This window comes from Triticum dicoccoides, chromosome 3A (assembly GCF_002162155.2).
Source record: "Triticum dicoccoides isolate Atlit2015 ecotype Zavitan chromosome 3A, WEW_v2.0, whole genome shotgun sequence".
In the NCBI taxonomy this organism is placed as follows: domain Eukaryota; kingdom Viridiplantae; phylum Streptophyta; class Magnoliopsida; order Poales; family Poaceae; genus Triticum; species Triticum dicoccoides.
The window spans coordinates 331,086,096-331,158,184 of record NC_041384.1 but is presented as its reverse complement, the minus strand read 5'-3'; positions in this window follow the sequence as shown (position 1 = coordinate 331,158,184).

Below are 72,089 nucleotides of genomic sequence, written 5' to 3'. Positions count from 1 at the left end.
TCTTGATCCTTGCATCAGCCTCAACTATAAATAGAGCTTCCCCGAGCTCGTTTCTCTCCGCACACACACTCAACACACCTCCACACCACCGTAGGAAGCCACAGCCCGGCCGGGCAGGCCTCTGGCTGTTGTCCCTGTCCCGAGCTCATCGGCAATCCTCGTCCTCTGCACCTCCCTCTCCAGAGCCGCTCGAGCTCCACTTACCACTCCGGCGTGTTCGTGGTGGTCCACTGGTGCGTGTTGGTGCCGTTGGAGCTGCTGGACTAGCCCTGCTTCACCGGAACCACCATCTCCGACGAGCTCCGCCCGCTGCCTTCATTGGAGAGCTCCGTTCCGACCCTGTCCGGCCACCCCTAGCCACGCTACGGGTATGGGCAGGTGCGCCTCGATCTTCTCTACAACACTATCCACTTAGATCTCCTCGTCAGGCACTCCTCTCCGGAGAAAGCGCCATCGCCGCGCCGCTCGCCTATGCTTCTCTTCCCCTCCCCCTCCGACTTGACCGTTGGGGCCCGCTGTCAGCCACTCAGGCCGCGACCGAAGCGGTATGAGTGGTGGCGCCCAGGCGGTTTACGCCTTAGACGTCACCCCCTCTAGTTTTTCTTTTAATTCAAATTTATTTCAAATTTGACCAGAACTTTGACTACATGTAACTTTTATTCTACAAGTCCAAATGAGTTGATTCTTTCTGCATTCTCTTCTTACTAGAAAATCCTAGCAGCACACCCAAGATGGGATTTTTCTTTGCTGCCTAGAATTTCTAGTAATTTTCAGAAGTGTTCATGATATTTTCTTTTTGTCATTTCATTTAGTTTCAGAAGGTGAAGCTTGTCTTGAAAGCATCCAGGAGGAGTGTGAAGCTCCTCTGCACCAAGGCAGGCCACAACAACATTGTCATGGTGTCTTTGCAATATCCATGATTTTCTACTTGAATTTATATGTTATTCCTGGCATATAGTTTTAAAATAAATAATGCTTGTGTTATTTAGTTTTTCATGATCAAAATGCTTAGTTAATAGAAATGAACACTTGAACTATTGAGATATAGCTTGAGTAGTTGATCTAAGTGAATTTGTCATGACTATAGTAATATGAGCACCGGTATTATTTTCCTTATATGCATGATGAGTTTCGCATGATAAATGCCAACTAAAAAGTGATTAATCTAGATGACGAGTAAGTAAGGACCAGAAATGTTGAAAGATGAGTTTGTGCAAGTAGAACATTGAATGAGGTTGATTTGTTGTTCCTAAGTGATATGTGATGCATGATATATGGTTGCATAAGCATGGCATATAGTGACTCAAGCATTTTATTTCAAGTTAAACCTGATGATAATTGAACTTGAACATAAACATAAAGTTTGTCGGGTCATGGTGCCACTGAATCGGGCTGACAAGTGAAACCACATTTGCCTTAGTATGCGAAGTCCATTAGTCGTTCCATTGTCATGCCTTTTGTCGGTGCCTCCAACGAGGGAAGGTTATGGGCGTGCGTTGCCCTGTCCCAGTAAGCAGACATAACCTTGTGGACCAGTTCTTGTCATGGTACATTGTCCCCGTTTGGGAATGTCTATTTTCCACGACGGTAGTTGTTTTGCCTTTGGTAGGCTCGGTCACCGAGGACTAAGCCCTGTGGGGAGTTGGTCGGAGTGGCCGGAAGAGTTTCATGGCAATGGGAGAATTCCATCGGAATGCCGTTGGTCCACTCGAATGGGAGTGCGAGGCAATGGGTTTCGTGGTGTGCGTAAAGTGTGCTACCTCAGTAGAGTGTAATAATATATCGATAGTCGCGCCCGTGGATAAGGGCCCAGTTCGTAAGTAAGTCATACCATGGATCAACTTTGATAAATAAATCTTGCACACCAAGTTATTTGCATTGCACTGGTTGGATCATGATGATGACACTAAGACTGACTGTTGTGGTATCACTTGTGATCCGGGAGTGATCACTGTTTGGTTACAAGGTAACGAGTTGAACCAAGTATGGTTCTGTTCATGACTCGTCGTGAGGCGACCTGTTTGTAAGATAGTCTGAGTGACTCGATGCAGAAGTTTGGTTTCAATACATGAGTAGCATGTTGTTGTTTGCATTTAACTTGATTAAATGTCATGATATTGTTGGTCATTACGGTTCTGTTTGCCGTGAGCTTGCAAGTACATTCAACGTATTGACCTCATGTGTTATGCCAGATTTCAGGAAAGTCTAACTGGATCGGAGTGCTGCCGTGTCTAGACCATGTCCACGTCGGTGTCCCTATGCTAGTTTCAGTAAAGTGTTGATTTCTGTACCATGATGGTGTGTGTTGCGAGAAGACATGATCTTTGGGTTGGCAATGAAAGGTGAACCGGTCTCTCTGAGCTGGGGTGCCACAATGCTTGGTATCAGAGCCACGCTGACTATAGGACACGCTAGACCCCGACACGCAAAGTACATGTTAGTTAGTTTGCTAATTGAGTGCCGTTAGTACTTGCATCTGGATGCTGCATTGCATGCATTAGACTTATTGTTATTTCTAACCGGTCAATGGTTGTGAGTGTAGATGGCTCTGGTGCTGTATCCATGCCAGTTGCAGCTGATGCCCTACACTTCTCCGCATCTCCTTCGTAGCGTGTGGCGTCGACTGTACCCTCGCGGTGACAACCTAACATATGGGTGTATCGAGAGTGTCTAGCTGACTCCGTGTATGAGTATCACGCCACAGTTACTCTGCGCACCAGTTCGTCAGCAGGTTCTTACACTCGTTCCTCTCAGAGCGGTTATGCATCCACCGCCGCTCAGGCCGTCCAGTATGCTGCATTCGAGATTCTTGTTGAGTTAAGCTATGCTGAGGCTCAGATGCAGAACCACCCAGGTTTTCGCTTCTACCCATCTTTGCACGATGATGGTCGTGTTCGCTTGCATTCCATTGATCCAGCGTCTGATAGTGACACTAGCCACCTTTCTTGATATATCACTGCTAGTTATCTTCTGATTCACGAGTTGGCTCGAGAGCGGAATCGTGCTTGTTCTGCTTTAGCCACTGCTAGATCCTACCCTAGTCCACCTTCGATGGGATTTACTCCTTATATTGTGCCCAGTTTTAGCTCGCCTATTTCTCTTGTTACTCCCCCGAGTAGCTCGGGCACCTTGACAGTGAACCGACATAGTGCTCCTGCTGAGTGGGCATCTCTTCTTGCTACCCCCGCAGCTCCCATGATCCCTTCTCATCATGCGCCTACCCCTGAGGGAGAGCCCTTGAGGCAGCGTCGTCATGTTACCTTTAACCCAGAGGTCTCGGTTGGTGTCGTTAGTTCAGGATCTGAGTCTGACTCAGGAGAGGATCCGGCAGCACCGGCAGAGTCCTAGAGCGTCTGAGTATCCGCAGTGGTCATGTGATGTACGGATGTAGTTGTATGAGCCATGAAGTATCGTTGCATGTATGCAAGTAGATGCACTAGTCATGATGTCTATCTTTCATGTATGAGTCTATGTATAATTATGTTGGAACTTTCTATCCGATTGATGTGTTTCTTGGTTCGTTCGTTTCGCTCTTTTGGGTTTGTCACTGTCTTTTCTTCCCACGTTTGGATGTTGCTCATCGCGGTTTCTCTTATTGGAAAAAATAAACAGTAGGATGACGCAGGGAGGTAGCAGCACGCAGGCTTCTAAGGATGTCCTTGTTCGTCGCTCAGCAAGATAGGCAGGACACTCCCCCGAGCCGTATCCACAGCCACCGCCTCCACCGCCAAATCCACCTCCATTGAACAAATTATGCGCATGTTTGAGGAAAGAAGGAATAGTGATCTGATTGAGTTGTTAAAAAGTGTGCAAGCTATGGTTGGGCAGAATGGGAATCAAAATGGCCATCACTCCAAGCTGTCAGATTTTCAAAGGACTAAGCCTCCCAGTTTCATTCAAGTCATTGACCCTTTGGAAGCAGACGATTGGTTACGAACCATTAAGAAGAAACTTGAAATTGCTCACACTGAAGAAGCTGACAAGGTTCCGTTCTCTACCCACTATCTTGAAGGAGCCGCTGCTATATGGTGGGATAATGCTAAAGCTCTGTGGCCTGCGGGAGAAGAAATTGCATGGACTAATTTCAAGGACCAATTTCTCAAGTAACATATTCCAGCTGGTATCATGAAGGTCAAGCAATGCGAATTTCTTGGTCTCACACAAGGAAGTCTGTCAGTAAGTTAATATTTGCACAAGTTTAACCATCTGGCCCGTTATTCCCTTTATGATGTGGCCACAGAAGAAAGGAAGATTGACAGGTTACTTGGAGGATTAAATCAACACCTCAGGAGTGCTCTCTACATGCTCGATTTTCCAGATTCTCAGTCTCTGGTAAACAAGGCCCTCATCGTAGAAAGAGAGTACAAGCTGTGCAAGACAACCGACCCGCAAACAATGACCACAAGCGTTAATTTGAGCCAAAAAAAGGATGTATAGCCCATACAGAAGGCCCGTACCTGGCAACAGACTCAAGTAGAATACAAACCCAATTGGCAGCAGAATGTGAACAAGACCACTACTCAAGTCAAGAATGTCGTGACCAGTCCAGTACATGAGGAGCATCAGCACAACAATGCCTGCTTTAATTGTGAACACACCGGACATTATGCCAGGCAGTTTCCCAAGAAGTCAAATGCCCCGTTCCAGCGGCAAGTCAATCACATGGGGCCATATCATACCCAGAAGATCGTCCAAGGGCAAGTTCATTATCTCTCCAAAGACGAGGCTCAAGAAAACCCCGAAGTCGTAATTGGTATGTTTTCTGTTAATAGCATACCTGCAATAATTTTATTTCACTCCGGGGCTTCCCACTCTTTTGTTTCTTGGAGTTTCGTTGCCCGAAACAAATTTCCTTGCTCACTTTTGGAAAAAAGTATGATGGTTCAGTCCCCGGGATCTGTGCTCAAAAGTAATTTGGTCTGCTGGAATTTGGAAATTGATATTAAGGGGGTCCGCTTTTCAACCGCTTTGATAGTCATCGAGTCTGCCAAGTTGGATGTTATTTTGGGAATGTACTGGTTGACTCAATATCAAGTATTCATAAACAGTGCGACCCGAGAAGTCACCTTGACAAATCAGGAAGGGCGAGCCATAAAATCTTATGCCCGCAAAGGTATACCCAAAAGGGAGATGGTCTTCACTGCAGTAGCCAAAGAATTGGATCTGATTCATGTGGTCAGTGAATTTCTCGATGTATTCCATGAGGAATTACCCGGAATTCCCCCACATAGAGAACTTGAGTTTGCAGTTGATCTTATTCCTGGGACTGCAACGTTGTACAAAAAGTTTTATGGGATGCCTTCCTCCGAACTCGTGGAATTAAAGAAGCAGTTCAATGAGATGCTGCAGAAAGGATATATCGGCCCTAGCTCGTCACCATGGGGATCACCTGCTATATTTGTAGACAAGAAAGACGGTGGTCTCGGAATGTGCGTTGACTACCGTTAGTTGAACGATGTCACAACCAAGAACAAATACCCGCTACCGAGGATTGATGACTTGTTCGGTCAGCTCACTAGTGCAAAAGTATTTTCCAAGATTGATTTAAGGACCGAATATAATCAACTGTATATCACGAAGGACAATATCCCTAAGACTGTGTTCACTACCCATTACGGTCTCTATGAATATACAGTGATATCCTTCGGGCTCACAAATGCCCCCCGCCTTTTTCATGCATATGATGAATAAGGTGTTCATGGAATTCTAGGATAACTTTGTGGTGGTTTTCATCGATGATATTCTCATATACACTAAAAGTGATGAAGAACACACGGAACACCTCCGAGCAGTCTTACAGAGACTCCCTGGCCATCAGATGTCAAACAACTTCTACTCATGCTAGTGCGTTTCATCTATTTACTGTGGCAATGACAGGTCATGCAGAGGAAAGGGGTTCAACTACCACAGCAGGTAACAGTTGAAGCACTGTTGTCCTAATGCAGTAAAAGAGAGCATAAGTAGAGAGTGGGATTGTGTCGGAATGAACAAGGGGGTTTTGCTTGCCTGGCACTTCTGAAGATAGTATAGTTCTTTATCGGTGTCATCGATCTCCTCGTCGGAACCACGTTTACTGAGAGGGGACAAATACCAGCAATAGAGAAGGAACACCATCAATGCAATGCAACAATATGATGCATGATCATGACATGGCAATATGTTGTGGTTTGAGCTAATGCAACTAGCAACAATTTAAATGAAGTTGGTTTGAATCCAAGATTCAAATTCAAACTCCACATGTGGATATGCAAATGCCATTTATTTGATTTTTCCTAAAGAGAAGCCATAAGTTGTTCTAACACGCATGGAAATGGTACGTATGGATAGATTTGATTTTTCTGATATTTTTTCATATATAAATTATTTTCATTGGAGTTACAGATTATTTTCTATGAATTTTAGAAGTTTTAGCTTTTTTCTAAAATTTCCTGGAGTATATTTAATCTAGAAAATGATTAACAGCGTCAGCCTGACTTTAGTGTGACGTTAGCCGGTCAACGGAGGTCAGCCAGGTCAAACCTGATGCGTGGGACCCACTAGTTAGTGACTAGGCTAATTAGTAGAGACTGTTAGTGCTAATTTAATTCTAACTAAAAGTGTCAATGTGGCATGGGCCCACATGTCAGTGACCCAAGGGGTCATTAGGTTAGTTTTAGCCGGCGTTTTGTCGGAGCTAACACGCCGGTGAGGTACCGCGGCGGCGGGGTGGCTCGGAAATCGCCCACGGGGCTCCGTTCGGGGCGTGGGTAGGCTCCTTGAAGAGCTGGCGGTGCGGCGCGTCCAACAGTGCCCTCGACAAGAGTGTGGTGGCAGAGAACGATATCGGCAACCATATTTGCGGCCACCTCAGTTCGGCTATGTATGGGGGCGCGGCTGCAGCGTGCAAACGCGCAAACTGAAACGCTAGCGGGGCACTACTAGGCGAGGCGAGAGTGTTAGGCGCACTGGGGCGACCAAAAGGTCGCCAAAGCAACGCGGTGACAATCTCGGGCAGAGGCGAGCTTCGGCCATGGCGGAACTACGGCCTAGACGGTGCAAACACGAGGGGGAGAAGAGGGGCTCAGAGAAGGGGCTCATGGCGAGGTCGATGAGCAGGTCAGCTAGCTTGGGGGAGGCCTAACGGTGACGTGGCGTAGCCGGCGATCTCGGACGACCGAGGAGGAAGATGGCGGTGTTGGGGGGAAGCAGAGCTCCTGGCACCACTTGACTTGATGAATAGGACGATGACGTTGTTGCGGATCTTGGGGAGAGCTCGGAGAGGCGAGGCAATGGATGTGGCCAAGGCAACGGCGAGCGGCGGCGACAGGCGTTGCGGGAAAAGAGTAGAGGAGGGGCAGTGATAGAGGCAAAGGTGTCCCGTCTTTCGATGAGATGATGGATATCGCTTTGGTGGCAGTTGACTTTGACGATCCGACTACGAACGTGCGAGGACGTCGCGCCTTAGCAATCGCTAAACCAACTCCGAGAGGTTATTGACCACGCCGGAGCACGATCAACCTGACCACGAGGGTTTGTTTCCTGCGAGCAAACGAAGAACAAGCAAGAAACTGATATTGCAATCTGGATATTGCGAATATAAGATGAAAGCTTTATTGATCAAGGTGGGGTTCTGTGACGTCTTTGTCTGGTCGTTGAACACAAACGAAGTACGCGAAGTTGCAGCTATGGCGAACTTTTAATCTAAACAAAACCCGAAGTCTAAACGATGCCCTAAGGGCTGTATATATGGAGGAAGAGGGGGGAATTTCGTGACCCTTGGTGGAGGGGTCCGAAATCAACCCTATATCTTGTTTCCCCACACATACGGACTCTAAAAATAGCCTATACTTATGTATTTCGAAATTACATGGGCCTGGCCCAATAATAAGGTGACGCAGCACCTATAATAGCCTCGGGACGAAATTTATGAAGTGGCATCTTGTATATTTCGTCCAAGGCTTCATGAACCCATTATGGTGGCTTCAAAGTCCTGAAATCATCACTTGTAACTCCGTTCTTGTTCCCCTTGCGCATGCCATCATCTCCATGCTTGTTCTTAATCCAATGTTCATCCTTCTCCAAGCTAGGCCCTTCATATGTAAGCAAAACAAATGTATCTAATTTAGGCAGCATCATATTCTCATGAACATTAGAATCATTACCAAGAAACGAAAGTACCTGGTAATTTAGTTGGCGTGCGCGAGCTCTAGTAATTGGTCCAGTATTTATAGCAGCAGGGCCTGTGGGTGTAACAATTGTATTGATGTCCTCATCATCCTCCCCTTCTTGAAATAAAGTCGTCCTCGACGGAACTTCATCTTCCTCACCCAAATAAGGCTTCAAATCTGCAATGTGTGGGACTAACCCCAAAATCTGCAGGCAGCTCAAGTTTATATGCATTATCATTTATTTTCTCTAACACCTTAAAGGGACCATCAGCATGTGGCATTAACTTTGATTTGCGCAAATCCGGAAATCTATCCTTACGCAAATGTAACCAAACAAGATCTCCAGGTGCAAACACAACATGTTTTCTACCCTTATCTCCAGCAAGTTTATATTTAGCATTCATACGCTCAATGTTTTCCTTAGTTAACTCATGCATTTTTAAAATCAATTCAGCACGTTGTTTAGCATAAAAATTAACCTTCTCCGAAGATGGAAGAGGTAACAAATCAATAGGTGCACGAGGTAGGAAACCATACACAACTTCAAAAGGGCACATCTTAGTAGTAGAATGCAATGAATGATTATAACCAAGTTCAATATGAGGCAAGCATTCCTCCCACATTTTCTTATTATTCTTCAAAATAGCCCTAAGCATAGTAGACAACATTCTATTGACTACTTCAGTTAGTCCATCAGTTTGGGGGTGACAAGTAGTACTAAAAAGAAGTTTAATCCCCAACTTAGCCCATAAACATCTCCAAAAGTGGCTAAGAAATTTAGTATCACGATCTGAAACAATAGTATTTGGCACACCATGCAAGCGAATAATTTCACGAAAGAACAAATCAGCAACATTAACAGCATCATCGCTTTTATGACATGGTATAAAGTGTGCCATTTTCGAGAATCTATCCACGACAACAAATATGCTATCCCTCCCCTTCTTCATTCGAGGTAAACCTAAAACAAAGTCCATAGATATATCCTCCCAAGGAACACTAGGTACAGGCAAAGGCATATATAAACCATGAGGATTGAGTTGTGACTTAGCTTTTTGACATGTAGTGCAGCGAGCAATAAAACGCTCAACATCCCGTCTCATCTTTGGCCAAAAGAAATGTGTAGCAAGTACGTCCTCCGTCTTCTTCACGCCAAAGTGTCCCATTAATCCTCCTCCATGCACCTCCTGCAACAACAAAAGACGAACGGAGCTAGCTGGAATGCATAGCTTGTTAGCACGAAACACAAATCCATCGTTAACGACAAACTTGTTCCACATTCTTCCTTCTTTACAATTTTGCATTACATCTTTAAAATCAGCATCATGCACATATTGATCTTTGATGGTCTCCAAGCCAAATATTTTGAAGTCAAGTTGTGAAAGCATAGTATAGCGACGAGATTCATGATCAGAATGTATAACAAATTCTTTGGGCCATAAATCATGTTGCCATGTTTCTAAAGTCCGAACAAGAGCATATAATTCTTTATAATAAGTAGAATAATTTAGACTAGGCCCACTCAATTTTTTAGAAAAGTATGCAACAGGTTTGCCATCTTGTAATAACACACCGCCTAATCCAATTCCACTAGCATCACATTCAAGCTCAAAAGTCTTATTAAAATCAGGAAGTTGGAGTAAAGGAGCATGTGTCAACTTATCTTTCAATACCGAGAAGGCTTCTTCCTGTGCGGTACCCCAAACAAAAGGCACATCCTTCTTTGTAAGCTCGTTGAGAGGTGCAGCAATGGTGCTGAAATCTCTCACAAAACGCCTATAGAATCCAGCGAGGCCAAGAAAACTCCTCACTTGTGTGACCGTTTTGGGCTGCGGCCAACTCTCAATAGCTTCAATCTTGGCTTTGTCAACTTCAATTCCCTATGGAGTAACAACATAGCCAAGAAAAGATACTCGGTCGGTGCAAAAGGTGCACTTCCCAAGGTTACCAAACAAACGTGCATCACGTAGAGCAATAAAAACAGCACGTAAATGTTCCAAATGTTCTTTCAAAGATCTGCTATAAATCAATATGTCATCAAAGTAAACTACCACAAATCGTCCAATGAAAGCACGTAAAACTTCGTTCATTAATCTCATGAAAGTACTAGGTGCATTAGTTAACCCAAAAGGCATGACTAACCACTCATATAATCCAAACTTAGTTTTGAATGCTGTTTTCCATTCATCTCCCAATTTCATACGAATTTGATGGTATCCACTACGCAAATCAACTTTGGAGAATATTGTAGAGCCACTCAATTCATCAAGCATATCATCTAGCCTAGGAATAGGATGACGATAACGAATAGTAATATTATTAATGCCTCTACAATCAACACACATACGTGATGTACCATCCTTTTTCGGCACTAGAATAATAGGAACAGCACAAGGACTAAGGGATTCGCGTATATAACTGATAGAGGCAAAGGTGTCCCGTCTTTCGATGAGATGGTGGATTTCGCTTTGGTGGAAGTCGACTTTGACGATCCGACTACGAACGTGCGAGGACGTCGCGCCTTAGCAATCGCTAAACCAACTCCGAGAGGTTATTGACCATGCCGGAGCACGATCAACCTGACCACGAGGGTCTGTTTCCTGCGAGCAAACGAAGAACAAGCAAGAAACTGAGATTGCAATCTGGATATTGCGAATATAAGATGAAAGCTTTATTGATCAAGGTGGGGTTCTGTGACGCCTTTGTCTGGTCGTTGAACACAAACGAAGTACGCGAAGTTGCAGCTATGGCGAACTTTTAATCTAAACAAAACCCAAGGTCTAAACGATGCCCTAAGGGCTGTATATATGGAGGAAGAGGGGGTGGATTTCGTGGCCCTTGGTGGAGGGGTCCGAAATCAACCCTATCTCTTGTTTTCCCACACATACGGACTCTAAAAATAGCCTATACTTATGTATTTCGAAATTACATGGGCCTGGCCCAATAATAAGGTGACGCAGCACCTAAAATAGCCTCGGGACGAAATTTATGAAGTGGCATCTTGTATATTTCGTCCAAGGCTTCATGCACACATTATGGTGGCTTCAAAGTCCTGAAATCATCACTTGTAACTCCGTTCTTGTTCCCCTTGCGCATGCCATCATCTCCATGCTTGTTCTTGCTCCAATGTTCATCCTTCTCCAAGCTAGGCCCTTCATTTGTAAGCAAAACAAATGTATCCAATTTAGGCAGCATCATATTCTCATGAACATTAGAATCATTACCAAGAAACGAAAGTACCTGATAATTTAGTTGGCGTGCACGAGCTCTAGTAATTGGTCCAATATGTATAGCAGCAGGGGCTGTGGGTGTAACAATTGTATTGATGTCCTCATCACTACCACAAATCGTCCAATGAAAGCACGTAAAACTTCGTTCATTAGTCTCATGAAAGTACTAGGCGCATTAGTTAACCCAAAAGGCATGACTAACCACTCATATAATCCAAACTTAGTTTTAAATGCTGTTTTCCATTCATCTCCCAATTTCATACGAATTTGATGGTATCCACTACGCAAATCAACTTTGGAGAATATTGTAGAGCCACTCAATTCATCAAGCATATCATCTAGCCTAGGAATAGGATGACGATAACGAATAGTAATATTATTAATGCCTCTACAATCAACACACATACGTGATGTACCATCCTTTTTCGGCACTAGAATAATAGGAACAGCACAAGGACTAAGGGATTCGCGTATATAACCTTTGTCGAGAAGCTCTTGTACTTGACGCATAATCTCCTTCGTATCCTCTGGATTGGTACGGTATGGTGCACGGTTTGGCAGTGAAGCACCGGGAATTAAGTCAATCTGATGCTCAATCCCTCGAATAGGCGGTAATCCCGGTGGCACGTCTTGTGGAAAGACGTCAGCGAACTCCTGCAAAATGTTAGTGACAGCAGGAGGCAAAGAGGAAGGCACGTCCTGGAATGAAAATAATGCCTCTTTGCACACAAAAGGATAGCAAACAGATTTGCCGAAATCTAGCTCATCAATATCAGATTTGGTGGCAAATAAACATGCACTTTTCAATTTAATTTCAGAAGCAACACTAGATGGTTTATTATTAGGCTTCATTTGTTGCTCAAATTCTTTTGCCACAATCTGATTTTCACTCTTATTCGTCTCCTGTTTTGCTTTATTAGCTCTATTAATATCATCTTTCAAAATGGAATCAGGAGTCATAGGAAGCAAAGTAATATTTTTATCCTTATGAACAAGAGTATAGTGATTGTTTCTACCATGGTGTACAGAATTTTTATCAAATTGCCATGGTCTACCAAGTAATAAGGAACATGCTTGCATAGGTACCACATCACAATCAACATAATCAGCATATGTAGAGATACTAAAATGCACACGAACAGTATGTGTTACCTTAACCTTGCCGCTGTTGTTGAACCATTGGATGTAGTAAGGATGTGGATGTGGTCTTGTGGTGAGAGAAAGCTTCTCCACCATCTCCATGCTAGCCAAGTTGTTGCAGCTCCCTCCATCTATGATGACGCGCATAGAACGTTCTTTCACAACTCCCTTGGTATGGAACAAATTGTGCCTCTGATTTTGCTCAGCTTGTGTGACCTGCACACTCAAAACACGTTGAGCAACTAAACATTCATACCTGTCAGCATCTTCAGGAGCCATGTATTGCGTCTCATGATCAGAATCATCTCCACCATGTTCTTCACGTGTAATAAGAGCCAAAGTCTCCTCATCATAGTCACTAGCGGACTCATATCCACCATCCGCGGTAGCAATCATCACACGCGGAGATTTGCATTCTCTCGCATAATGACCTCCTCCCTTACAACGACGACAAATACTATCACTTGTGTGCCCTGTTGATGCCATGGAAGAAGCAGAACTCTGTGCAGGCCCAGCAGGTGCGCTCTTGGCAGATAATGTTGGTTGTGCTTGTTTTCTTGTATCATGACTGGAGGAGACACCTGATTGAGGTGCTGGTGCAGTTGAAGTAGAAGATGCACGCGGTGTCCATGATGAAGGTCGGCCTGCAGAAAAGTTAGTTCGCGCCAATGCTTGTCGATCCTGCACTTCACGTTCAGCTTTACAAGCAAGATGGAATAAACGAGTGATATTAGTATACTCCTTATAGTCTAGAATGGTCTGAATCTCTCTATTTAATCCACCCAGAAAACGTGCAAGCATAGCTTCATTCTCCTCAACAATGCCACATCTAATCATGCCAGTTTGTAATTCCTGATAATATTCTTCTACAGAATTTTTTCCTTGTCTTAAGCGCTGTAATTTCTGAAGCAATTCACGTTGATAATATGGTGGAACCCAACGAGTACGCATAGCAGTTTTCAAAGCAGCCCAAGTAGTTGGAATAGGATATAATCTACAATGTTCAGACCACCATACACATGCAAAACTAGTGAAAGCACAAACAGCGGCAACCCGTCTCTCCTCGGGATATTGTAAACATGTAAATCGTTGTTCAGTTTCTAACTCCCAAGTAAGATATATATCAGGAACATATCTACCCTCGAAAGGTGGAATATTCAATTTCAGTTTTGGAAGATGGTCATGATCTCGTACCTGAGGGAAAGCCCTACCATTGTGATTATTTGCATGTGCACGACCTGGTGGTTGTGGTGCAGGTGGTTGCACGTAGTTCTGATTTTGAGCAACCTCATCCTCGTAATCTCCCACATAATCATCATCCTCCGCATCAGCAGCAGGAGCCACAGAAGTATCAACAGCAGCACCAACAGTTTGGCCAAACGCAAGAGGAACACGGCTCGCTTGGCGGAGATCTGTTTCGTGACGTGGAGGTAGTCGTTGTTGTTGTTGTTGTTGGAGAGGTGCGTTAGGTGCAGCGGGTGGTGGTGGTGGAAGACGCGCGAGCAATTCATTAAACTTGTTATCGAGCTTTGTTTCGAACGTCTTCTCCATGCCATCTATCTTCTCCATGGCCTCTTCAAATCTGTTTAGCACATCTTGCACCTGTCCACTCATCATTTGCTGAAATTTATCATGCAAATCCTTATTCGTCATGTTCTCCCAGTCAGTCTCGTCGGCTTGTGATCCTGGCATGGTTAGCAGCAATAGAAACACACAAGAATATGATCCTACAGACTACTAACAAGAGGTGGTGGTGGGTGTCACAAATCAGTCAAGCAAATCTCAAATTCTTACCAGTTCTTACCCAGCAGCAGGCGGTGATCGGCAACCGTTGTAGTCAAAAACTCTCAAAGCTTGGATAGAGCGATTACCAGGGAGAGTCAAACGCATGACGTAGATGTATGTAGAGCTGGGAAGGCTTATAATATGGTAGCAAAAAGGGTCAGCAATAATCAATTCAGAGATGCAAAGTTGAATAAACGCTCAACGACGGTACTATGCTGGTCCTAGGCTAGACTGTGCTAGAGACGCGAGCCTAGAACACCAACAAAATCACGGCGCGGCACGTAAACAAGGGAAAAGCACACTCTAGATTTTTTTTCGCTATTTTTTTTGCGCTGCTTTTTTTTTGCGAAAAATCACTATAATGGCGAGTGTCTCAAAACTCTTCCTAGGTCAAACTGACAGGATGGGCACGAAATTTTTTCGACCAATTTTTTTTTCGACTGCCCGGACCCAAAAACTGGAAACGGGTCAAAAAAAACTTCCTATAATGGCACCTGTCTCAAAACACTCAGAAACACCTAAAAATAGGATAGCCAGAATTTTTTTCGAAAATTGCGTTTTCAAAAAATTTTGGGCCTAAACGGAGCGTGGTTTCCGGACTCTTTTTTTTTCTTTTTTCGAAACCTACTCCGGCAAGGAAACACGAATCGGAATCTAGATGGATCTCGAAAACAAACCTAATATGACAAGAACTCGGATTGGTGGTGGATATATGGTAGTAGATGGCAGCGGTGGTGGTATATGACAGCGGTGGTGGTATATGGATACGGATTCGAAGCGGTGGCGGATAAGCGGCGGTGGTAGATGGCAGGGGCGATGATGATGGTGCGGCGGCGGCGTGACAACTTATGACCAGAACTCGAAACTCTAAAAGACTAGACTTTAAGACCAGCAACTAGACACGACGATGCAACCGCAAATTCAACAAAGCAAAACCCTAAAAAGATTATGCAAAGGCTCAGATTGGTTCGGATATGATGAACTAACCCTAATTTTTTTTGTGGCTTTTTCGTGGTCTGTAGGTATGAAGAACAGACTCGATCTAAACTACAAAAAACTGTAAAATCTCACCGAGCAACCTGGAAATCTGATACCACTTGATAGAGGCAAAGGTGTCCCGTCTTTCGATGAGATGATGGATATCGCTTTGGTGGCAGTTGACTTTAACGATCCGACTACGAACGTGCGAGGACGTCGCGCCTTAGCAATCGCTAAACCAACTCCGAGAGGTTATTGACCACGCCGGAGCACGATCAACATGACCACAAGGGTCTGTTTCCTGCGAGCAAACGAAGAACAAGCAAGAAACTGAGATTGCAATCTAGATATTGCGAATATAAGATGAAAGCTTTATTGATCAAGGTGGGGTTCTGTGACGCCTTTGTCTGGTCGTTGAACACAAACGAAGTATGCGAAGTTGCAGCTATGGCGAACTTTTAATCTAAACAAAACCCGAAGTCTAAACGATGCCCTAAGGGCTGTATATATGGAGGAAGAGGGGGGAATTTCGTGACCCTTGGTGGAGGGGTCCGAAATCAACCCTATCTCTTGTTTCCCCACACATACGGACTCTAAAAATAGCCTATACTTATGTATTTCGAAATTACATGGGCCTGGCCCAATAATAAGGTGACGCAGCACCTATAATAGCCTCGGGACGAAATTTATGAAGTGGCATCTTGTATATTTCGTCCAAGGCTTCATGCACCCATTATGGTGGCTTCAAAGTCCTGAAATCATCACTTGTAACTCCGTTCTTGTTCCCCTTGCGCATGCCATCATCTCCATGCTTGTTCTTAATCCAATGTTCATCCTTCTCCAAGCTAGGCCCTTCATTTGTAAGCAAAACAAATGTATCCAATTTAGGCAGCATCATATTCTCATGAACATTAGAATCATTACCAAGAAATGAAAGTACCTGGTAATTTAGTTGGTGTGCGCGAGCTCTAGTAATTGGTCCAGTATTTATAGCAGCAGGGCCTGTGGGTGTAACAATTGTATTGATGTCCTCATCAGGCAGGGGGTCCTGGGAGAGAGGCGAGAGGTGCCGGGGGTCGAGGTGGAGTGCGTGGCACTTGGGGCTATCTCCAGTGGCGAGCTAGCAACCAGGACGTGGCCAGGCGCGTGCCGGCGCTCGCCACCGAGCTGCTTCATGTGCTGGCACGGGGAAGAAGAAGGGAGTGCCCCTGGTGGGCTGGGCCGCTAAGCTAGGCTAGGTGGCTGCACTGTAGTTGGACCGCAGGTAACACATGTACTCTCTCTCTCTCTTTTATTCTGTTTTTCTATTTTCTGCTGTTGTTTTTGATTTAGTAAAAATACTAAACCACTTCGTAAAATCCCGAAAATAATTTTAGGCACCTTCGAAATATTTCCCAATAGCCCTCAAGTACTTTCATGATTATTTGGACATTTAAAAATATTTATAAGATTTAAATGCCCAAATTCAAATACTTGTGAATTAATTGAAAAATCCAAAGGGTCCTTGAAAAATGTGCACCATCTTTGGCAGAGGTTCTAGACCAATTCAAAAATGATGAACTTTTGTGAAGGGCATTTTGGGTTCATTGAAATATTTTTCGCTTGAACCTAGTTGAATTCCATTTGGTGCTAGGTTTTGAACATCCCCATTTCAAGTTTAGTCAAAAATTAAACATGATGCAACAACCAAGACTAGTCCACAAACAAGGCTGAAACTAGGGTTGTGACCATTGATCTCGAGTACAACAACGAGCCTGAAGCGACGCAGAAACCCGCCCTCGTCCAACTCTCAGTCGGCAAGACTCAGCCGGTGCTGCTCTTCCAACTGAGCGCCGCTGAAAGGTGCACCATCTTCGACAACTTCCTCGCCGACCCTAGGAACACCTTTGCTGGCCTCTCCATCGACGGTGACAAAACAAGGCTGGAGCGCGTCAATTTAGTGGTCGCCAACATCGTCGACATCCAGAAGGAGTGAAGAGTGCCCGAGGTAACCAAGGAGTTGAACTCCCTTGGAGACGTCTCCGGCATGCTCATCGATGACTACTACAACAACATGAAGAAGAAGATCACCGACGATGAACACAAGCACTGGGCCACCCTGTCTCTGTCCATGAGGCACATCGAGTACATGGAAAACAACGCCTATGCAGCGTACGAGATATGGAACCGCATCACCCTTATTTACCCAGGACAGGCTTCGTCGTGCAAAGTTGGAGAAGCAGGAGCCCACCAAGAAGCGCTCCTGGAGCAGCTAGGGATGGGGAGACGCTAACAGGTGAAGAAGCAGACGGTGCCGGCCAAGAGCCACCAAAGCTAGCGTCGTTTTAGAATTATCATCAAATTTTCTTTTGGTTGTTTGCTTATGTATCATTAGTTTGCTAGTGATCATTTTCTTTTACTGAACTTAGTTTGCTTGTCATGCAGAATAGCTTGTAATGATGAACTTTAATTATGTCAAATTGCTTTCTGTTGAGCTTCGTTTGCTGGTGATGAACTTGTCATACAGAATGCTTGTATCATTTGGTTTCCATTGTTTGCTTATGCATCGTTAGATTCGAGCAATGCACAAAACATACGAAGATGCAGTGTGCAAATAGGTCGCATGTAGTGCAAAAATGTGTATGAATGCAGTACAGACTCTGTCGAATGCAGTGCACACATACACAACAAAGAAATGCACACCTCTGCATTTCAAAAAAGAATACATAAGAGCAAAAACACAAAAAGAAAATGTGACATGTATGTGTAGTGCGGAATATGTGAACATGTAGTACAAAAACATGATAAATGTAGTGCACTAATGATTTACTAAGCAGTGCACGCCTCTGCATTTGAAAAAAGAATACATAAGAGCAAAAACATGAAAAGAAAAATGCGACCTGTATATGTAGTGCGGAATATGTGAACATGCAGTACAGAAACATGAATAATGTAGTGCACAAATGATTTGCAAAGCAGTGCACGCCCCTACATTTAAAAAATATGCAAGACAAAAAAATACAAAGAAAAAAATTGACCACCCAGCTGCAACCAGGCTCCAGCCAGTCCACACAAAAAGGGCCCCCCAACCCCCCCCCCCTCCCGTGCCAGGGACTGCAGCAAGTACACGCAAAAACAGATGCAGTACGCAACTCTAGAAAAATGCAGTGCATTTGGTTAGATGCAGCAATACGTTGTAATAAGCAATTAAGTTTCGGATTACCTACTTTTATCAGGGGCTGCCGCAAGGACACGCAAAAAACAGTGTAGTACACACCTATAGACAAAATGCAGTTCTTTCTGATAGACCATGCAGTCCGGTATAATAACCAATGCAGTTCTGTGAACACGGAGGATACATATAAACGTGAGAAATGCCCGTTCGCACAGAAAGTGGTGGTTAAAAATTTTACTCATCAAAAATAAAATAAAACCACGTTAAAAAAACCACGTTCGCATACAAACACCCAATCCGAGCGGTTCCATTGCCACAAACTCACGATCACAGACGAACCCACGATCTGCACAACCGCATCATTAGCGAGATCATGCAATTCATTCGATGCGGCCATCCCACCCCGCGCCCTCCCCTTAAATTCGGACCCCTGCCAAAGGCCTTCTCATCCACAACAACACAACTATCCATTGCGCTACAACCAAATCGCTCTATCACATCGATCTCCACAGAAAACACCAAGCCCTACTACCAGCGATGGCGTTCTTTGACGAGTACAAGGACGTGGAGGCCCACGGCAACACCAAGTTGCACGTCATCCACACCAACGACCAGAAGTAGATGGCGATCTCCCTCGCGCAGTATGAGCGCCACCTCAGGCTCTAGCGCCACAAAATCATCGGGATTGATCTCGAGTACAATAACGAGCCTGAAGCGACGCAGAAACCCGCCCTCGTCCAACTCTCCATCGGCAAGACTCAGCCGGTGCTGCTCTTCCAACTGAGCGCCACTGAAAGGTTGATGAGGACATGACTACCTTGGATACGACCAAAAATATTGCATTACATGCATATTTGTCAGGTGATTTCTAATGCAAACTATTCAATAATCTATTTATGTTATCCAGAACAAAAATACTTCACACACTTTTGTGTTTTGTCTAATTGCAGGTGTATGGGACATTTGTACAATCCACATATGAAGACAAGGGAAAAGGAGAAGTTTAGGTTGTGTTCAAAAAGTCCTCTCACGTCACTTTTGGGCCAAGAGAAGATAGAGTCCAAGTCTCTCACGTTCTGGATTCAGATTCGGACTGCACAGACATACCTGACTCAAAACGCCAACAACTTTTTCATACGGACTCTGAATTGGGTGATTCTTTTTTTGTTGGAAACTAGATTTCGTGTTCTTTCCAATCCAATTGGATTCACCTTCAAATTCGTCCGGATCATTGAGTTACGAACGAAACAATCTAACGTTGCAGCAGAATCCGAGTCAAACTACAAGCCCAAAGGTATTGCATCACCTCCACTTGGGCCCATGAGCCTTGTATGACCTAGGGTTAGTTTTAGACTGCCTTGGGACGTCCTCCCACCTCCTTGGCCGCCACCCCTTGCTCCTATATAAGTAGATCCATCTAGTAGCTTTTTCCTGGGGATTTGTTTAGTTAAAAGTTAGCCATTGCAACTTCGTGTACTTTGTTTGTGTCCAACGACCAGACCAAGACCGCTTCCGGATCCCCACCATTATCAATACTTCATATATATTTGCAATATTCAGATTTCTTTATCATATTCTTGCTCGTTCTTCGATTGCTTGCAGGAATAGACCTTCGTGGTCAGGCTGACCGTGCTTCCAGCATCGTCAGTAACCTTAGGAGATTGGTTTAGAGATTGCTAAGGCGCAATGTCGTGCAGGTTTGTAGTCGGATCGTCAAAATCGTCTCCACCAAATCGATAGTTATCATCTCATCGAAAGATCGGGACCCTCGCCTCTATCAAGTGGTATCAGTTTTCAGGTTGCTCGGTGAGAATTTCCAGTTTTCCTAGATTAGATTTATTTTCTTACCTATTGTCCAAGAAAAATCCACAAAAAAGAGTTAGATCTATTCATCCTTTGTGCAAGCCAGTCTGAGCCTTTGCAATTTTCTTTCATTGCTTGCGTAGTTGAATTATCGGTTGCATCGTCGTGTCGAGTTGCTGGTCTTAGTGTCTAGGTCGTTTAGAGTTTCGAGTTCTGTTGACATTAGTCACGTCGCCGCTGCATCGTTATCCCTTCCGCTGTCCACCACCCATCCATCAATGTCCTCCACGTGCTACCCACCATTCATTGTCATAATCATAGTTGAGATCGTTCCCATCTTCGCTTGATCCAATCTACATCTTATCTAGTTTGTTTTGGAAAGAGGGAGAGAGAAGAAAAAGATAGAGAAAAAAACGAGAGAAAAAAAAGTAAAAAAAAAGTCAGAGAAAAAAAAGAAAGGAAAAGAAAAAAGTGTGAGAAAAAAAAAGAGGAGAAAAAAAGCAAAATTCGGATCTATCTAGACTCAATCTCGTAGTTGAATTCGGATTGGAATCTGTTTTGTGCACTGTTCAGTAAAACAGGCATAACTTCCTCATATGAAGTCTGTTTTGGCTCCGCGAGTACTCAAATGAAAGCTAGCGACGAGCCGCATCTAAATAGTTGCAGAAGCTAGTTCAGTATTTGGCACCTCAACATCAACTTCTAAATAGGTCTACTGCTATTGTGATCTTCACTTATATCTTGCTGTCCAGAGCTCCTTCATATCCTTTATTGATGCTAGTTCTGCTAAGACGTGACCTCATTAGTGTTCTAGGCTCGCGTCTCTAGTTTGTTCTAGCCGAGGACCAGCACAGTACGGTCGTTGAGCGTTTATTCAATATTGCATCTCTGAATTGATTATTGCTAATCTTTTGCTACCATATATAGCCAACCCAGCTCCACATATTTCTACACCGTGTATACGTACGCTCCCCTGGCAATTGTTTTACACAATCTTCGGAGTTATTTGACACCGCTGGTTGCCTGTCACCACCTGCCGCATGGTAAGAACTTGTAAGATACTGATATTTGCTTTACTGTGAGCACTTTACAACCACATCCTAGTAGTTCATAGGAACATTATTCTCGAATTTTGGTTCTTGTTTCTACTAATCATGACAGGTTCCAGAGATAGAAGTTCTTAGATGACGGACACATCTTCACCATCATGAGAGTTGGGACAACACACACAAGCATATGGTCAGGTTATCTCTTTACCATCATTTGAGGGTAGATTTAATCCTGCTATTTATCTAGCTTGGGAGCTTGAAGTAGAACAAGTTTTTAGTCATCATGATTTTTTTGAACTTGAGAGAGTACGAGCTACCATTAGAGCATTTACTGGTTTTGCTTCTGTTTGGTGGAGTGTACATTGTAAGAAAAACATTGATAACCAACCCACAACTTGGAAAGTTTTGAAAGCTGTAATGAGACAACATTTTTTTCCTCCTTACTATCATCGTGAATTGCGTCGCAAATTGGAGCAATTAAAACAAGGCAGTAACACTGTTCATGCTTACTACCAAGAGTTCAAATCTTATATGCATCATTGTGACATAGAAGAATCTGAGGATGATACAATGAATAGATTTTTGGTGGTTTGAACCATGATATTCAGGCAAGATTTCAGTATATTCCTCGTTGCATTATTGGTATGTATGTCCGTGCTTGTACCTTTGAGAGACAAATACAGGAGGATGCATTGGGTGACTACAACAACTACTATTTCAGTTCATGCTCACCACCGCCGATTGGTTACTCCACTATTGCACCTACTAGAGCAGCCCCACCTTGGATTGTGAGCGCGATATCATCTCAAGAGTATGGTACATTGTCAACGTCCGTACCTACATCAGCTACATCTCTGCGAGGTAACAATAAAGGTCTTGATGATATAACTTCACATGAGAATGAAGCATGCCTAGTTAACTTGAATGCATCATGTGTTGAGTTACCTGTTGATTTGAGCACACCACCTATTTTAGAGACTCTTGTTACTGTCATGAATGCGTCATGTGATCAAACAACTGAAATATCAACAATTTTGAGTGCACCCATTGAATTAACTGTTGATGCAAAAGAACCAATGTTTAATCATTTTGATATGACCTCTAATCTTGATGATGATTCTGTGTCCAATGACTTATTGCATGTTTTCTTATTTAAGCATGTTGTAGCATGTAAATTTGATGCAAGTAAGGTTTATTCATCGAAGTTAGGATGGTTTAATGATGAACATTGCCAATCTTTTGAAGAGAATAAGAGCTTCACTTATATGTGCAAACTGAGTTCCAATATTTTCATGCCTTCTACTTCTTGTGATAATTTTTTGGCTTTAGATTTTATGAACAATGAAAGTTACTCATGTATACATGTGACATATGTGCAAAAATCAAGGGAAGTTAAAATGGATGACATGTACATATACAACATGTACACCTTGTCTCTTTTGTTAGCCACATTTCAGATTAAGCAATGCCGAGGACGGCTTTGTTTTCAAAAAGGGGAGGATGATGAGGACATGACTACCTTGGATACGACCAAAAATATTGCATACATGCATATTTGTCAGGTGATTTCTAATGCAAACTATTCAATAATCTATTTATGTTATCCAGAACAAAAATACTTCACACACTTTTGTGTTTTGTCTAATTGCAGGTGTATGGGACATTTGTACAATCCACATATGAAGATAAGGGAAAAGGAGAAGTTTAGGTTGTGTTCAAAAAGTCCTCTCACGTCACTTTTGGGCCAAGAGAAGATAGAGTCCAAGTCTCTCACGTTCTGGATTCAGATTCGGACTGCACAGACATACCTGACTCAAAACGCCAACAACTTTTTCATACGGACTCTGAATTGGGTGATTCTTTTTTTGTTGGAAACTAGATTTCGTGCTCTTTCCAATCCAATTGGATTCACCTTCAAATTCGTCCGGATCAGTGAGTTACGAACGAAACAATCTAACATTGCAGCAGAATCCGAGTCAAACTACAAGCCCAAAGGTATTGCATCACCTCCACTTGGGCCCATGAGCCTTGTACGACCTAGGGTTAGTTTTAGACTGCCTTGGGACGTCCTCCCAGCTCCTTGGCCGCCACCCCTTGCTCCTATATAAGTAGATCCAACTAGTAGCTTTTTCCTGGGGATTTGTTTAGTTAAAAGTTAGCCATTGCAACTTCGTGTACTTCGTTTGTGTCCAACGACCAGACCAAGACCGCTTCCGGATCCCCACCATTATCAATACTTCATATATATTTGCAATATTCAGATTTCTTTATTATATTCTTGCTCGTTCTTCGATTGCTTGCAGGAATAGACCTTCATGGTTAGGCTGACCGTGCTTCCAGCATCGTCAGTAACCTCAGGAGATTGGTTTAGCGATTGCTAAGGCGCAACGTCGTGCACATTTGTAGTCAGATCGTCAAAGTCGTCTCCACCAAATCGATAGTTATCATCTCATCGAAAGATCGGGACCCTCGCCTCTATCAAAGGTGCACCATCTTCAACAACTTCCTCGCCGACCCTAGGTACACCTGTGCTGGCTTCTCCATCGACGTCGACAAAACTAGGCTAGAGCACGTTAATCTGGAGGTGGCCAACTTCATTGACATCTAGAAGGAGTGGAGGGTCCCCGAGGCAACCAAGGAGTTGGACTCCCTTGGAGACGTCTCTGGCATGCTCATCGACGACTACTACAACAACATGAAGAAGAAGATCGCCGATGATGAATACACGCACTGGGCCACCCTGCCTCTGTCCATGAGGCACATCGAGGACGCGAGAAAGGACCCCTATGCAGCGTACGAGATATGGAACCGCATCACCCTCACCCAGGACGAGCTTCGCCGTGCAAAGTAGGAGAAGGAGGAGCCCCCCAAGAAGCACTCCAGGAGTAGCTGGGGATGGGGAGACGCTAACTGGTGAAGAAGCAGACGGTGCCGGCCAAGAGCCAACAATGCTAGTGTCGTTCTGGAATTATCGTCAAATTTGCTTTCTGTTGTTTGCTTATATATCGTTAGTTTGCTTGTGATCATTTGCTTTTGCTGAACTTAGTTTGCTTGTCATGCAGAATACTTGTAATGATGAAATTTGATTATGTTATATTGCTTTCTATTGAACTTAGTTTGCTGGTGATGAACTTTTCATACAGAATGCTTGTGATCATTTGTTTTCTGGTGTTTGCTTATTTATCATTAGATCCGAGCAGTGCACAAAACGGACGAAGATGCAGTGCGCAAATAGAACGCATGCAGTGTAAAATGTTTATGAATGCAGTACAGACTCTGTCGAATGCAGTGCACACCTACACAACAAAGTAGTGCACGCCTCTGCATTTCAAGAAAGAATACATAAGAGCAAAAACACGAAAAGAAAATGCGACATGTATATGTAGGGCGGAATATGTGAACATGCAGTAGACAAACATGATAAATGCAGTGCATAAATGATTTACTAAGCAGTGCATGCCTCTGCATTTGAAAAAAGAATACATAAGAGAAAAACACAAAAAGAAAAATGTGACCTATATATTTAGTGTGGAATATGTGAACATGCAGTACAGAAACATGAATAATGCAGTGCACGAATGATGTACTAAGCAGTGCACGCCCCTACATTTGAAAAAATATGCAAGACGAAAGAAAAAAATTGACCACCCAGATGCAACCAGGCCCTAGCCAGTCTCCTAGTAGATCTGCGCCCACAACAGGCGAGTTGTTCCGAGCCACGATGCAAGGGGTTGGGCACACATGGGCCCGCAAGTCAGAGAGCATAGAGCAGCGAGCGCCGTGTATAAGCGCCCAAATAAGTAACCAGAGGAGTTCGATATGGCTGCCTCGCCAACACTTATAAATAGGTCGAGCGCGCCCTCCGCATGCAAGGTGGGACTAAACATTAGGGCGCACACACAGTGCACTAGGAACCAGCCGTACTGACAGGCCGACTTGGGCCGAATACGTCTTCACTCCCCGAACAAAGGCCCAACAGGAAAAGAGAGGCTGCTGAAGTTTTTTAAAAAATTCCCACATACCACTCCACAAACACAGGCCCAAAAACGCGTTCTACAGTTTGTTGTGATACGACAATGTAGTTCGCTATATTCATGTAAGCAGTCATGTTGCTTCTCAAATGCATTCGCGTACACTGAATCAGAATCAATCCACCACCTAACACCAACCACAACATTTATTACTTCCGTTTCTCAATTGCTTGCATAAAAACCATTCATGCTCCAGACTGACACAACTCCTAGCCCCGTTCCTCTTTTTCTTGAAATCGTACATCTAGGGTTCATCCCATCCCCAGCTGTTCTCTGAAATTCCACTGAGCCCGCCATGGACTGTAAGTGCAAGTGTTTGGCAAGGATGGAGCCGGTAGCGGACACATGCATGTACGGAGAGGGTCTAGGGGTCAAAAACACTGAGTGGCGCAGCATGCTCGGGTGCGTGATGATACACAATAGGGGGTTTCAGGCGCCATTTCTTCATCGCCTCACACCCGCAGATCTGCAGGAAAGTTGGGTATGTTTTTCCCCTAACAATTTTCCACATAACCTAGGCTGCAACTCCACATCTGAATATATATTTCCATCAATTTGTTCAGTAGTGTCAACAAATACAAACATAATTTGTATTGTTGTTCAGATTTGTTAGCTATTAAGACTAGATGCTTCCACCTATATTTCTTCAGTACCACACCAGGTATCGACACTAATTAGATCAGAACCCCAACACACGAACAAAAAAGAGGGTCAGTAGATCAGTGTTGCAGTTCTCTCAACATGCTAGCGAAGTACACTGTAAATGACCTTGCAGTGTAAACATGTTATAGTATAATATATATCCTAGTAAAACTAGAGGTCAATTCTGTATATCAGTTTGTTCATATATTGCAACTACTTTACAAAAATAGTAGTCATATATATGTACATATTTAAGTCAACATAAACAGATCATCCTAAGTATAAAGAAAAACATTTGATGTTTACTTATAAACATTCTTTTTCCATCCATTCCAAAATGCAGAAACTGCCATCCACAATAAAATTTCCATGCTCCGAGTTCAGGGAAGCTTACCTTGGAGACACAACACAAGAATGGGTATGCAGACATGCAAGCTGACTACCACATTGACTCTGAAGACTGCATCAACATAACTAATGGCTTTGAGGCTAGAGAAGTGGCCATGGTATTTTTCTACAAAGAAGAAGACTCCTCAAGTTTACAATTTTTGCACTGTAGGTTGTCTAGGACAGAAGCTAAAGGCATTAGTGGCATATTCTGATGCGTTGCTTATGTTGTATGCTTTTAAAATTATGTCCATCAGAACGCTTGAACGATGCCTATTTGAAGTATGCAACCTCATCTGCATCATTTTATCACTCTTTTTAGACAAGTTGATGCTGACAGAAACGCAGTTCTCTAATACACATAGTACGGTCCTTATATAAAAAATTGCAGTGCTCTGGACAATAACAATGCAATGCCAATGGTTGGAAACTTTGTAGTTAACATATGTTGTTCTACAGAATTCTCATGCTATGGAGTTCAGAAGAATTGACATAAAATACAAGAAATAGCACCATAACTATTCTGCTAATGCAGTACGAAAGTGCATACTATGAAGTTCTCTGAAACACAGAATGCGGTCTAAGAAAGAGTTATCTCATAAGTTGTCATGCCCACTATAATATAGTTACATTGAAGTCCACTACTTAATAAAAATGCAGCACACAACAAACATATGCCAGAACTGCATCAATAAAATCAAAGCAGAACAGGTCCAGACATCTGGAGACCAATAGAGGTGCCAATTCCACTCGCAGTTTGATAAGTGGCAAAAACATTGCACAACCACTCAAATTTGAACAATTACCCACCAAATAATACATCAAACCCACAACCACTACGATGAACAACATGAGCTATTCTTTAAAAATGCATACCAAAAAGACGAAAATTACATGCGCAATACAGTAAATTCAAACGAAAAAGAGAAACTAATTACAAGATTCAAAAATGCATCGACGCACAAAATCCAAAAAACAACAAGAACAGTCGAGTGGATGAAGCTCACACGCCCAGACAATCGATTTCGCAGAAGTTGAAAACTAACTCCTAAAAATTAGACAAATTGTAGAGTAAATGGTCCGATTAAAAAGAACGCAATCAAAGAATTCCTACTAACAAACAACATCCGAGCAAGGAAAAGTCGCATCCGACGCGAACACGAAGGAACAGAGAGCGTGGACAGGATAGACCGACTACTCATGCCGAACACCATCCCGTGCCACCAAGCCGTAGGGGCAAGGACGCAACGGCCCCGGGCTATACCTACGACTTACGCAAGGACATGGACAATAGAGCCGGTCTAACAAGATCAATCTATAGATCGAGGGGCGTGCTGCAATGCGCGAGGACGGCCATCAGACCTGGCGTGATAGACACAACCTCACACGGGCCGAAAACCGCATACGGCCTTGGTCTGAACTACACCGTGGTATCGCCCGGTACAGAGGCACCACACACCCCCTATGCTTCACCGACGAAGTAATGGAACATCACTTCCGAGAAGGGTTTAAACCCGTCAACATTGAATCATACGACGATATGACAGATGTCGCAGTACGGATCGAAGACTTTCTTCTCCATATCGACATGGCACGCGGTGATGATCTCCATGCCATCAAATACCTCAGGCTCAAATTAAAGGGACCAGCTCGACACTGGCTAAACAGCCTCCAAGAGAACTCTATCGGCAGTTGGGAAGATTTGGAGGATGCCTTTAGAGACAACTTCCATGGTACCTATTTTCGGCCCCCAGACATCGATGACCTTAGCCACATAGTCCAGCAACCCGGAGAATCAGCCCGGAAACTCTGGACCAGGTTCTTAATTAAAAAGAACCAAATTGTGGATTGTCCGGAACCTAAGCTCTCGCTGCCTTTAAACACCGCGTCCGAGACGAGTGGCTCACCCGACACCTTGGTGAAAAAAGCCGAAGTCCATGGCAGCCCTTACCACACTTATGACCCGCTTTTGCGTGCAGAAGATAGCTGGCTAGCTCGTAGAAGCAATAGCACAGCGACCCTGGCACCTCCGAAGCTAGGGATGGCAATGGCAAGCCACGACACAACAAGCACAAACGTCGAAACAACAACCAAGATGCCGAAGACATGGCGGTTAATGCCGGATTCAGTGGCTCAAAAGCCGGTCAGCGGAAGAAGCCATTCAAATGAAATAGAGATGGTCCACCTAGTTTGGACAGAATACTCGACCGGCCTTGCTAGATTCATGGCATCCCCGACAAGCCTGCCAATCACACCAACATAAATTGTTGGGTCTTTAAAAAGGCCGGCAAGCTCAATGCCAAACACAATAGGAAAGGGCTGCCCAGCGAGGACGACGATGAAGAGCCTCGCCTACAGAACACAGGGGGATAGAAGAAATTTCCCGCCGGGGTCAAAACAATGAACATGATCTATGCCACTCATATCCCCAAGCGGGAGTGCAAGCACGCGTTATGGGATGTCTATGCCTTAGAGCCAGTCGCCCCGAAATTTAATCCATGGTCAGCCTGCCCGATCACCTTCGATCATAGAGACCATCCAACCAGCATCTGTCATGGGGGTTCAGCTGCATTGCTCGTTGATCCAATTATTGATGGATGTCAGGACCCCGATTCTAAGTCACACTGATCTAGCCTATAACACCTCATATCACTTTGCGCCCTCACGCACGGTATCCCCACGGGTGTCGCCTTACCATGGCCCGGGACCGTTTGCGCCTTTTGGCTCACGTATATGATAGTGTCGCTAGCATCCATATGATAGAGAACCCGGGCCGACATGACTAGTCGTGAACCCAAAGTGGCACTAACTTATGGGGAAAGGCATACATGAATCAACATCGAGCATGTCGGTCAGCAGTGTGCGAATCCGGGCTGTAGCACTGGGCTAACAGGACTCCGGTGAACCGGGCTATAGCAGGCTAGGGAGGACTCCGGATGTCACCGTGTGACATTTCCTCGAAGGGACAGACACAGGAATGAAGTGAATCACATGCCGGCCAGTCAAGTGTTCCGGAGCAGTAGTGCTGGGCTAGCAGGACTCCGGTGAACCGGGCTGTAGCGGACTACTATGGCCCATGGAAGCACAAGACTACATTTCCCCATAAGTGAGGCTACCAAGCATAAACAACTAGGTTGTCGGATCCGACACATACCAAGCATTTCATTCATACACACAATATGCTCAATATGTGCAATACAACATGGCAGCACAACAAGACTCTACGACTCAGAGTATTTATTCATTAGGCTCTGAGGAGCCAAGAATTACAAACATGGGTATCACGACCCAACATACAGAGCATACAAGCAACCAGCACATGCGGAAGCTTAACTTGTCTGAGTACAGACAACTACAAATGAAGAAGGCTCAGAAGCCTGACTATCTACAAGACCCTCCCAAGGGTACAAGATCGTAGCTGAGGTAACAAGCTAAACGTCGAAGTCCATGTGGAACTACTAGCGAGACTGAAGTCTCTCTGCAAAAACATAAATTAAGCAAACGTGAGTACAAATGTACCCAGCAAGACTTACATCAGAACTAACTACATATGCATCAATATCAATAAAGGGGTGGTGGAGTTTAACTGCAGCAAGCCAGCTTTGACTCGGTGGCTATCCTGAACTACGACTGCAAGTAACTCTTTTGAGGTGGCGCACACGAGTCCACATATTCACCATATCAATACTCCACTATGGATCCACTCCCATCTCCCTACGAGAAGGCCATCCATAGCACTCACGGTTATCTTGCGCATTTTAAAGTATCCACTTTCACTTGTCTATGAACTGTACAGGCAACCCAGAAGTCCTTTACCGCCGACATGGCTATTCGAATAGATGACGTTAACCTTGTAGGGGTGTACTTCTTCACACACGCTCTCGCCACTTACCACCATGTACACGTCGTGTATCTCGGCGACCTTCAAGCGGAAGCCTGGCGAGGGAGTCGGCCTGATAGAGGCGAGGGTCCCGATGTTTCGATGAGATGGTGGCTATCGTTTTCTGTGGGAGTCGACTTTGATGATCCGACTACGATCGTGCGAGACGTCGCACCTTAGCAATCGCTAAACCAACTTCCGAGGGTTATTGACCACGCCGGAGCACGATCAGCCTGACCACGAGGGTCTGTTTCCTGCGAGCAAACGAAGAACAAGCAAGAAACTGAGATTGCAATCTGGCTATTGCGAATATAAGATGAAAGCTTTATTGATCAAGGTGGGGTTCTGTGACGTCTTGGTCTGGTCATTGGACACAAACGAAGTACGCGAAGTTGCAGCTATGGCGAACTTTTGATCTCAACAAAACCCAAAGTCTAAACGACGCCCTAAGGGCAGTATATATGGAGGAAGAGGGGGGAATTTCGTGGCCCTTGAGGGTGGGGTCCGAAACCAACCCTAACTCTTGTTTCCCCACACATACAGACTCTAAAAATAGCCTATACTTAAGTATTTCGAAATTACATGGGCCTAGCCCATTAATAAGGTGACGCAGCACCTAGAATAGCCTATGGACGAATATTATGAAGTGGCATCTTGTATATTTCGTCCAAGGCTTCATGCACTCCTTATGGCGGCTTTAAAGTCCTGAAATCATCACTTGTAACTCCGTTCTTGATCCCCTTGCGCATGCCATCAACTCCATGTGTGTTCTTGCTCCAATGTTCATCCTTCTCCAAGCTAGGCCCTTCATTTGTAAGCAAAACAAATGTATCCAATTTAGGCAGCATCATAATCTCATGAACATTAGAATCATTACCAAGAAACGAAAGTACCTGGTAATTTAATTGGCGTGCACGAGCCCTAGTAATTGGTCCAGTATATGTAACAATAGGGGCTGTGGGTGTAACAATGGTATTGATGTCCTCATCATCCTCCCTTCTTGAAATGAAGTCGTCCTCGACGGAAGCGCATCTTCCTCACCCAAATAAGGCTTCAAATCTGCAATGTTAAAAGTGGGACTAACCCCAAAATCTACAGGTAGCTCAAGTTTATATGCATTATCATTTATTTTCTCTAACACCTTAAAAGTACCATCAGCACGTGGCATTAGCTTTGATTTGCGCAGATTAAGAAATCTATCTTTACGCAAATGTAACCAAACAAGATCTCCAGGCGCAAACACAACATGTTTTCTACCCTTATCTCCAGCAAGTTTATATTTAGCATTCATACGCTCAATGTTTTCCTTAGTTAACTCATGCATTTTTAAAATCAATTCAGAATGTTCTTTAGCATCAAAATTAACCTTCTCTGAAGATGGAAGAGGCAACAAATCAATAGGTGCACGAGGTAGGAAACCATACACAACTTCAAAAGGGCACATCTTAGTAGTAGAATGCACTGAACGATTATAAGCAAATTTAATATGAGCAAGCATTCCTCCCACATTTTCTTATTACTCTTCAAAATAGCCCTAAGCATAGTAGACAATGTTCTATTGACTACTTCAGTTTGTCCATCAGTTTGGGGGTGACAAGTAGTACTAAAAAGCAGTTTAGTCCCCAACTTAGCCCATAAACATCTCCAAAAGTGGCTAAGAAATTTAGTATCACGATCTGAAACAATAGTATTTGGCACACCATGCAAGCGAATAATTTCACGAAAGAACAAATCAGCAACACTAACAGCATCATCGCTTTTATGACAAGGTATAAAGTGTGCCATTTTCGAGAATCTATCCACGACAACAAATATGCTATCCCTCCCCTTCTTTGTTCGAGGTAAACCTAAAACAAAGTCCATAGATATATCCTCCCAAGGAACACTAGGTACAGGCAAAGGCATATATAAACCATGAGGATTGAGTCGTGACTTAGCTTTTTGACATGTAGTGCAGCGAGCAATAAAACGCTCAACATCCGGTCTCATCTTTGGCCAAAAGAAATGTGTAGCAAGTACGTCCTCCGTCTTCTTCACGCCAAAGTGTCCCATTAATCCTCCTCCATGCGCCTCCTGCAACAACAAAAGACGAACGGAGCTAGCTAGAATGCATAGCTTGTTAGCACGAAACACAAATCCATCGTCAACGACGAACTTGTTCCACATTCTTCCTTCTTTACAATTCTGCATTACATCTTTAAAATCAGCATCATGCACATATTGATCTTTGATGGTCTCCAAACCAAATATTTTGAAGTCAAGTTGTGAAAGCATAGTATAGCGGCGAGACAATGCATCAGCAATAACATTTTCTTTTCCCTTCTTGTGTTTAATGACATAAGGGAAAGTCTCAATGAATTCAACCCATTTAGCATGTCTACGATTCAGTTTAGCTTGACTTTTAATATGTTTCAAAGATTCATGATCAGAATGTATAACAAATTCTTTGGGCCATAAATAATGTTGCCATGTTTCTAAAGTCCGAACAAGAGCATATAATTCTTTATCATAAGTAGAATAATTCAGACTAGGCCCATTCAATTTTTCAGAAAAGTATGCAACAGGTTTGCCATCTTGTAATAACACACCTCCTAATCCAATTCCACTAGCATCACATTCAAGCTCAAAAGTCTTATTAAAATCAGGAAGTTGGAGTAAAGGAGCATGTGTCAACTTATCTTTCAATACCGTGAAGGCTTCTTCCTGTGCGGTACCCCAAACAAAAGGCACATCCTTCTTTGTAAGCTCGTTGAGAGGTGCAGCAATGGTGCTGAAATCTCTCACAAAACGCCTATAGAATCCAGCGAGGCCAAGAAAACTCCTCACTTGTGTGACCGTTTCGGGCTGCGGCCAACTCTCAATAGCTTCAATCTTGGCTTTGTCAACTTCAATTCCCTGTGGAGTAACAACATAGCCAAGAAAAGATACTCGGTCGGTGCAAAAGGTGCACTTCCCAAGGTTACCAAACAAACGTGCATCACGTAGAGCAATAAAAACATCATGTAAATGTTCCAAATGTTCCTCCAAAGATCTGCTATAAATCAATATGTCATCAAAGTAAACTACCACAAATCGTCCAATGAAAGCACGTAAAACTTCGTTCATTAATCTCATGAAAGTACTAGGTGCATTAGTTAACCCAAAAGGCATGACTAACCACTCATATAATCCAAACTTAGTTTTAAATGCTGTTTTCCATTCATCTCCCAATTTCATACGAATTTGATGGTAGCCACTACGCAAATCAACTTTGGAGAATATTGTAGAGCCACTCAATTCATCAAGCATATCATCTAGCCTAGGAATAGGATGACGATAACGAATAGTAATATTATTAATGCCTCTACAATCAACACACATACGTGATGTACCATCCTTTTTCGGCACTAGAATAATAGGAACAGCACAAGGACTAAGGGATTCGCGTATATAACCTTTGTCGAGAAGCTCTTGTACTTGACGCATAATCTCCTTCGTCTCCTCTGGATTGTGATAGAGGCAAAGGTGTCCCGTCTTTCGATGAGATGGTGGATTTCGCTTTGGTGGAAGTCGACTTTGACGATCCGACTACGAACGTGTGAGGACGTCGCGCCTTAGCAATCGCTAAACCAACTCCGAGAGGTTATTGACCACGCCGGAGCACGATCAACCTGACCACGAGGGTCTGTTTCCTGCGAGCAAACGAAGAACAAGCAAGAAACTAAGATTGCAATCTGGATATTGCGAATATAAGATGAAAGCTTTATTGATCAAGGTGGGGTTCTGTGACGCCTTTGTCTGGTCGTTGAACACAAACGAAGTACGCGAAGTTGCAGCTATGGCGAACTTTTAATCTAAACAAAACCCAAAGTCTAAACGATGCCCTAAGGGCTGTATATATGGAGGAAGAGGGTGGAATTTCGTGGCCCTTGGTGGAGGGGTCCGAAATCAACCCTATCTCTTATTTCCCCACACATACGGACTCTAAAAATAGCCTATACTTATGTATTTCGAAATTACATGGGCCTGGCCCAATAATAAGGTGACGCAGCACCTAAAATAGCCTCGGGACGAAATTTATGAAGTGGCATCTTGTATATTTCGTCCAAGGCTTCATGCACCCATTATGGTGGCTTCAAAGTCCTGAAATCATCACTTGTCACTCCGTTCTTGTTTCCCTTGCGCATGCCATCATCTCCATGCTTGTTCTTGCTCCAATGTTCATCCTTCTCCAAGCTAGGCCCTTCATTTGTAAGCAAAACAAATGTATCCAATTTAGGCAGCATCATATTCTCATGAACATTAGAATCATTACCAAGAAATGAAAGTACCTGGTAATTTAATTGGCGTGCACGAGCTCTAGTAATTGGTCCAGTATGTATAGCAGCAGGGGCTGTGGGTGTAACAATTGTATTGATGTCCTCATCATGCTATCCCTCCCTTTCTTTGGTTGAGGTAAACCTAAAACAAAGTCCATAGATATATCCTCCCAAGGAACACTAGGTACAGGCAAAGGCATATATAAACCATGAGGATTGAGTCGTGACTTAGCTTTTTGACATGTAGTGCAGCGAGCAATAAAACGCTCAACATCCCGTCTCATCTTTGGCCAAAAGAAATGTGTAGCAAGTACGTCCTCCGTCTTCTTCACGCCAAAGTGTCCCATTAATTCTCCTCCATGCGCCTCCTGCAACAACAAAAGACGAACGGAGCTAGCTGGAATGCATAGCTTGTTAGCCCGAAACACAAATCCATCGTTAACGACAAACTTGTTCCACATTCTTCCTTCTTTGCAATTCTGCATTACATCTTTAAAATCAGCATCATGCACATATTGATCTTTGATGGTCTCCAAACCAAATATTTTGAAGTCAAGTTGTGAAAGCATAGTATAGCGACGAGACAATGCATCAGCAATAACATTTTCTTTTCCCTTCTTGTGTTTAATGACATAAGGGAAAGTCTCAATGAATTCAACCCATTTAGCATGTCTACGATTCAGTTTAGCTTGACTTTTAATATGTTTCAAAGATTCATGATCAGAATGTATAACAAATTCTTTGGGCCATAAATAATGTTGCCATGTTTCTAAAGTCCGAACAAGAGCATATAATTCTTTATCATAAGTAGAATAATTCAGACTAGGCCCACTCAATTTTTCAGAAAAGTATGCAATAGGTTTGCCATCTTGTAATAACACACCTCCTAATCCAATTCCACTAGCATCACATTCAAGCTCAAAAGTCTTATTAAAATCAGGAAGTTGGAGTAAAGGAGCATGTGTCAACTTATCTTTCAATACCGAGAAGGCTTCTTCCTGTGCGGTACCCCAAAGAAAAGGCACATCTTTCTTTGTAAGCTCGTTGAGAGGTGCAGCAATGGTGCTGAAATCTCTCACAAAACGCCTATAGAATCCAGCGAGGCCAAGAAAACTCCTCACTTGTGTGACCGTTTTGGGCTGCGGCCAACTCTCAATAGCTTCAATCTTGGCTTTATCAACTTCAATTCCCTGTGGAGTAACGACATAGCCAAGAAAAGATACTCGGTCGGTGCAAAAGGTGCACTTCCCAAGGTTACCAAACAAACTTGCATCACGTAGAGCAATAAAAACAGCACGTAAATGTTCCAAATGTTCTTCCAAAGATCTGCTATAAATCAGTATATCATCAAAATAGACTACCACAAATCGTCCAATGAAAGCACGTAAAACTTCGTTCATTAGTCTCATGAAAGTACTAGGCGCATTAGTTAACCCAAAAGGCATGACTAACCACTCATATAATCCAAACTTAGTTTTAAATGCTGTTTTCCATTCATCCCCCAATTTCATACGAATTTGATGGTATCCACTACGCAAATCAACTTTGGAGAATATTGTAGAGCCACTCAATTCATCAAGCATATCATCTAGCCTAGGAATAGGATGACGATAACGAATAGTAATATTATTAATGCCTCTACAATCAACACACATACGTGATGTACCATCCTTTTTCGGCACTAGAATAATAGGAACAGCACAAGGACTAAGGGATTCGCGTATATAACCTTTGTCGAGAAGCTCTTGTACTTGACGCATAATCTCCTTCGTCTCCTCTGGATTGGTACGGTATGGCGCACGGTTTGGCAGTGAAGCACCGGGAATTAAGTCTATCTGATGCTCAATCCCTCGAATCGGTGGTAATCCCGGTGGCACGTCTTGTGGAAAGACGTCAGCGAACTCTTGCAAAATGTTAGTGATAGCAGGAGGCAAAGAGGAAGGCACGTCCTCGAATGAAAATAATGCCTCTTTGCACACAAAAGCATAGCAAACAGATTTGCTGAAATCTAGCTCATCAATATCAGATTTGGTGGCAAATAAACATGCACTTTTCAATTTAATTTCAGAAGCAACACTAGATGGTTTATTATTAGGCTTCATTTGTTGCTCAAATTCTTTTGCCACAATCTGATTTTCACTCTTATTCTTCTCCTGTTTTGCTTTATTAGCTCTATTAATATCATCTTTCAAAATGGAATCAGGAGTCATAGGAAGCAAAGTAATATTTTTATCCTTGTGAACAAGAGTATAGTGATTGTTTCTACCATGGTGTACAGAGTTTTTATCAAATTGCCATGGTCTACCAAGTAATAAGGAACATGCTTGCATAGGTACCACATCACAATCAACATAATCAGCATATGTAGAGATACTAAAATGCACACGAACAGTACGTGTTACCTTAACCTTGCCGCTGTTGTTGAACCATTGGATGTAGTAAGGATGTGGATGTGGTCTTGTGGTGAGAGAAAGCTTCTCCACCATCTCCACGCTATCCAAGTTGTTGCAGCTCCCTCCGTCTATTATGACGCGCACAGAACGTTCCTTCACAACTCCCTTAGTATGGAACAAATTGTGCCTCTGATTTTGCTTAGCTTGTGTGACCTGCACACTCAAAACACGTTGAGCAACTAAACATTCATACCTGTCAGCGTCTTCAGGAGCCATGTATTGCGTCTCATGATCAGCATCTTCTCCACCATGTTCTTCACGTGTAATAAGAGCCAAAGTCTCCTCATCATAGTCACTAGCGGACTCATATCCACCATCCGCGGTAGCAATCATCACACGCGAAGATTTGCATTCTCTCGCATAATGACCTCCTCCCTTACAACGACGACAAATAATATCACTTGTGTGCCCTGTTGATGCCATGGAAGAAGAAGAACTCTGTGCAGGCCCAGCAGGTGCGCTCTTGGCAGATAATAGTGGTTGTGCCTGTTTTCTTGTATCACGACTGGAGGAGGCACCTGATTGAGGTGCTGGTGCAGTTGAAGTAGAAGATGCACGCGGTGTCCATGATGAAGGTCGGCCTGCAGAAAAGTTAGATCGCGCCAATGCTTGTCGATCCTGCACTTCACATTCAGCTTTACAAGCAAGATGGAATAAACGAGTGATATTAGTATACTCCTTATAGTCTAGAATGGTCTGAATCTCTCTATTTAATCCACCCAGAAAACGTGCAAGCATAGCTTCATTCTCCTCAACAATACCACATCTAATCATGCCAGTTTGTAATTCCTGATAATATTCTTCTACAGAATTTTTCCCTTGTCTTAAACGCTGCAATTTTTGAAGCAATTCACGTTGATAATACGGTGGAACCCAACGCGTACGCATAGCAGTTTTCAAAGCAGCCCAAGTAGGTGGAATAGGATATAATCTACAATGTTCAGACCACCATACACATGCAAAACTAGTGAAAGCACAAATAGCAGCAGCAACCCGTCTCTCCTCGGGATATTGTAAACATGTAAAACGTTGTTCAGTTTCTAACTCCCAAGTAAGATATATATCAGGAACATATCTACCCTCAAATGGTGGAATATTCAATTTCAGTTTAGGAATATGGACATCATCTCGTACCTGAGGTGGTGGTGCAGGCCTACCATTACGATTATATACCTGAGGTCGACCTGCTGGTGGTGGTGCTGGTGGGTGCACGTAGTTCTGATTTTGATCAACCTCATCCTCATTATCGCCCGCATACTCATCATTTGCTGAAATTTATCATGTAGCTGTTTGTTCGTCAGGTTCTCCCAATCAGTCTCATCGGCTGATAGAGGCAAAGGTGTCCCGTCTTTCGATGAGATGGTGGATTTCGCTTTGGTGGAAGTCGACTTTGACGATCCGACTACGAACGTGCGAGGACGTCGCGCCTTAGCAATCGCTAAACCAACTCCGAGAGGTTATTGACCACGCCGGAGCACGATCAACCTGACCACGAGGGTCTGTTTCCTGCGAGCAAACGAAGAACAAGCAAGAAACTAAGATTGCAATCTAGATATTGCGAATATAAGATGAAAGCTTTATTGATCAAGGTGGGGTTCTGTGACGCCTTTGTCTGGTTGTTGAACACAAACGAAGTACGCGAAGTTGCAGCTATGGCGAACTTTTAATCTAAACAAAACCCAAAGTCTAAACGATGCCCTAAGGGCTGTATATATGGAGGAAGAGGGGGGAATTTCGTGGCCCTTGCTGGAGGGGTCCGAAATCAACCCTATCTCTTGTTTCCCCACACATACGGACTCTAAAAATAGCCTATACTTATGTATTTCGAAATTACATGGGCCTGGCCCAATAATAAGGTGACGCAGCACCTAAAATAGCCTCGGGACGAAATTTATGAAGTGGCATCTTGTATATTTCGTCCAAGGCTTCATGCACCCATTATGGTGGCTTCAAAGTCCTGAAATCATCACTTGTAACTCCGTTCTTGTTTCCCTTGCGCATGCCATCATCTCCATGCTTGTTCTTGCTCCAATGTTCATCCTTCTCCAAGCTAGGCCCTTCATTTGTAAGCAAAACAAATGTATCCAATTTAGGCAGCATCATATTCTCATGAACATTAGAATCATTACAAAGAAACGAAAGTACCTGGTAATTTAGTTGGCGTGCACGAGCTCTAGTAATTGGTCCAGTATGTATAGCAGCAGGGCCTGTGGGTGTAACAATTGTATTGATGTCCTCATCATCCTCCCCTTCTTGACATGAAGTCGTCCTCGACGAAAGTTCATCTTCCTCACCCAAATAAGGCTTCAAATCTGCAATGTTAAAAGTGGGACTAACCCCAAAATCTGCAGGCAGCTCAAGTTTATATGCATTATCATTTATTTTCTCTAACACCTTAAAGGGACCATCAGCACGTGGCATTAGCTTTGATTTGCGCAAATCAGGAAATCTATCCTTACGCAAATGTAACCAAACAAGATCTCCAGGTGCAAACACAACATGTTTTCTACCCTTATCTCCAGCAAGTTTATATTTAGCATTCATACGCTCAATGTTTTCCTTAGTTAACTCATGCATTTTTAAAATCAATTCAGCACGTTGTTTAGCATCAAAATTAACCTTCTCCGAAGATGGAAGAGGCAACAAATCAATAGGTGCACGAGGTAGGAAACCATACACAACTTCAAAAGGGCACATCTTAGTAGTAGAATGCAATGAACGATTATAGGCAAATTCAATATGAGGCAAGCATTCCTCCCACATTTTCTTATTGTTCTTCAAAACAGCCCTAAGCATAGTAGACAACGTTCTATTGACTACTTCAGTTTGTCCATCAGTTTGGGGGTGACAAGTAGTACTAAAAAGCAGTTTAGTCCCCAACTTAGCCCATAAACATCTCCAAAAGTGGCTAAGAAATTTAGTATCACGATCTGAAACAATAGTATTTGGCACACCATGCAAGCGAATAATTTCACGAAAGAACAAATCAGCAACATTAACAGCATCATCGCTTTTATGACATGGTATAAAGTGTGCCATTTTCGAGAATCTATCCACGACAACAAATATGCTATCCCTCCCCTTCTTTGTTCGAGGTAAACCTAAAATAAAGTCCATAGATATATCCTCCCAAGGAACACTAGGTACAGGCAAAGGCATATATAAACCATGAGGATTGAGTCGTGACTTAGCTTTTTGACATATAGTGCATTGAGCAATAAAACGCTCAACATCCCGTCTCATCTTTGGCCAAAAGAAATGTGTAGCAAGTACGTCCTCCGTCTTCTTCACGCCAAAGTGTCCCATTAATCCTCCTCCATGCGCCTCCTGCAACAACAAAAGACGAACGGAGCTAGCTGGAATGCATAGCTTGTTAGCACGAAACACAAATCCATCGTTAACGACAAACTTGTTCCACATTCTTCCTTCTTTACAATTCTGCATTACATCTTTAAAATCAGCATCATGCACATATTGATCTTTGATGGTCTCCAAACCAAATATTTTGAAGTCAAGTTGTGAAAGCATAGTATAGCGACGAGACAATGCATCAGCAATAACATTTTCTTTTCCCTTCTTGTGTTTAATGACATAAGGGAAAGTGTCAATGAATTCAACCCATTTAGCATGTCTACGATTCAGTTTAGCTTGACTTTTAATATGTTTCAAAGATTCATGATCAGAATGTATAACAAATTCTTTGGGCCATAAATAATGTTGCCATGTTTCTAAAGTCCGAACAAGAGCATATAATTCTTTATCATAAGTAGAATAATTCAGACTAGGCCCACTCAATTTTTCAGAAAAGTATGCAACAGGTTTGCCATCTTGTAATAACACACCTCCTAATCCAATTCCACTAGCATCACATTCAAGCTCAAAAGTCTTATTAAAATCAGGAAGTTGGAGTAAAGGAGCATGTGTCAACTTATCTTTCAATACCGTGAAGGCTTCTTCCTGTGCGGTACCCCAAACAAAAGGCACATCCTTCTTTGTAAGCTCGTTGAGAGGTGCAGCAATGGTGCTGAAATCTCTCACAAAACGCCTATAGAATCCAGCGAGGCCAAGAAAACTCCTCACTTGTGTGACCGTTTTGGGCTGCGGCCAACTCTCAATAGCTTCAATCTTGGCTTTATCAACTTCAATTCCCTGTGGAGTAACAACATAGCCAAGAAAAGATACTCGGTCGGTGCAAAAGGTGCACTTCCCAAGGTTACCAAATTTCTTTTGGCCAAAGGTGAAGAAGACGGAGGATGTACTTGCTACACATTTCTTTTGGCCAAAGATGAGACGGGATGTTGAGCGTTTTATTGCTCGATGCACTACATGTCAAAAAGCTAAGTCACGACTCAATCCTCATGGTTTATATATGCCTTTGCCTGTACCTAGTGTTCCTTCGGAGGATATATCTATGGACTTTGTTTTAGGTTTACCTCGAACAAAGAAGGGGAGGGATAGCATATTTGTTGTCGTGGATAGATTCTCGAAAATGGCACACTTTATACCATGTCATAAAAGCGATGATGCTGTTAATGTTGCTGATTTGTTCTTTCGTGAAATTATTCGCTTGCATGGTGTGCCAAATACTATTGTTTCAGATCGTGATACTAAATTTCTTAGCCACTTTTGGAGATGTTTATGGGCTAAGTTGGGGACTAAACTGCTTTTTAGTACTACTTGTCACCCCCAAACTGATGGACAAACTGAAGTAGTCAATAGAACGTTGTCTACTATGCTTAGGGCTGTTTTGAAGAACAATAAGAAAATGTGGGAGGAATGCTTGCCTCATATTGAATTTGCCTATAATCGTTCATTGCATTCTACTACTAAGATGTGCCCTTTTGAAGTTGTGTATGGTTTCCTACCTCGTGCACCTATTGATTTGTTGCCTCTTCCATCTTCGGAGAAGGTTAATTTTGATGCTAAACAACGTGCTGAATTGATTTTAAAAATGCATGAGTTAACTAAGGAAAACATTGAGCGTATGAATGCTAAATATAAACTTGCTGGAGATAAGGGTAGAAAACATGTTGTGTTTGCACCTGGAGATCTTGTTTGGTTACATTTGCGTAAGGATAGATTTCCTGATTTGCGCAAATCAAAGCTAATGCCACGTGCTGATGGTCCCTTTAAGGTGTTAGAGAAAATAAATGATAATGCATATAAACTTGAGCTGCCTGCAGATTTTGGGGTTAGTCACACTTTTAACATTGCAGATTTGAAGCCTTATTTGGGTGAGGAAGATGAACTTTCGTCGAGGACGACTTCATTTCAAGAAGGGGAGGATGATGAGGACATCAATACAATTGTTACACCCACAGGCCCTGCTGCTATACATACTGGACCAATTACTAGAGCTCGTGCACGCCAACTAAATTACCAGGTACTTTCGTTTCTTTGTATTGATTCTAATGTTCATGAGAATATGATGCTGCCTAAATTGGATACATTTGTTTTGCTTACAAATGAAGGGCCTAGCTTGGAGAAGGATGAACATTGGAGCAAGAACAAGCATGGAGATGATGGCATGCGCAAGGGAAACAAGAACGGAGTTACAAGTGATGATTTCAGGACTTTGAAGCCACCATAATGGGTGCATGAAGCCTTGGATGAAATATACAAGATGCCACTTCATAAATTTCGTCCCGAGGCTATTTTAGGTGCTGCGTCACCTTATTATTGGGCCAGGCCCATGTAATTTCGAAATACATAAGTATAGGCTATTTTTAGAGTCCATATGTGTGGGGAAACAAGAGATAGGGTTGATTTCGGACCCCTCCACCAAGGGCCACGAAATTCCCCCCTCTTCCTCCATATATACAGCCCTTAGGGCATCGTTTAGACTTTGGGTTTTGTTTAGATTAAAAGTTCGCCATAGCTGCAACTTCGCGTACTTCGTTTGTGTTCAACGACCAGACAAAGGCGTCACAGAACCCCACCTTGATCAATAAAGCTTTCATCTTATATTCGCAATATCCAGATTGCAATCTTAGTTTCTTGCTTGTTCTTCATTTGCTCGCAGGAAACAGACCCTCGTGGTCAGGTTGATCGTGCTCCGGCGTGGTCAATAACCTCTCGGAGTTGGTTTAGCGATTGCTAAGGCGCGACGTCCTCGCACGTTCGTAGTCGGATCGTCAAAGTCGACTTCCACCAAAGCGAAATCCACCATCTCATCGAAAGACGGGACACCTCCGCCTCTATCACTACATCACCTCCACCATGTGACACATCGCCCCCGAGAGTGGCTACATCATCTGAGTTGATCATAAGAGGTAATGACAAAGGTACTGATCTTCCATCTCTACATGAGAATGATGAATGCCTTGTCAATTTGAATGCACCATCTGATGAGCTACCCACTACTTTGATCACACCACCTATTTTAGAGGACTACGTTGATAATTTGACTTTGCCACGTGATCAAACAACTGAAATACCAACAATTTTGAGTGCACCCATTGAATTAACTATTGTTGCAAAAGAACCAATGTTTAATCATTTTGATATGACCTCTAATCTTGGTGATGATTCTGTGTTAAATGACTTATTGCATGTTTGCTTATTTAAGCAAGTTGTAGCATGTAAATTTGATGCAAGTAAGGTTTATTCACCAATGTTGGGATGGTTTAATGATGAACATTGTCAATCTTTTGAAATGAATAAGAGCTTCACTTATATGTGCAAACTGAGTTGCAATATTTTCATGCCTTCTACTTCTTGTGCTAATTTTTTGGCTTTAGATTTTATGAACTATGCAAGTTACTCATCTATTCATGTGTCATATATGCAAAAATCAAGGGAAGTAAAAATGGATGACATATACATATACAACATGTACACCTTGTCTCTTTTGTTAGCCACATTTCAGATTAAGCAACGCCGAGGACGGCTTTATTTTCAAGAAGGGGAGGATGATGAGGACATGACTACCTTGGATATGACCAAAAATATTGCATATATGCATATTTGTCAGGTGATTTCTAGTGCAAACTATTCAATAATCTATTTATGTTATCCAGAACAAAAATACTTCACACACTTTTGTGTTTTGTCTAATTGCAGGTGTATGGGACATTTGTACAATCCACATATGAAGATAAGGAAGAAAGAGATGTTTATTTGCTGTCCAAAAAGTTCTTTCACGTCACTTTTGGCCCAAGAGAAGATAGAGTCCAAGTCTCTCACGTTCTGGATTCAGATTCGGACTGCACAGAGATACCTGACTCAAAACGCACATAAGTTTTTCATACGGACTCCGAATTGGGTGATTCTTTTTTTGTTGGAAACTAGATTTCGTGCACTTTCCAACCCAATTGGAATCACCTTCAAATTCGTCCGGAGCGTTGAGTTGTGGACGAAACAATCTGATGCTGCAGCAGAATCCGAGTCAAACTACAAGTCCAAAGGTGTTACATCACCTTCACTTGGGCCCATGAGCCTTGTACGACCTAGGGTTAGTTTTAGGCTGCCTTGGGACGTCCTCCCACCTGCTTGGCCGCCACCCCTTGCTCCTATATAAGTAGATCCATCTAGTAGCTTTTTCCTTGGGGGATTTGTTTAGTTAAAAGTTAGCCATTGCAACTTCGTGTACTTCGTTTGTGTCCAACGACCAGACCAAGACCGCTTACGGATCCCCACCTTTATCAATACTTCATCTATATTCGCAATATTCAGATTGCTTTATCATATTCTTGCTTGTTCTTCGATTGCTTGCAGGAATAGACCTTCGTGGTCAGGCTGACCGTGCTTCCGGCATCGTCAGTAACCTCAGGAGATTGGTTTAGCGATTGCTAAGGCGCAACGTCGTGCACGTTTGTAGTCGGATCGTCAAAGTCGTCTCCACCAAATCGATAGTTATCATCTCATCGAAAGATCGGGACACCCTCGCCTCTATCAAGTTGTATCAGTTTTCAGGTTGCTCGGTGAGAATTTCCAGTTTTTCTTAGATTAGATTTATTTTCTTACCTATTGTCCAAGAAAAAGCCACAAAAAAGAGTTAGATCTATTCATCCTTGGTCCAAGCCAGTCTGAGCCTTTGCAATTTTCTTTTCATTGCTTGCATAGTTGAATTATCGGTTGCATCGTCGTGTCGAGTTGCTGGTCTTAGTGTCTAGTTCCTTTAGAGTTTCGAGTTCTGTTCACATTAGTCACGCAGCCGCTGCATCATTATCTCTTCCGCTGTCCACCACCCATCCATCAATTTCCACCACGTGCTACCCATCATTCATTGTCATAATAATAGTTGAGATCGTTCACATCTTCACTTGATCCAATCTGCATCTTATCTAGTTTGTTTTGGAAAGAGGGAGAAAAAAAGAGAGAAAAAAAGGAGAAAAAAAAGGAGAAAAAAAAGTCAGAGAGAAAAAAAGGAGAGAAAGAAAAATAAAGTGTGAGGAAAAAAAAAGAGAAGAAAAAAAAAACAAAAAAATCGGCACAAACTTTTTCAGAGGAAAGTTGGAGACAAAGTTGTTGATATATCCTGCTTGGCTGTTGTTTCACCTCATTATCTTTACTGCCGTTGTGATCTTCACTTATATCTTGCTGTCCAGAGCTACTTGGTATCCTTCATTGATGCTAGTTGTGCTACGACGTGACCTCATTAGTGTTCTAGGCTCGCGTCTCTAGTCCGGTCTAGCCTAGGACCAGCACAGTACCGTCGTTGAGCGTTTATTCAACATTGCATCTTTGAATTGATTATTGCTAATCTTTTGCTACCATATATAGCCAACCCAGCTCCACATATTTCTACACCGTGTATACGTACGCTCCCCTGGCAATCGCTTTACTCAATATTCGGAGTTATTTGACACCGCTGGTTGCCGATCACCGCCTGCTGCATGGTAAGAACTTGTAAGACATTGATATTTGCTTTACTGTGAGCGTTTTACCACCACATCCTAGTAGTTATAGGAACATTATTTTTGGGTTTTGCTTCTTGTTCTACTAATCATGACAGGATCCAGAGTCAATTCATGGGCTTTATCGATCGCGGGAGACGTGCCACCACCTTTGCAAATACCACAACCGTCACGAGAGGTGCACAAACATCCAAATGCACATGATCAGGTTAATGTATCTATACCACCATTTAAAGGCCGTTTTAAACCTGCTTTATATATTGAATGGGAGTTCGACATAAAAAATATATTTGCTTCCCATAATTTCGATGAACATAAAAAGGTTAAGGTTGCGGTTGGTTCTTTCACTGGTTATGCTTTGATTTGGTGGAGTGAATATTGTCGGTTACACCCTAATTATATACCTACTACTTGGGATGATTTGAAACTTGCCATGCGACATACTTTCGTCCCTGCTTATTATACTCGTGACATGATTAAGAAGTTGCAACACTTAAAACAAGGTAGTGAAACTGTAACAAAATATTATGATGATTTACAAACTACCTTGTTGCATTCCTCTTTAGAAGAAAGTGAAGATGATTTTATGGATAGATTTTGGGGAGGATTAAACCGTGATATTCAAGAGATACTAATTCATGAAGAGTGTTATCCTATGGACCATTTGTTTCATCTTGCTTGCAAAGCTGAACAGGAAATAAAACGACATGTTGGCCACGAGGAGAACAAGCGCACGGTGCACATTCCAAGAGTTGATATGATTGTTCCTTCAACTACTAGGCATACTATGATAACCACATCCGTTGTTGTCAGGACTACATCACCTCCACCATGTGACACATCGCCCCCGAGAGTGGCTACATCATCTGAGTTGATCATAAGAGGTAATGACAAAGGTACTGATCTTCCATCTCTACATGAGAATGATGAATGCCTTGTCAATTTGAATGCACCATCTGATGAGCTACCCACTACTTTGATCACACCACCTATTTTAGAGGACTACGTTGATAATTTGACTTTGCCATGTGATCAAACAACTGAAATACCAACAATTTTGAGTGCACCCATTGAATTAACTATTGATGCAAAAGAATCAATGTTTAATCATTTTGATATGACCTCTAATCTTGGTGATGATTCTGTGTTGAATGACTTATTGCATGTTTGCTTATTTAAGCATGTTGTAGCATGTAAATTTGATGCAAATAAGGTTTATTCACCAATGTTGGGATGGTTTAATGATGAACATTGTCAATCTTTTGAAATGAATAAGAGCTTCACTTATATGTGCAAACTGAGTTGCAATATTTTCATGCCTTCTACTTCTTGTGCTAATTTTTTGGCTTTAGATTTTATGAACTATGCAAGTTACTCATCTATTCATGTGTCATATATGGAAAAATCAAGGGAAGTAAAAATGGATGACATATACATATACAACATGTACACCTTGTCTCTTTTGTTAGCCACATTTCAGATTAAGCAACGCCGAGGACGGCTTTATTTTCAAGAAGGGGAGGATGATGAGGACATGACTACCTTGGATATGACCAAAAATATTGCATATATGCATATTTGTCAGGTGATTTCTAGTGCAAACTATTCAATAATCTATTTATGTTATCCAGAACAAAAATACTTCACACACTTTTGTGTTTTGTCTAATTGCAGGTGTATGGGACATTTGTACAATCCACATATGAAGATAAGGAAGAAAGAGATGTTTATTTGCTGTCCAAAAAGTTCTTTCACGTCACTTTTGGCCCAAGAGAAGATAGAGTCCAAGTCTCTCACGTTCTGGATTCAGATTCGGACTGCACAGAGATACCTGACTCAAAACGCACATAAGTTTTTCATACGGACTCCGAATTGGGTGATTCTTTTTTTGTTGGAAACTAGATTTCGTGCACTTTCCAACCCAATTGGAATCACCTTCAAATTCGTCCGGAGCGTTGAGTTGTGGACGAAACAATCTGATGCTGCAGCAGAATCCGAGTCAAACTACAAGTCCAAAGGTGTTACATCACCTTCACTTGGGCCCATGAGCCTTGTACGACCTAGGGTTAGTTTTAGGCTGCCTTGGGACGTCCTCCCACCTGCTTGGCCGCCACCCCTTGCTCCTATATAAGTAGATCCATCTAGTAGCTTTTTCCTTGGGGGATTTGTTTAGTTAAAAGTTAGCCATTGCAACTTCGTGTACTTCGTTTGTGTCCAACGACCAGACCAAGACCGCTTACGGATCCCCACCTTTATCAATACTTCATCTATATTCGCAATATTCAGATTGCTTTATCATATTCTTGCTTGTTCTTCGATTGCTTGCAGGAATAGACCTTCGTGGTCAGGCTGACCGTGCTTCCGGCATCGTCAGTAACCTCAGGAGATTGGTTTAGCGATTGCTAAGGCGCAACGTCGTGCACGTTTGTAGTCGGATCGTCAAAGTCGTCTCCACCAAATCGATAGTTATCATCTCATCGAAAGATCGGGACACCCTCGCCTCTATCAGTACGGTATGGTGCACGGTTTGGCAGTGAAGCACCGGGAATTAAGTCAATTTGATGCTCAATCCCTCGAATAGGCGGTAATCCCGGTGGCACGTCTTGTGGAAAGACGTCAGCGAACTCCTGCAAAATGTTAGTGACAGCAGGAGGCAAAGAGGAAGGCACGTCCTCGAATGAAAATAATGCCTCTTTGCACACAAAAGCATAGCAAACAGATTTGCTGAAATCTAGCTCATCAATATCAGATTTGGTGGCAAATAAACATGCACTTTTCAATTTAATTTCAGAAGCAACACTAGATGGTTTATTATTAGGCTTCATTTGTTGCTCAAATTCTTTTGCCACAATCTGATTTTCACTCTTATTCGTCTCCTGTTTTGCTTTATTAGCTCTATTAATATCATCTTTCAAAATGGAATCAGGAGTCATAGGAAGCAAAGTAATATTTTTATCCTTATGAACAAGAGTATAGTGATTGTTTCTACCATGGTGTACATAATTTTTATCAAATTGCCAAGGTCTACCAAGTAATAAGGAACATGCTTGCATAGGTACCACATCACAATCAACATAATCAGCATATGTAGAGATACTAAAATGCACACGAACAGTACGTGTTACCTTAACCTTGCCGCTGTTGTTGAACCATTGGATGTAGTAAGGATGTGGATGTGGTCTTGTGGTGAGAGAAAGCTTCTCCACCATCTCCATGCTAGCCAAGTTGTTGCAGCTCCCTCCGTCTATTATGACGCGCACAGAACGTTCCTTCACAACTCCCTTGGTATGGAACAAATTGTGCCTCTGATTTTGCTCAGCTTGTGTGACCTGCACACTCAAAACACGTTGAGCAACTAAACATTCATACCTGTCAGCGTCTTCAGGAGCCATGTATTGCGTCTCATGATCAGAATCATCTCCACCATGTTCTTCACGTGTAATAAGAGCCAAAGTCCCCTCATCATAGTCACTAGCGGACTCATATCCACCATCCGCGGTAGCAATCATCACACGCGGAGATTTGCATTCTCTCGCATAATGACCTCCTCCCTTACAACGACGACAAATAATATCACTTGTGTGCCCTGTTGATGCCATGGAAGAAGAAGAACGCTGTGCAGGCCCCGCAGGTGCGCTCTTGGCAGATAATGGTGGTTGTGCCTGTTTTCTTGTGTCACGGCTGGAGGTGGCACCGGATGGAGGTGCTGGTGCAGTTGAAGTAGAAGATGCACGTGGTGTCCATGATGAAGGTCGGCCTGCAGAAAAGTTAGTTCGCCCCAATGCTTGTCGATCCTGCACTTCACGTTCAGCTTTACAAGCAAGATGGAATAAACGAGTGATATTAGTATACTCCTTATAGTCTAGAATGGTCTGAATCTCTCTATTTAATCCACCCAGAAAACGTGCAAGCATAGCTTCATTCTCCTCAACAATACCACATCTAATCATGCCAGTTTGTAATTCCTGATAATATTCTTCTACAGAATTTTTCCCTTGTCTTAAACGCTGCAATTTTTTAAGCAATTCACGTTGATAATATGGTGGAACCCAACGCATACGCATAGCAGTTTTCAAAGCAGCCCAAGTAGTTGGAATAGGATATAATCTACAATGTTCAGACCACCATTGATAGAGGCAAAGGTGTCCCGTCTTTCGATGAGATGGTGGATTTCGCTTTGGTGGAAGTCGACTTTGACGATCCGACTACGAACGTGCGAGGACGTCGCGCCTTAGCAATCGCTAAACCAACTCCGAGAGGTTATTGACCACGCCGGAGCACGATCAACCTGACCACGAGGGTCTGTTTCCTGCGAGCAAACGAAGAACAAGCAAGAAACTAAGATTGCAATCTGGATATTGCGAATATAAGATGAAAGCTTTATTGATCAAGGTGGGGTTCTGTGACGCCTTTGTCTGGTCGTTGAACACAAACGAAGTACGCGAAGTTGCAGCTATGGTGAACTTTTAATCTAAACAAAACCCAAAGTCTAAACGATGCCCTAAGGGCTGTATATATGGAGGAAGAGGGGGGAATTTCGTGGCCCTTGGTGGAGGAGTCCGAAATCAACCCTATCTCTTGTTTCCCCACACATACGGACTCTAAAAATAGCCTATACTTATGTATTTCGAAATTACATGGGCCTGGCCCAATAATAAGGTGACGCAGCACCTAAAATAGCCTCGGGATGAAATTTATGAAGTGGCATCTTGTATATTTCGTCCAAGGCTTCATGCACCCATTATGGTGGCTTCAAAGTCCTGAAATCATCACTTGTAACTCCGTTCTTGTTTCCCTTGCGCATGCCATCATCTCCATGCTTGTTCTTGCTCCAATGTTCATCCTTCTCCAAGCTAGGCCCTTCATTTGTAAGCAAAACAAATGTATCCAATTTAGGCAGCATCATATTCTCATGAACATTAGAATCATTACCAAGAAACGAAAGTACCTGGTAATTTAGTTGGCGTGCACGAGCTCTAGTAATTGGTCCAGTATGTATAGCAGCAGGGGCTGTGGGTGTAACAATTGTATTGATGTCCTCATCAATTGTTGAGGAGAATGAAGCTATGCTTGCACGTTTTCTAGGTGGATTAAATAGAGAGATTCAGACCATTCTAGACTATAAGGAGTATACTAATATCACTCGTTTATTCCATCTTGCTTGTAAAGCTGAACGTGAAGTGCAGGATCGACAAGCATTGGCGCGAACTAACTTTTCTGCAGGCCGACCTTCATCATGGACACCACGTGCATCTTCTACTTCAACTGCACCAGCACCTCCATCCGGTGCCACCTCCAGCCGTGATACAAGAAAACAGGCACAACCACCATTATCTGCCAAGAGCGCACCTGCGGGGCCTGCACAGCGTTCTTCTTCTTCCATGGCATCAACAGGGCACACAAGTGATATTATTTGTCGTCGTTGTAAGGGAGGAGGTCATTATGCGAGAGAATGCAAATCTCCGCGTGTGATGATTGCTACCGCGGATGGTGGATATGAGTCCGCTAGTGACTATGATGAGGAGACTTTGGCTCTTATTACACGTGAAGAACATGGTGGAGATGATTCTGATCATGAGACGCAATACATGGCTCCTGAAGACGCTGACAGGTATGAATGTTTAGTTGCTCAACGTGTTTTGAGTGTGCAGGTCACGCAAGCTGAGCAAAATCAGAGGCACAATTTGTTCCATACCAAGGGAGTTGTGAAGGAACGTTCTGTGCGCGTCATCATAGACGGAGGGAGCTGCAACAACTTGGCTAGCATGGAGATGGTGGAGAAGCTTTCTCTCACCACAAGACCACATCCACATCCTTACTACATCCAATGGTTCAACAACAGCGGCAAGGTTAAGGTAACACGTACTGTTCGTGTGCATTTTAGTATCTCTACATATGCTGATTATGTTGATTGTGATGTGGTACCTATGCAAGCATGTTCCTTATTACTTGGTAGACCATGGCAATTTGATAAAAATTCTGTACACCATGGTAGAAACAATCACTATACTCTTGTTCATAAGGATAAAAATATTACTTTGCTTCCTATGACTCCTGATTCCATTTTGAAAGATGATATTAATAGAGCTAATAAAGCAAAACAGGAGACGAATAAGAGTGAAAATCAGATTGTGGCAAAAGAATTTGAGCAGCAAATGAAGCCTAATAATAAACCATCTAGTGTTGCTTCTGAAATTAAATTGAAAAGTGCATGTTTATTTGCCACCAAATCTAATATTGATGAGCTAGATTTCAGCAAATCTGTTTGCTATGCTTTTGTGTGCAAAGAGGCATTATTTTCATTCGAGGACGTGCCTTCCTCTTTGCCTCCTGCTGTCACTAACATTTTGCAGGAGTTCGCTGACGTCTTTCCACAAGACGTGCCACCGGGATTACCGCCTATTCAAGGGATTGAGCATCAGATTGACTTAATTCCCGGTGCTTCACTGCCAAACCGTGCACCATACCGTACCAATCCAGAGGAGACGAAGGAGATTATGCGTCAAGTACAAGAGCTTCTCGACAAAGGTTATATACGCGAATCCCTTAGTCCTTGTGCTGTTCTGATAGAGGCAAAGGTGTCCCGTCTTTCGATGAGATGGTGGATTTCGCTTTGGTGGAAGTCGACTTTGACGATCCGACTACGAACGTGCGAGGACGTCACGCCTTAGCAATCGCTAAACCAACTCCGAGAGGTTATTGACCACGCCGGAGCACGATCAACCTGACCACGAGGGTCTGTTTCCTGCGAGCAAACGAAGAACAAGCAAGAAACTGAGATTGCAATCTGGATATTGCGAATATAAGATGAAAGCTTTATTGATCAAGGTGGGGTTCTGTGACGCCTTTGTCTGGTCGTTGAACACAAACGAAGTACGCGAAGTTGCAGCTATGGCGAACTTTTAATCTAAACAAAACCCAAAGTCTAAACGATGCCCTAAGGGCTGTATATATGGAGGAAGAGGGGGGAATTTCGTGGCCCTTGGTGGAGGGGTCCGAAATCAACCCTATCTCTTGTTTCCCCACACATACGGACTCTAAAAATAGCCTATACTTATGTATTTCGAAATTACATGGGCCTGGCCCAATAATAAGGTGACGCAGCACCTAAAATAGCCTCGGGGCGAAATTTATGAAGTGGCATCTTGTATTTTCGTCCAAGGCTTCATGCACCCATTATGGTGGCTTCAAAGTCCTGAAATCATCACTTGTAACTCCGTTCTTGTTCCCCTTGCGCATGCCATCATCTCCATGCTTGTTCTTGCTCCAATGTTCATCCTTCTCCAAGCTAGGCCCTTCATTTGTAAGCAAAACAAATGTATCCAATTTAGGCAGCATCATATTCTCATGAACATTAGAATCATTACCAAGAAACGAAAGTACCTGGTAATTTAGTTGGCGTGCACGAGCTCTAGTAATTGGTCCAGTATGTATAGCAGCAGGGGTTGTGGGTGTAACAATTGTATTGATGTCCTCATCATCCTCCCCTTCTTGAAATGAAGTCGTCCTCGACGGGAGTTCATCTTCGTCACCCAAATAAGGCTTCAAATCTGCAATGTTAAAAGTGGGACTAACCCCAAAATCTGCAGGCAGCTCAAGTTTATATGCATTATCATTTATTTTCTCTAACACCTTAAAGGGACCATCAGCACGTGGCATTAGCTTTGATTTGCGCAAATCAGGAAATCTATCCTTACGCAAATGTAACCAAACAAGATCTCCAGGTGCAAACACAACATGTTTTCTACCCTTATCTCCAGCAAGTTTATATTTAGCATTCATACGCTCAATGTTTTCCTTAGTTAACTCATGCATTTTTAAAATCAATTCAGCACGTTGTTTAGCATCAAAATTAACCTTCTCCGAAGATGGAAGAGGCAACAAATCAATAGGTGCACGAGGTAGGAAACCATACACAACTTCAAAAGGGCACATCTTAGTAGTAGAATGCAATGAACGATTATAGGCAAATTCAATATGAGGCAAGCATTCCTCCCACATTTTCTTATTGTTCTTCAAAACAGCCCTAAGCATAGTAGACAACGTTCTATTGACTACTTCAGTTTGTCCATCAGTTTGGGGGTGACAAGTAGTACTAAAAAGCAGTTTAGTCCCCAACTTAGCCCATAAACATCTCCAAAAGTGGCTAAGAAATTTAGTATCACGATCTGAAACAATAGTATTTGGCACACCATGCAAGCGAATAATTTCACGAAAGAACAAATCAGCAACATTAACAGCATCATCGCTTTTATGACATGGTATAAAGTGTGCCATTTTCGAGAATCTATCCACGACAACAAATATGCTATCCCTCCCCTTCTTTGTTCGAGGTAAACCTAATAAGCAAGGAACTCGGATTGGTGGTGGATATATGGTGGTGGTATATGGCAGCGGTGGTGGTAGCGGTGGTAGTATATGGATATGGATCGGTGGTGGTATATGGACACGGATTGGTGGTGGTATATGGATACGGATTCGGTGCGGTGGTGGTAGATGGCAGGGGCGATGATGATGGTGCGGCGGCGGCGTGATAACTTATGACCAGAACTCGAAACTCTAAAAGACTAGACTCTAAGACCAGCAACTAGACACGACGATGCAACCGCAAATTCAACAAAGCAAAACCCTAAAAAGATTATGCAAAGGCTCAGATTGGTTCGGATATGATGAACTAACCCTAATTTTTTTTGGCTTTTTCGTGGACTGTAGGTATGAAGAACAGACTCGATCTAAACTACGAAAAACTGTAAAATCTCACCGAGCAACCTGGAAATCTGATACCACTTGATAGAGGCAAAGGTGTCCCGTCTTTCGATGAGATGGTGGATTTCGCTTTGGTGGAAGTCGACTTTGACGATCCGACTACGAACGTGCGAGGACGTCGCGCCTTAGCAATCGCTAAACCAACTCCGAGAGGTTATTGACCACGCCGGAGCACGATCAACCTGACCACGAGGGTCTGTTTCCTGCGAGCAAACGAAGAACAAGCAAGAAACTAAGATTGCAATCTGGATATTGCGAATATAAGATGAAAGCTTTATTGATCAAGGTGGGGTTCTGTGACGCCTTTGTCTGGTCGTTGAACACAAACGAAGTACGCGAAGTTGCAGCTATGGCGAACTTTTAATCTAAACAAAACCCGAAGTCTAAACGATGCCCTAAGGGCTATATATATGGAGGAAGAGGGGGGAATTTCGTGGCCCTTGGTGGAGGGGTCCGAAATCAACCCTATCTCTTGTTTCCCCACACATACGGACTCTAAAAATAGCCTATACTTATGTATTTCGAAATTACATGGGCCTGGCCCAATAATAAGGTGACGCAGCACCTAAAATAGCCTCGGGACGAAATTTATGAAGTGGCATCTTGTATATTTCGTCCAAGGCTTCATGCACCCATTATGGTGGCTTCAAAGTCCTGAAATCATCACTTGTAACTCCGTTCTTGTTTCCCTTGCGCATGCCATCATCTCCATGCTTGTTCTTGCTCCAATGTTCATCCTTCTCCAAGCTAGGCCCTTCATTTGTAAGCAAAACAAATGTATCCAATTTAGGCAGCATCATATTCTCATGCACATTAGAATCATTACAAAGAAACGAAAGTACCTGGTAATTTAGTTGGCGTGCACGAGCTCTAGTAATTGGTCCAGTATGTATAGCAGCAGGGCCTGTGGGTGTAACAATTGTATTGATGTCCTCATCATCGGCTTGTGATCCTATCATGGTTAGCAGCAAATAGAAACACACAAGAATATGATCCTACAGACTACTAAGAAGTGGTGGTGGTGTATCACAAACCCGTCAAGCACATCTCAAGTTCTTACCAGTTCTTACCCAGCAGTAGGTGGTGATCGGCAACCGTTGTAGTCAAAACTCTCATAGCTTGGATAGAGCGATTACCAGGGAGAGTCAAACGCACGACGTAGATGTATGTGGAACTGGGAAGGCTTATAATTTGGTAGCAAAAGGGGTCAGCAAAAATCAATTCAGAGATGCAAAGTTGAATAAACGCTCAACGACGGTACTGTGCTGGTCCTAGGCTAGACCGTGCTAGAGACGCGAGCCTAGAACACTAACAAAATCACGGCGCTGCACGTAAACAAGGCTCTGGAATTATTTTTTTTCGCTCTTTTTTTTGCGCTCTTTTTTTTGCGCTGCTTTTTTTTTGCGAAAAATCACTATAATGGCGAGTGTCTCAAAACTCTTCCTAGGTCAAACTGACAGGATGGGCACGAAATTTTTTCGACCAATTTTATTTTTTCGTTTTTTCGACTGCCCGGACCCAAAAACTGGAAACGGGTCAAAAAAAACTTCCTATAATGGCACCTGTCTCAAAACACTCAGAAACACCTAAAAATAGGATAGCCAGAAATTTTTTCGAAAAATGCGTTTTCGAAAAATTTTGGGCCTAAACGGAGGGTGGTTTCCGGACTTTTTTTTTCCGAAACCTACTCCGACAAGGAAACACGAATCGGAAACTAGATGGATCTCGAAAACACACCTAATATGCAAGGAACTCGGATTGGTGGTGGATATATGGTGGTGGTATATGGCAGCGGTGGTGGTAGCGGTGGTAGTATATGGATATGGATCGGTGGTGGTATATGGATACGGATTGGTGGTGGTATATGGATACGGATTCGGAGCGGTGGTGGTAGGTGACAGGGGCGATGATGATGGTGCGGTGGCGGCGTGACAACTTATGACCAAAACTCAAAACTCTAAAAGACTAACGCTAAGACCAGCAACTAGACACGACGATGCAACCACAAATTCAACAAAGCAAAACCCTAAAAAGATTATGCAAAGGCTCATATTGGTTCGGATATGATGAACTAACCCTAATTTTTTTTGGCTTTTTCGTGGACTGTAGGTATGAAGAACAGACTCGATCTAAACTACGAAAAACTGTAAAATCTCACCGAGCAACCTGGAAATATGATACCACTTGATAGAGGCAAAGGTGTCCCGTCTTTCAATGAGATGATGGATATCGCTTTGGTGGAAGTCGACTTTGACGATCCGACTACGAACGTGCGAGGACGTCGCGCCTTAGCAATCGCTAAACCAACTCCGAGAGGTTATTGACCACGCCGGAGCACGGTCAACCTGACCACGAGGGTCTGTTTCCTGCGAGCAAACGAAGAACAAGCAAGAAACTAAGATTGCAATCTGGATATTGCGAATATAAGATGAAAGCTTTATTGATCAAGGTGGGGTTCTGTGACGCCTTTGTCTGGTCGTTGAACACAAACGAAGTACGCGAAGTTGCAGCTATGGCGAACTTTTAATCTAAACAAAACCCAAAGTCTAAACGGTGCCCTAAGGGCTGTATATATGGAGGAAGAGAGGGGGAATTTCGTGGCCCTTGGTGGAGGGGTCCGAAATCAACCCTATCTCTTGTTTCCCCACACATACGGACTCTAAAAATAGCCTATACTTATGTATTTCGAAATTACATGGGCCTGGCCCAATAAAAAGGTGACGCAGCACCTATAATAGCCTCTGGACGAAATTTATGAATTGACATCTTGTATATTTCGTCCAAGGCTTCATGCACTCGTTATGGAGGCTTCAAAGACCTGAAATCATCACTTGTAACTCTGTTCTTGTTCCCCTTGCGCATGCCATCATCTCCATGCTTGTTCTTGCTCCAATGTTCATCCTTCTCCAAGCTAGGCCCTTCATTTGTAAGCAAAACAAATGTATCCAATTTAGGCAGTATCATATTCTCATGAACATTAGAATCATTACCAAGAAACGAAAGTACCTGGTAATTTAGTTGGCGTGCGCGAGCTCTAGTAATTGGTCCAGTATGTATAGCAGCAGGGGCTGTGGGTGTAACAATGGTATTGATGTCCTCATCAGCTCACGTATATGATAGTGTCGCTAGCATCCATATGACAGAGAACCTGGGCCGACATGACTAGTCGTGAACCCAAAGTGGCACTAACTTACGGGGACAGGTATACATGAATCAACATCGAGCATGTCGGTCAGCAGCGTGCGAATCCGGGCTGTAGCACTGGGCTAACAGGACTCCGGTGAACTGGGCTGTAGCAGGCTAGGCAGATGTCCGGATGTCACCGCGTGACATTTCCCCGAAGGGACAGACACATGAATGAAGTGAATCACATGCCGGCCAGTCAAGTGTTCCGGAGCAGTAGTGCTGGGCTAGCAGGACTGCGGTGAACCGGGCTGTAGCGGACTACTATGGCCCATGGAAGCACAAGACTACATTTTCCCATAAGTGAGGCTACCAAGGATAAACAACTAGGTTGTCAGATCCCACACATATCAAGCATTTCAATCATACACACAATATGCTCAATATGTGCAATACAACATGGCATCACAACAAGACTCTACGACTCAGAGTATTTATTCATTATGCTCCGAGGAGCCAAGAATTACAAACATGGGTCTCACGACCCAACATACAGAGCATGCAAGCAACAAGCACATGCGGAAGCTTAACTTGTCTGAGTACAGACAACTACAAATGAAGAAGGCTCAGAAGCCTGACTGTCTACAAGACCCTCCCAAGGGTACAAGATCGTAGCTGAGGTAACAAGCTAAACGTCGAAGTCCACGTGGAACTACTAGCGAGACTGAAGTCTCTCTGCAAAAACATAAATTAAGAAAACGTGAGTACAAATGTACCCAGCAAGACTTACATCCGAACTAACTACATATGCATCAGTATCAATAAAGGGGTGGTGGAGTTTAACTGCAGCAAGCTAGCTTTGACTCGGGGGCTATCCTGAACTACGACTGCAAGTAACTCTTTTGAGGTGGCGCACACGAGTCCACATATTCACCATATCAATACTCCACTATGGATCCGCTCCCGTCTCCCTACGAGAAGGCCATCCATAGCACTCACGCTTATCTTGCGCATTTTCAAGTATCCACTTTCACTTGTCTATGAACTGTACAGGCAACCTAGAAGTCCTTTACCACAGACACGGCTATTCGAATAGATGATGTTAACCCTGCAGGGGTGTACTTCTTCACACACGCTCTCGCCACTTACCACCATGTACACGTCGTGTATCTCGGCAACCTTCAAGCGGAAGCCTAGCGAGGGAGTCGGCCACGACCTGACTAACCACGCGAGTCTCTAGTCCAGGTTTATCGCCTATTCGGGTTCCATCCGCAAGGAGATCCGGCCGGGGTGTCGCTCACGGCCCCAAACGATGTGTGCAGGGTTCCCAAGCCCACCTCGACGGATGGATCTACGCTTGGTACACCGTGCCATGGTGCCTAGTCTGTCCCAAGCCCACCTGTACCGGGTGCCACTTGGTAGACTACTAACACTACCTACAAACACTAGAAACTAGTTGCAACTCCTGGACAGAGATCAGGTTGATTAATAAGTCGAGAGAGCTTGGAGCGCCCGGATCCCAATGTGTGGTTGTAACTGTTCATGGATCACAAATACAGAACTCAGTTCCTGAGAACGGCTGCAATGAGACAACCCACCTTGTACTCCTACATGGCCTCTCACCGCTACCTTTACCAAATCATGTTCACACACTTAGCTCTCAACGGTAGGACATGTTCACCACACTCCGATTCATTCCCGATGAATCAGACCCGACTCAACTCTAAGCATTAGCAGGCATGACAAAAAGCATGAATGAGTAGGCACATCAAGGCTCAAACAACTCCTACTCATGCTAGTGGGTTTCATCTATTTACTGTGGCAATGACAGGTCATGTAGAGGAAAAGGGGTTCAACTACCGCAGCAGGTAACAGTTGAATCGTTGTTGTCCTAATGCAGTAAAAGAGAGCAGGAGGGAGAGAGTGGGATTGTATCGGAATGAACAAGGGGGTTTTGCTTGCCTGGCACTTCTGAAGATATTATATCTCTTCATCAGTGTCATTGAACTCATCGTCAGAACCACGTCTACGCAGGGGGAACGGTTACCGGCAATAGAGAGGAAACACAATCAATGCAATGCGACAATATGATGCATGAATGTGACATGGCAATATGATGTGATTTGAGCTAATGCAGCTATCAAGAGAAGGGTTTGAGTTGATTTGAACCAAAGGTTCAAATTCAAATTCAAATTATGAATTTATAAAGTGCATTATCATGTTTTCATCTAAACAGCATGGTTAAGTTGCTTTGTCATGCATGAGAATGGTACACATGGATAGATTGGATTTTTCTGATCATTTTTCATATATAATTTGTTTCATTTGGAGTTACGGTTGATTTTCTATGAATTTTTGAAGCTTAGGCAAATTTCTGAAAATAAATAAATCATTTAGATTTATTTAAATTCTAGAAATAGTTTAGTGCGTCAGCAAAACATTGATGTGACATCAGCGGTCAACCGGCGCGGTCCAGGTCAAACCTGACCAGTGGGACCCATGTGTCAGCAGTTAGTTAAACTAACTAAGTTTAGTTAGCGTTAAACTAATACTAATCCTAGTTTGGTTAGTGGCCCGGGGCCCACACTTCAGTGACCCGGGGAGTCAAACTGGGCCCACCCGGTCAACAGTCAGCGGGGTCAAACCCACCGGCGACTCGACGCCCGTGAGGCCCGAGACGGTGGCGCGGCTCGGAAAACGCCCACATGGCACTGGCGAGGCTGTTCTTGGGCTCGTTGGAGAGCTCTTGCAGGCGCGCGTCTAGTGGTGGTGGAGGCCGGTCTATCGTGGTGGGAGCTAACGACAGCGAGCTCCAAGGCGGCGGCCGGAGTTCAGCCATGTGCGGGGTTGGGGCTGCGGCGTGCAAACGTGGGAACTGAGGCGCTAGCGAGCCACTACGCGATGCGGCAAGCATGTTGATAGAGGCAAAGGTGTCCCGTCTTTCGATGAGATGGTGGATTTCGCTTTGGTGGAAGTCGACTTTGACGATCCGACTACGAACGTGTGAGGACGTCGCGCCTTAGCAATCGCTAAACCAACTCCGAGAGGTTATTGACCACGCCGGAGCACGATCAACCTGACCACGAGGGTCTGTTTCCTGCGAGCAAACGAAGAACAAGCAAGAAACTAAGATTGCAATCTGGATATTGCGAATATAAGATGAAAGCTTTATTGATCAAGGTGGGGTTCTGTGACGCCTTTGTCTGGTCGTTGAACACAAACGAAGTACGCGAAGTTGCAGCTATGGCGAACTTTTAATCTAAACAAAACCCCAGGAAAAGCTACTAGATGGATCTACTTATATAGGAGCAAGGGGTGGCGGCCAAGGAGGTGGGAGGACGTCCCAAGGCAGCCTAAAACTAAATCTAGGTCGTACAAGGCCAATGGGCCCAAGTGGAGGTGATGTAACACCTTTGGACTTGTAGTTTGACTCGGATTCTGCTGCAGCATCAGATTGTTTCATCCACAACTCAACGCTCCGGACGAATTTGAAGGTGATTCCAATTGGGTTGGAAAGTGAACGAAATCTAGTTTCCAACAAAAAAAGAATCACCCAATTCGGAGTCCGTATGAAAAACTTGTGTGCGTTTTGAGTCAGGTGTGTCTGTGCAGTCCGAATCTGAATCCAGAACGTGAGAGACTTGGACTCTATCTTCTCTTGGGCCAAAAGTGACGTGAGAGAACTTTTTGGACAGCAAATAAACATCTCTTTCTTCCTTATCTTCATATGTGGATTGTACAAATGTCCCATACACCTGCAATTAGACAAAACACAAAAGTGTGTGAAGTATTTTTGTTTTGGATAACATAAATAGATTATTGAATAGTTTGCACTAGAAATCACCTGACAAATATGCATATATGCAATATTTTTGGTCATATCCAAGGTAGTCATGTCCTTATCATCCTCCCCTTCTTGAAAATAAAGCCGTCCTCGGCGTTGCTTAATCTGAAATGTGGCTAACAAAAGAGACAAGGTGTACATGTTGTATATGTATATGTCATCCATTTTTACTTCCCTTGATTTTTGCATATATGACACTTGAGTAGATGAGTAACTTGCATAGTTCATAAAATCTAAAGCCAAAAAATTAGCACAAGAAGTAGAAGGCATGAAAATATTGCAACTCAGTTTGCACATATAAGTGAAGCTCTTATTCATTTTAAAAGATTGACAATGTTCATCATTAAACCATCCCAACATTGGTGAATAAACCTTACTTGCATCAAATTTACATGCTACAACATGCTTAAATAAGCAAACATGCAATAAGTCATTCAACACAGAATCATCACCAAGATTAGAGGTCATATCAAAATGATTAAACATTGGTTCTTTTGCATCAATAGTTAATTCAATGGGTGCACTCAAAATTGTTGGTATTTCAGTTGTTTGATCACATGGCAAAGTCAAATTATCAACGTAGTCCTCTAAAATAGGTGGTGTGATCAAAGTAGTGGGTAGCTCATCAGATGGTGCATTCAAATTGACAAGGCATTCATCATTCTCATGTAGAGATGGAAGATCAGTACCTTTGTCATTACCTCTTATGATCAACTCAGATGATGTAGCCACTCTCAGGGGCGATGTGTCACATGGTGGAGGTGATGTAACACCTTTGGACTTGTAGTTTGACTCGGATTCTGCTGCAGCATCAGATTGTTTCGTCCACAACTCAACGCTCCGGACGAATTTGAAGGTGATTCCAATTATTTTGTTACAGTTTCACTACCTTGTTTTAAGTGTTGCAACTTCTTAATCATGTCACGAGTATAATAAGCAGGGACGAAAGTATGTCGCATGGCAAGTTTCAAATCATCCCAAGTAGTAGGTATATAATCAGGGTGTAACCGACAATATTCACTCCACCAAACCAAAGCATAACCAGTGAAAGAACCAACCGCAACCTTAACCTTTTTATGTTCATTGAAATTATGGGAAGCAAATATATTTTTTATGTCGAACTCCCATTCAATATATAAAGCAGGTTTAAAACGGCCATTAAATGGTGGTATAGATACATTAACCTGATCATGTGCATTACGATATTTGTGCACCTCTCGTGACGGTTGTGGTATTTGCAAAGGTGGTGGCACGTCTCCCGCGATCGACAAAGCCCATGAATTGACTCTGGATCCTGTCATGATTAGTAGAACAAGAAACAAAACCCAAAAATAATGTTCCTATAACTACTAGGATGTGGTGGTAAAACGCTCACAGTAAAGCAAATATCAATGTCTTACAAGTTCTTACCATGCAGCAGGCGGTGATCGGCAACCAGCGGTGTCAAGTAACTCCGAATATTGAGTAAAGCGATTGCCAGGGGAGCGTACGTATACACGGTGTCGAAATATGTGGAGCTGGGTTGGCTATATATGGTAGCAAAAGATTAGCAATAATCAATTCAAAGATGCAATGTTGAATAAACGCTCAACGACGGTACTGTGCTTGTCCTAGGCTAGACCGGACTAGAGACGCGAGCCTAGAACACTAATGAGGTCACGGCGTAGCACAACTAGCATCAATGAAGGATACTAAGTAGCTCTTGACAGCAAGATATAAGTGAAGATCACAACGGCAGTGAAGATAATGATGAAAAACAACTGCCAAGCAGGATATACAACAACTCTCTCTCCAACTTTCCTCTTGAAAAGTTTGAGACAATTTTCTGATAAATTCTTTCAAAGAATGTTACTAGCTCAAGCTTTCCAATGCAAAAAGAATCACTCAATTCCGAGTTGATATGAGGAGTCAAAGAATTCTAAAACTGGCCTAAAAAATTGGAACAAGCTGTGTTCACGAACTTCAGAGGGCAAAAAGACCTATTTAGAAGCCGATTTTGAGGTGTAAAATATTGAACAAGCTTCTGCAACTATTTAGATGCGGCTCGTCGCTAGCTTCAATTTGAGTACTCACGGAGCCAAAATGGACTTCGTATGAGAAAGATACACCTGTTTTACTGAACAGTGTGCAAAACAGATTCCAATCCGAATTCAGGTACGAGATTGATTCTAGATAGATCCGATTTTTTTTCTTCTCTCTTTTTTTTTCTCTGACTTTTTTTTCTCCTTTTTTTTTCTCTCATTTTTTTCTCTCTTTTTTCTCCCTCTTTCCAAAACAAACTAGATAAGATGCAGATTGGATCAAGTGAAGATGTGAACGATCTCAACTATTATTATGACAATGAATGGTGGTTAGCACGTGGTGGAAATTGATGGATGGGTGGTGGACAGTGGAAGAGATAATGATGCAGCGGTGGCGTGACTAATGTGAACAAAACTCGAAACTCTAAACGACCTAGACACTAAGACCAGCAACTCGACACGACGATGCAACCGATAATTCAACTATGCAAGCAATGAAAAGAAAATTGCAAAGGCTCAGACTCGCTTGGACAAAGGATGAATAGATCTAACTCTTTTTTGTGGATTTTTCTTGGACAATAGGTAAGAAAATAAATCTAATCTAGGAAAACTGGAAATTCTCACCGAGCAACCTGAAAACTGATACCACTTGATAGAGGCAAAGGTGTCCCGTCTTTCGATGAGATGGTGGATTTCGCTTTGGTGGAAGTCGACTTTGACGATCCGACTACGAACGTGTGAGGACGTCGCGCCTTAGCAATCGCTAAACCAACTCCGAGAGGTTATTGACCACGCCGGAGCACGATCAACCTGACCACGAGGGTCTGTTTCCTGCGAGCAAACGAAGAACAAGCAAGAAACTAAGATTGCAATCTGGATATTGCGAATATAAGATGAAAGCTTTATTGATCAAGGTGGGGTTCTGTGACGCCTTTGTCTGGTCGTTGAACACAAACGAAGTACGCGAAGTTGCAGCTATGGCGAACTTTTAATCTAAACAAAACCCCAGGAAAAGCTACTAGATGGATCTACTTATATAGGAGCAAGGGGTGGCGGCCAAGGAGGTGGGAGGACGTCCCAAGGCAGCCTAAAACTAAATCTAGGTCGTACAAGGCCAATGGGCCCAAGTGGAGGTGATGTAACACCTTTGGACTTGTAGTTTGACTCGGATTCTGCTGCAGCATCAGATTGTTTCATCCACAACTCAACGCTCCGGACGAATTTGAAGGTGATTCCAATTGGGTTGGAAAGTGAACGAAATCTAGTTTCCAACAAAAAAAGAATCACCCAATTCGGAGTCCGTATGAAAAACTTGTGTGCGTTTTGAGTCAGGTGTGTCTGTGCAGTCCGAATCTGAATCCAGAACGTGAGAGACTTGGACTCTATCTTCTCTTGGGCCAAAAGTGACGTGAGAGAACTTTTTGGACAGCAAATAAACATCTCTTTCTTCCTTATCTTCATATGTGGATTGTACAAATGTCCCATACACCTGCAATTAGACAAAACACAAAAGTGTGTGAAGTATTTTTGTTTTGGATAACATAAATAGATTATTGAATAGTTTGCACTAGAAATCACCTGACAAATATGCATATATGCAATATTTTTGGTCATATCCAAGGTAGTCATGTCCTTATCATCCTCCCCTTCTTGAAAATAAAGCCGTCCTCGGCGTTGCTTAATCTGAAATGTGGCTAACAAAAGAGACAAGGTGTACATGTTGTATATGTATATGTCATCCATTTTTACTTCCCTTGATTTTTGCATATATGACACTTGAGTAGATGAGTAACTTGCATAGTTCATAAAATCTAAAGCCAAAAAATTAGCACAAGAAGTAGAAGGCATGAAAATATTGCAACTCAGTTTGCACATATAAGTGAAGCTCTTATTCATTTTAAAAGATTGACAATGTTCATCATTAAACCATCCCAACATTGGTGAATAAACCTTACTTGCATCAAATTTACATGCTACAACATGCTTAAATAAGCAAACATGCAATAAGTCATTCAACACAGAATCATCACCAAGATTAGAGGTCATATCAAAATGATTAAACATTGGTTCTTTTGCATCAATAGTTAATTCAATGGGTGCACTCAAAATTGTTGGTATTTCAGTTGTTTGATCACATGGCAAAGTCAAATTATCAACGTAGTCCTCTAAAATAGGTGGTGTGATCAAAGTAGTGGGTAGCTCATCAGATGGTGCATTCAAATTGACAAGGCATTCATCTTTCTCATGTAGAGATGGAAGATCAGTACCTTTGTCATTACCTCTTATGATCAACTCAGATGATGTAGCCACTCTCGGGGCCGATGTGTCACATGGTGGAGGCGATGTAGTCCTGATAACAACGGATGTGGTTGTCATAGTATGCCTAGTAGTTGAAGGAACAATCATATCAACTCTTGGAATGTGCACCGTGCGCTTGTTCTCCTCGTGGCCAACACGTCGTTTTATTTCCTGTTCAGCTTTGCAAGCAAGATGAAACAAATGGTCCATAGGATAACACTCTTCATGAATTAGTATCTCTTGAATATCACGGTTTAATCCTCCCCAAAATCTATCCATAAAATCATCTTCACTTTCTTCTAAAGATGATGGAGACGGGGGTGTCCGATCTTTCGATGAGATGATAACTATCGATTTGGTGGAGACGACTTTGACGATCCGACTACAAACATGCACGACGTTGCGCCTTAGCAATCGCTAAACCAATCTCCTGAGGTTACTGACGATGCCGGAAGCACGGTCAGCCTGACCACGAAGGTCTATTCCTGCAAACAATCGAAGAACGAGCAAGAATATGATAAAGCAATCTGAATATTGCAAATATATATGAGGTATTGATAATGGTGGGGATCCGTAAGCGGTCTTGGTCTGGTCGTTGGACACAAACGAAGTACACGAAGTTGCAATGGCTAACTTTTAACTAAACAAATCCCAAGGAAAAGCTACTAGATGGATCTACTTATATAGGAGCAAGGGGTGGCGGCCAAGGAGGTGGGAGGACGTCCCAAGGCAGCCTAAAACTAAATCTAGGTCGTACAAGGCCAATGGGCCCAAGTGGAGGTGATGTAACACCTCTGGACTTGTAGTTTGACTCGGATTCTGCTGCAGCATCAGATTGTTTCGTCCACAACTCAACGCTCCGGACGAATTTGAAGGTGATTCCAATTGGGTTGGAAAGTGCACGAAATCTAGTTTCCAACAAAAAAAGAATCACCCAATTCGGAGTCCGTATGAAAAACTTGTGTGCGTTTTGAGTCAGGTGTGTCTGTGCAGTCCGAATCTGAATCCAGAACGTGAGAGACTTGGACTCTATCTTCTCTTGGGCCAAAAGTGACGTGAGAGAACTTTTTGGACAGCAAATAAACATCTCTTTCTTCCTTATCTTCATATGTGGATTGTACAAATGTCCCATACACCTGCAATTAGACAAAACACAAAAGTGTGTGAAGTATTTTTGTTTTGGATAACATAAATAGATTATTGAATAGTTTGCACTAGAAATCACCTGACAAATATGCATATATGCAATATTTTTGGTCATATCCAAGGTAGTCATGTCCTTATCACATGTTGGGTAGCACGGGATGACCAAATGGTCACCGGAGCGACGCCGACGACAAGCTCGAGCGGAGGAGAGCTTCGGCCATGACGGAACTATGGCCTAGAGGGTGCAAACGTGTGGGAAAGAACAGGGGAAAAGCGATGGAGCTCATAGGGAGGTCGAGGAGCAGATCAGAGGGCTCGGGGGCGACCGGAGCGAGGCGAATCGATGAACAGCGCCCGGCAGGTACCGAGGTTGAAGACGACCCGATGGCGGCGATGCAGGGCCTCCGGCGAAGCATGGCTCAGTGGGGAGGGCGAGGGCGTCGCGGCGGAGCTCGGGAGCAGCTCGGTCAGGCGAGGCGGTGGATGTGGCCGTGTGGCAGCGAACAGCGGCGACGAGCGCGTCGGCAATAGCGGGGGAGGACGAGGGAGAGATCCAGGGAGAGAGGGGAGAGGTGCAGAGGGTCGAGGAGGAGTGCGTAGCGACGTCTAGAGCGTCCGGGCGTCTAGGGGGAGGGGCAGGCAGGCATGGTGGTGGCGTGGAGAGCTTGGCGGCGTCGCGGTGTCCCTCCTCTGCCTACTGGCAGAGGTAGGCGATGACTGGCAGCGGTGCTGGGCTGGGCCGGCCAGGTGGGCTGGTGATAGGGGCTAAGGTGTCCCGATGTTTCGATGAGATGGTGGCTATCGTTTTCTGCGGGAGTCGACCTTGACGATCCGACTACGAACGTGCGAGACGTCGCGCCTTAGCAATCGCTAAACCAACTTCCGAGGGTTATTGACCACGCCGGAGCACGATCAACCTGACCACGAGGGTCTGTTTCCTGCGAGCAAACGAAGAACAAGCAAGAAACTGAGATTGCAATCGGAATATTGCAAATATAAGATGAAAGCTTTATTGATCAAGGTGGGGTTCTGTGACGTCTTGGTCTGGTCATTGGACACAAACGAAGTACGCGAAGTTGCAGCTATGGCGAACTTTTAATCTAAACAAAACCCAAAGTCTAAACGACGCCCTAAGGGCTGTATATATGGAGGAAGAGGGGGGAATTTCGTGGCCCTTGAGGGTGGGGTCCGAAACCAACCCTAACTCTTGTTTCCCCACACATACGGACTCTAAAAATAGCCTATACTTAAGTATTTCGAAATTACATGGGCCTGGCCCATTAATAAGGTGACGCAGCACCTAGAATAGCCTATGGACGAATATTATGAAGTGGCATCTTGTATATTTCGTCCAAGGCTTCATGCACTCCTTATGGAGGCTTCAAAGTCCTGAAATCATCTCTTGTAACTCCGTTCTTGATCCCCTTGCGCATGCCATCAACTCCATGCGTGTTCTTGCTCCAATGTTCATCCTTCTCCAAGTTAGGCCCTTCATTTGTAAGCAAAACAAATGTATCCAATTTAGGCAGCATCATAATCTCATGAACATTGGAATCATTACCAAGAAACGAAAGTACCTGGTAATTTAATTGGCATGCGCGAGCTCTAGTAATTGGTCCAATGTATGTAACAGTAGGGGCTGTGGGTGTAACAACGGTATTGATGTCCTCATCATCCTCCCCTTCTTGAAATGAAGTCGTCCTCGATGGAAGCTCATCTTCCTCACCCAAATAAGGCTTCAAATCTGCAATGTTAAAAGTGGGACTAACCCCAAAATCTACAGGTAGCTCAAGTTTATATGCATTATCATTTATTTTCTCTAACACCTTAAAAGGACCATCAGCACGTGGCATTAGCTTTGATTTGTGCGGATTAGGAAATCTATCTTTACGCAAATGTAACCAAACAAGATCTCCAGGCGCAAACACAACATGTTTTCTACCCTTATCTCCAGCAAGTTTATATTAAGCATTCATACGCTCAATGTTTTCCTTAGTTAACTCATGCATTTTTAAAATCAATTCAGAACGTTCTTTAGCATCAAAATTAACCTTCTCTGAAGATGGAAGAGGCAACAAATCAATAGGTGCACGAGGTAAGAAACCATACACAATTTCAAAAGGGCACATCTTAGTAGTAGAATGCAATGAACGATTATAAGCAAATTCAATATGAGGCAAGCATTCTTCCCACATTTTCTTGTTATTCTTCAAAACAGCCCTAAGAATAGTAGACAATGTTCTATTGACTACTTCAGTTTGTCCATCAGTTTGGGGGTGACAAGTAGTACTAAGAAGCAGCTTAGTCCCCAACTTAGCCCATAAACATCTCCAAAAGTGGCTAAGAAATTTAGTATCACGATCTGAAACAATAGTATTTGGCACACCATGTAAGCGAATAATTTCACGAAAGAACAAATCAACAACATTAACAGCATCATCGCTTTTATGACATGGTATAAAGTGTGCCATTTTCGAGTACCTATCCCCGACAACAAATATGCTATCCCTCCCCTTCTTTGTTCGAGGTAAACCTAAAACAAAGTCCATAGATATATCCTCCCAAGGAACACTAGGTACAGGCAAAGGCATATATAAACCATGAGGATTGAGTCGTGACTTAGCTCTTTGACATGTAGTGCAGCGAGCAACACAACGCTCAACATCCCGTCTCATCTTTGGCCAAAAGAAATGTGTAGCAAGTATATCCTCCGTCTTCTTGACGCCAAAGTGTCCCATTAATCCTCCTCCATGCGCCTCCTGCAACAACAAAAGACGAACGGAGCTAGCTGGAATGCATAGCTTGTTAGCACGAAACACAAATCCATCGTTAAGAATGAACTTGTTCCAAGTTCTCCCTTCCTTACAATTCTGCAATACATCTTTAAATTCAGCATCATGAACATATTGATCTTTGATGGTCTCCAAACCAACTATTTTAAAGTCAAGTTGTGAAAGCATAGTATAACGATGAGACAAGGCATCAGCAATAACATTTTCTTTACCCTTCTTGTGTTTAATGACATAAGGGAAAGTCTCAATGAATTCAACCCATTTAGCATGTCTACGGTTCAGTTTTGCTTGACTTTTAATGTGTTTCAAAGATTCATGATCAGAATGTATAACAAATTCCTTGGGCCATAAATAATGTTGCCATGTTTCTAAGGTCCGAACAAGAGCATATAATTCTTTATCATAAGTAGAATAGATCAGACTAGGCCCACTCAATTTTTCAGAAAAGTATGCAACAGGTTTTCCATCTTGTAATAACACACCTCCTAATCCAATTCCACTAGCATCACATTTAAGCTCAAAAGTCTTATTGAAATTAGGAAGTTGGAGTAAAGGAGCATGTGTCAACTTATCTTTCAATACCGTGAAGGCTTCTTCCTGTGCGGTACCCCAAACAAAAGGCACATCCTTCTTTGTAAGCTCGTTGAGAGGTGCAGCAATGGTGCTGAAATCTCTCACAAAACGCCTATAGAAACCAGAGAGGCCAAGGAAACTCCTCACTTGTGTGACCGTTTTGGGCTGCGGCCAACTCTCAATAGCTTCAATCTTGGCTTTATCAACTTCAATTCCCTGTGGAATAACAACATAGCCAAGAAAAGATACTCGGTCGGTGCAAAAGGTGCACTTTCCAAGGTTTCCAAACAAACGCGCGTCACGTAGAGCAATAAAAACAGCACGTAAATGTTCCAAATGTTCCTCCAAAGATTTGCTATAAATCAATATGTCATCAAAGTAAACTACCACAAATCGTCCAATGAAAGCACGTAAAACTTCGTTCATTAACCTCATGAAAGTACTAGGTGCATTAGTTAACCCAAAAGGCATGACTAACCACTCATATAATCCAAACTTAGTTTTAAATGTTGTTTTCCATTCATCACCCAATTTCATACGAATTTGATGGTATCCACTACGCAAATCAACTTTGGAGAATATTGTAGAGCCCCTCAATTCATCAAGCATATCATCTAGCCTAGGAATAGGATGACGATAACGAATAGTAATATTATTAATGCCTCTACAATCAACGCACATACGCGACGTACCATCCTTTTTCGGCACTAAAATGATAGGAACAGCACAAGGACTAAGGGATTCGCGTATATAACCTTTGTCGAGCAGTTCTTGTACTTGACGCATAATCTCCTTCGTCTCCTCTGGATTGGTACGGTGATGAGGACATCAATACCATTGTTACACCCACAGCCCCTGCTGCTATACATACTGGACCAATTACAAGAGCTCGCGCACGCCAACTAAATTACCAGGTACTTTCGTTTCTTGGTAATGATTCTAATGTTCATGAGAATATGATGCTGCCTAAATTGGATACATTTGTTTTGCTTACAAATGAAGGTCCTAGCTTGGAGAAGGATGAACATTGGAGCAAGAACAAGCATGGAGATGATGGCATGCGCAAGGGGAACAAGAACAGAGTTACAAGTGATGATTTCAGGTCTTTGAAGCCACCATAACGAGTGCATGAAGCCTTGGACGAAATATACAAGATGTCACTTCATAAATTTCGTCCAGAGGCTATTATAGGTGCTGCGTCACCTTTTTATTGGGCCAGGCCCATGTAATTTCGAAATACATTAGTATAGGATATTTTTAGAGTCCGTATGTGTGGGGAAACAAGAGATAGGGTTGATTTCGGACCCCTCCACCAAGGGCCATGAAATTCCCCCTTTTCCTCCATATATACAGCCCTTAGGGCACCGTTTAGACTTTGGGATTTGTTTAGTTAAAAGTTAGCCATTGCAACTTCGTGTGCTTCGTTCGTGTCCAACGACCAGACCAAGACCAGTTTTGGGATCCCCACCATTATCAATACTTCTTATATATTCGCAATATTCAGATTGCTTTTATCATATTCTTGCTTGTTCTTCGATTGCTTGCAGGAATAGACCTTCGTGGTCAGGTTGATCGTGCTCCGGCGTGGTCAATAACCTCTCGGAGTTGGTTTAGCGATTGCTAAGGCGCAATGATATAGGCAAAGGTGTCCCGTCTTTCGATGAGATGATGGATATCGCTTTGGTGGCAGT